Genomic DNA, 72,089 nt, shown 5'->3' with positions numbered 1-72,089 from the left:
GGCAAAGCAATGACACTCAAGGACAATACTGTCAGTGGTATGGACATCACTAAGAGTGAAGTAGGGAGAGTATGAAACTCTTAGGAACATTGGGGCACTTCAAGGGGGTGAATTTGTATAGGAAACCGGTGTGCAGCTGCTAATATGGGCCAGTAAGATAGAGAGAAAAGGAGGGTGTGGAGCCCTCAAATACACACAAGAGGAAGGGGAGGGAACTAGCTGTCCAACTCTGGGTCTAGAGCTAGAAAATGTGCCAAGTAGAGCTGTGCCAGAGCCCTCCATGCCACTGGGCATTTAGAATGAAGAGTGATTGTGCCAGCTAAGAGTATAGGCACACTATGGGACATTCCAGCCAGGCCACAGGACGTGCATGAAAGCTGCCTTCAATATGCCTAGGGGAGCCTCTCTGAAATAGGAGTGAGCTTCTGACACTAGGTCACTAACCGATATCTGTATTCCATGGGGGAGAGATTAAGGGGAAGCTACCCAGCATGTGAGGCTGGGGGAAACAGTAGGAATGTGAGTTGCCAATAAAGGCAGGGAATTACAGAGCGGGAGGTAACCCTAAATATTGCAAGGTACATCAGTGGGGGATCCAGATCAGTTTAATACATAAAACACATTTTAACATCAAACATAACAACATCTTATGTTCAGCGCTCGACAACCTCTCTGGTTGACTCAGCTGGCTGCTTCAACAGGGACCATAATTTGTTCCTGTCCTTGTGTAGCACGTCTACCACCTAGTACAGCTTGGCTCTGTTCCGATTCTCTCCTGGAGGCTCTGCCCATGTGATGATGTCAAGTGTGATTCCTAAGGGGGTTTTCAAAATGTGGAGGGAGTCTTCTTCTTGGGTTTAATCAGTAGTTGTGGAGAAACAGTGCCCATCCAGAGCTCTTCCGGAGCTCTTCGAGTGAGTACAGAAACACTCCCAGATTGCGCAGGTGAGGAAATTTCTCAATTCACTCATCCATCATTACCATCAGTTTCAAGGGGCCATATTTGATGTCTCTACTTTTCATCTGTGGTCAGATTGCTAGAAACCTCAGCCATCTAGAACTGGTTTCCGTTGAGTACTCTCCCAAGAATTAAATCCCGTTGACATTAATGAGGAGATATTATGTTGCTCTCTTACCTGGCTGCAGGATAGGCCTGATGTGTTGGTGATGCAACAGGTATGCAATAATGAGGCATGGAGTATTGGTGTTGGATACCCAGTATGTCCGAACTCAGTGCGCTCTTTGAAAATCCAGAGTCTTTCCAGGAAGGGGAGGTACCGGAATTATTTGAGCATTGTAGTCAGATATGCGATCATGTCTGACTTCTCCTCACCCTCTGCGACCCCATAAATTCGGAAGTTGTCTCTCTAAGTTCTGTCTTCCAAATACTTGAAATTCTGAGCAGGAACTCAATATCATGCCCCGAATTTGGAATACGTTCATATTGGGTCTCAACTGCATCCAGGCATGAGTCCAACTTGTCCATCCAGGTATGTATGGCCGATGTTTCCTGCCAGATGGATTTCACCTCTGAGGCAATGTCAATCATCTTTGCTTCCATCCTGTGACTGTGTCCTTTATGGATGAGATCTCCTTGAGAACAGTCTCAATGGTTGTCGCAGGCAGAGCTAGAGAAGACGCGTTTGGGGTCTTTTTGAGAGTGGCTCACCACTTCCGAGAACAGAAGCTGGCAGACTAGTTGTCAGTGGGTCGACATGAAAAGCAGGAGTTATGTGAAGTGAACCAGGGGGTCCTGGTAGAACACCTATGAGACACAGAGTAGATAAGCCACAAGCTCTCCCCACTGAGTGCGAGCCATGGTGAAACAGATTGACCTCTCCAGGGCACTGAATATTCCAGAGCCTGTGGAACCAGTCAGCAGACTATGGGAACCCAGAGCAGAAGATGCAAATCGAAGGCTGTGTATGCCCACAAACAAAAGGGGCACCCACACAACTATAAGTAACCACTCAAGGGGTCACTCATCCAAAGGGGAAGAACGAGCACCATAGGAAGCTGACAATGTTTAGGGTATAACCAGGTCTGCAGTGGGCATTGTTGTCCAGGTAAGGTCGGGATCCAGAAGGTCCATTGGAAAGCAACAGGCTCCACATTTTTGAAGGAGGCCTGGCAGTTCGTCATTCAGGCCCAGTGCCATGTAAGCCCCAGTATGGGTTTCCGGGGCTTCTGGGGGCCATCGCCAATCAGATCTGTTTCAGGTGGAGTATCAACCAATGGAACCCCACAGCACAGTGGTGACAATGTGAGCTATAGCAGAGGGTAAGTAACGCAGTGCGTGGATAGATGTAGTGTGAAGGAGACAGGGGTCAATGAAACAATCATGAACTGTTGCACCAGTCACCAATCATCTAATCTGGGGACCTTGGCCATACATGAAGAGGATCAGTCTATTGTCCCATCAAAGAGCATAGAGCAGTACCTTTTCACCACAAGGGGTTGTGCTGGACTTGAGAAGTCTTCCAAGTAACAAAAAGAGGTCTTATGATTCTCCCTGGATTGTACAAGGCTGTTGCCACCCCCAAATTGTTCCAAACCACACCTACCCCATACTGGCCGGAAGGACCACAAAACGTCAGGTCCCATATCTCTCAGTTGGGGTCCTCTTCTTGAAAAATAAGGATTAGAGAGGTGGGGCCCTCAGTGCTGAGTCTAGAGTGTTTGGGGAGGTGGGCTGGGCAGGGGAAGAGCTCCTCTTCATTTCAGGGCAGCTCCCAAGTGGGGGAGTCTCCAGAGAGAACCTTAGTGGTTCCCTCTGGCTGCTGGGGGTGGCTGCAGTGATTTGTCAGTGGGTCCCATGTAGGGAGATGCCCTTCTCTCTGATGGAATTCGGGGCATCACCCAGGCAGCTGTTCCCTGTGTAGGTCGCGGCTGATCAGCAATGGCAGTGTGGCCCCCATGGGCTTTGGGGTGGTCCCACTGAGGCGTTGCAGACATTAGGACTGTCCGATGCAGTCATGGAAACTTGGACTATGAAGCCCTGGTACCTGTTTTGCGGGGAGGAAGGGCAGGTGGCACGCAGATCAAAATTAGGGAGCAACTGTCTTGGTTGACTTGAAGCTCCACTACCATGACTGATGTTTTACTTTTTATATTGAGTCTTGATGTTTAATAAACCTTTAAAGTGTATACTTTGAATCCTATGTCATGTGGATTTTGATGAGTGGATTTGTTTGCCAACGATTAAAATTCTAAACTTATTTAGGGCTCTCGTCTCATAGAGGCTCACACATACCCCCGATCAATCACTCGGCCCTTCTGAAAAGCAATGGCAAGCATGTATAACAAAAAGAATAATCCAGTCAAACACTAAAGTAGGCATTACATTCAATTACCAAACTGAAAAAGGTATGTGTTGTTCCCATATAAATTGTGTCAACTACAGTGAACATTTCTGAAAATATTTTTTTTGATATATTTACATTAAAAGCGTATAACCGTGTAACATAAAACGCTACAAGTACAAACATTATCAGTTTTCCTCCTTTGTACAAAGTTTAGCTTAGCTATAACAAATGTCCATGTTTTGCCTTTCTACACCAGGGAACGGGACTCTTAATTGCAATAAAGAAAATCGAACAATGAATGACTGCAGCAAAATTCAAAAAAGGGTTTAATGAAGAACAAAACTCACCGTGTCAGTCTTTGTTTAATTTAATGAACCTCGCATTTCAATGTTCTTTGTTAACATTCCCCAAAAAATCAATATGCTTCTCTTATTTACATGCAGCGTTTATTGAGCTTGTCCTGTGATTGTGTCGCTTGACAATCTGTGGTGCCTTGTGTCAATCTCAGTTCGAGGCATAGCTGATGGCGCGACCTCCCATATAGCCACATTTCTCAGCAGCCTCATTAAAAGCAGCAGCAATCTGCTTATCTTGATAACCCAGCCCTGGCACGCATTGCACCGACGTGGGCTATGGCTACCCCTATCTCCGCATATCACAAAACCTGGTGCACACTGAATATGCATAACCTCGCCTCCGTTTCAGATAATGAGGCTTTACAAAACTACACGGGTATGAAGGCTTCTTTTCAAATCCTTCTATCTGTTCTTTGTTTGCACCTGTCTGCTATAATTAGACTCTACAAAAGCAGCCTTTCTTGGGTTTGTCAAAGCAGTTGGCAGGCGGCACGCATCCCAGTCATCACAAACAGATAGCTCTAGCCAGAGGGACTTATACTAAAGAAACAAACAATTTGGTCCTTTTGTGTAATGACAGAACAATGTTGGATTTTGTGTAGAGAAAACATTTTTCTACGAGAAAAACAACACATTCAATTAAGGGAGTCTGGTGATAGCATAGGCTCTGTGATGTTTAGAATCACCCACACAAGTGTTTAAAATACGTAAAAGCACTAGGGTCATCAATGACATGGGGCCCGGAATAAGTGATTTTCTGTTCTGTTTTTGATCTTTTCACCCGAAGAAACATTTGTAACATGATGGGCTCATGTTATATGGAAATGGGTGCTACGTGGACATGAAATTACAGCTGAACAAGATTGAATTTTCAAATCGCTTGTTTCCATTAAGCGCCTCGTTGAAATCCGTGGAATACAGCGTTCTTCTGTACGAGGTCTATAATATCTATGATGCATACAAGAGTTATGCACTTATATGACTATTAAATTACACGGATAACTATAACATTCTTATTTCATGACTTATACATTTACGTTTGTGCGCCTATGGGGCGGCTCATGGTGAGGGTCGGCTTTAGCGCTTATGGTGCCAGGTGCAACTATCTTTTTTTAGTGCAAGAAGATGGAGTATGCAAGAAGATGTGTACAAATCTAAATTTGCATAAATCTAACAATCGTGGGCTATAGATATCAGAGGTAGGCACACCTTATTGACACATCTAGAAATACTACTCCTCATTTGCATAGAATTGCAGGATTATATTACTGATCGGTGTTAGAAATTGGGTTGTAGGTTGACTGTGGTATGATCACTAGTCAAGCAGCAACCACAATCATATTCAGGGTGAGAAGCAGGCAAACCCTCATTTGACCTGTACTCACCCTCTGGTAGCTTGTCACAGAGCAGTCAGATTTAACGTTACAGTCAGTGTAAAGTATTATTTGTGCAACACTTCAAACAGTAAGTACTATCTCGAAGTAGGGTTTTTAATCTTTCAAGAAGCTTGGCTCTCAGGCTGGTAGGCGTATTGCAATGTGGAGAGCATGCACGGTCTTGCCAGGTCGGGGAAATACCTTCTAACCCCCGTGGATGTGCGAGATGTGAAACCCACCCCAATAAATGAGAACAAAGTCCTGGGCACACATTATGAGGATAAAACACTGGTAGAAAAGTCTTGTATTCTATTTTAGTGGTTGACACCACTATATTTATTCAAAAGTGTTTAATGATGCAACAACACAGAAAAGACCAGCCAACACCTGTTTCGTCACACGAGGGAAGTATCCCGTGACTCTTCAGGGCTGTTTGGTGGTGTGGAAGGAAATGGCAGAATTACGGGGCTGGTGGATGATCTAGACCGGACTGGGGGTCCAAAGGACCAAGTGGTCAACGTCGGGGTTCTTGTGTCTGGGCGGCTTGGGATAATGCGATGCCCAGAGAAACCAGGAGTGCCGTCTATGGGTGAGGGGCACGTCTCGAAGTGACATGAAGGGAAGGAAGTGAGATTCCCCTAGGCGTTGGAGCGCTTTGGAAGAAAAGTGTGCTTCTGAAGATCAACTAGAAGAGGCAGTCGGGCTGGTAGGCCAAATGCACCGGGGAGCAAGACGCCTGAAAAATTTTGTCAGAACAACACTCCTGAGGCGAGCAGCCGGGAGGAAACGCGATTTTTAAAATTGTATTGAATTGATTGAAATCTTATTTTATCTGTGTACTGCACCTTCCCCTGAGCACTCTCCCCTCACCAACCAGTCCAGTTCTCCCCGCGCAGCCGATCGAAGCGCTGCTGTGGGTCAGAGAAGCAAACTTAGCCTCCATCTCCTCAGAATCAAGGCCACGCCCACCTTACGAGGCCACGCCCCCCACCCTGGTATATAAGTCGCGCTGAACGCAAGAGCCCGCATTGACCAGAACGACACTCCTGAGGCGAGCAGCCGGGAGGAAACGCGATTTTTAGAATTGTATTGAATTGATTGAAATCTGATTTTATCTGTGTACTGCACCTTCCCCTGAGCACTCTCCCCTCGCCAACCAGTTCAGTTCTCCCCGCGCAGCCGATCGAAGCGCTGCTGCGGGTCAGAGAACCAATCAGACCTCGCTACTGACCGGACCACGCCCCCTCCCCGTATAAATGTGCCTTCCCCGGACGCGCAGTGGACGAGCGCAGTGGGCGCGCCGCCAGCGCGCCGAAGGCGTCAGACCGGGGCAAGGGGCCACATCTCCTGCCGGACAGAACCAAATCCCTTCCCCACCCATCTGCTATTCCCGCTATGACCTATTGACATATGCAGGCAAAGTGGGTAACACCGGAGGGCCTTGTTTTAAAGCGGAACCAGGCCTATCCCACGGGCCCTTCTCTTGTCATGCATGCCATTGGTCCAGTATGGGCATCTCTCTACTGGGCAATCATTCAACTCATGCCACCAGTAATAAGATTCTTAGTTGTTTATATCTCAACGCTAGATCCCTACCCAAACACACTTTAGATGTTTGGGATTTACTTACTTCGAAAACCCGGGACTTACTTTTCATTACCGAAACTTGGCTGTCCGACCATAACGCCCTGGATCTACCCAATGCCCTTCCCGTTAACTACAAAATTATCACACAAAGAGGAGGAGGGGTAGCGGTGATATTTAAAGAGCAGTTAGCCTGCCTAGTGGAACCAATAGCCTCTTATAGTGAACATCAGACTCTACTTTTTAGAATCCTCCACGAGGGCCTTACCATACTGGCTGGAGCTGTAATATACAACCTCCCAGGACAACAAACCAATTGTGGAGCCAAACTGCTCAAACAACTCCTGCCACTCTGCTTAAAATTCAAGAATTACCTTATTGTTGGCGATTTTAACATCCACTATGAAAAAGCGGAGGCATTGGGAACTTCCCAATTAAAACAGGATATGGAGATTCTAAATCTGAAGCAATGGGTTTTAGGCCCCACTCATACAGCCGGCCACATATTGGACCTATTGTTTACCAACATTGAATCAACTCATGTATCTGAGGTCCAGCCTCTGTCTTGGTCAGATCACTTTCTTATATCCTTCCTACTTGATGTCCTTTGTAAACCCCAGAAACCTAATAAAGCTCAAAGAATCTCCAAACGAGCATGGAGATTAATCGAGGAATCGAATTTTGACACACATTTTCAGGAGGTCGATCTTAAATTCTCTATCGACTCTCCTGTATGTATGGACGTCGCTTCTCTCGATGCCGGCATTCTACAAACCTTAAATAAAATAGCCCCTACATGGGAAACTAGGAAAAGGGCTCCAACAGAGAAATGGTACACCCCCCATCTTAAAAATCTCAAAAGGGAATGCCAAAAGCTTGAACATCTCTGGAGGCAATCCAAGCACAAGTCAGCCAAACTCAAACTTAACTATGTTCACAATCGGAAAAAGTACACTCTAGCCATCAAGCACGCTAAGAAAGATCATTTCACTCAACGCATAGAGGAGAATAGTAACTCCGCGAAGGAACTATACAAGATAGTGAAAGAACTGAGTAAACCTGCTGGTATTTCTCAAACACTTACCCCCACGGTTGAGGCCTGTAATCGCATTAGCACCTTTTTCTCAGAGAAAATCAAGAAAATGTATTCAAATTTCTCCCCCCAATCTGCCAAAATCAATATAGAGAAACCCTTTAATATAATACTAGACTCAGAAACCCCAGATACGGGAACTACTCCCCGCCTAGCGGATTTTGAACCACTCTCAGTGGAAGACGTTTTAACAGCAATGCAATCAGTTAAATCGGGCTCTCCTTCGGATCCCTGCCCCCATTTTGTGTTCTCCAAGATTGCACCCACACTTTGCCCCTTGATCACTCAACTCTTTAACAAGTCTCTCAAAACTGCCATATTTCCCAATGTCTGGAAGCATGCAGCTGTGATCCCTCTCCTGAAGAAACAGGGTTCCGATATTGCCAACCCTGAGAACTGCAGACCCATTTCTCAGCTCCCATACCTTTCTAAAGTCCTAGAAAAATTGGTTTCCAACTGACCAAATACTTAGAGACTAATTTTCTCCTAGATCCTACCCAGACTGGCTTCAGAGCTAATAATAGCACTGAGGCCACGTTGCTGGCAGTTTCGGACAGTATTAGGTCCTCCATAGATCAAGGAGGATCAGTGGCACTAATACTGCTCGACCTGTCAGCGGCGTTTGATACGGTTTCCCATCAATGTCTGTTGAACCTTCTTCGCCACAAAGGAGTGCAGTCCAATGCTCTGAACTGGTTACATTCCTTCTTGAGCAACCGCACTCAAACTGTACACATGGGCCAATTTTACTCCAGCTCTACCTCCATCGACTGCGGGGTCCCTCAGGGCGCATCGCTGAGCCCCACCCTCTTCAATGTTTATATGTCATCTTTGGCTGACATTGGAAGACGGTGGGGCATTGGCATGTGCTCATATGCGGACGACACGCAGTTGTTGGTGGCCCTGGACGAAAAACCTGAAATTGTCAAAAATAAATTACAGGGCTGCCTTGCGGAAATGGCCCAGTGGATGCACTCTCACTGCCTGAAGCTAAATGCTGAAAAATCAAAGATTCTCTTATTTGGGGGAGCCAAACAAATCTGGACTGCCACGTGGTGGCCGCCCATACTGGGTTCGGCCCCCACCCCCAAACAATACGCTAGGAATCTGGGAATTATCATGGATGATGAGCTATCCATGAAAGATCATGTGCGATCCCTTTGTGGCAAGGGCTTCGCCATTTTGAAACACCTAGTAAGGTTTTTCCCATGGATACCGCTGGACTGGAGACACTCAGTTACTCAAGCCTTACTGGTCAGTCGTCTGGATTACGGGAATGCACGCTTTGTAGGGATGAATGATCACCTATTTTCTCGCCTACAGGTACTGCAAAACGCGGCCGCCAAACTGATTTGCGATAAAGGCAAGTTAGCCTCGGTATCGGAATGCCTGAAAACTCTCCACTGGCTCCCTGTGCGCCAGAGGGCCGCATTCAAACTGCTCTGCCATGCCCATAGAGCCCTGCACAAGACGGGTCCCACCATGCTCCAGAAAAAAATGAAATTCTACGTCCCTACCAGGAACCTACACTCCACCCAATCTGCGCTAGCAAGGACGAAACGTATATACAAAGCTAGAACTGGCGGCCGCTCCTTCTCTTACTTAGCGGCTAGGAAATGGAACGAGCTCCCGGATGATCTCAGACACACCACTAATTACCTCCTGTTCCGTAAAAAGCTGAAAACGCATCTTTTTCCCTCCCCTCGCTAATATCCTTCTGTTGTAGCTATCAGCTGTGTCCACCTGGTTTAAGCGCCATGATATCCCTCGGGATGAGTGTTGCGCTCTACAAAAACCATAAATAAATAAATAAATAAATGGACCCAGTGTTTGATTCTCTTCTCCGACTGATTCAAGGTGGCCGGCGTGCCTACCCTCTGCCCTCTACAGACACTGGACTTTTTGCTCATTATCCTTTCAGGCGTCTTGCTCCCTGGTGCATTCGGCATACCAGCCGACTGCCTCTTCTCCTAGTTGATCTCCAGAAGCACACTTTTCTCCTAAGGTGCTCCAACCCCTAGGGGAATCTCACTTCCTTCCCTTCACGTCACTTCGAGACGTGCCTCGCACCCATAGAAGGCACTCCTGGTTTCTCTGAGCATCGCATTATCTCAAGACACAAGAACCCCGACGTTGGCTACTTGGTCCTTTGGACCCCCAGGCCGGTCTAGATCATCCACCGGCCCCGTGATTCTGCTGTTTCCTTCCACACCACCAAACAGCCCTGAAGAGTCACAGGATAATTCCCTCGTGTGATGAAACACGGGTCGGCTGGTCTTTTCTGTGTTGTTGCATTATTAAATACTTTTGAACAAATATACTGGTGTCGACCACTAAAATATAATACAAGACTTTTCTACCAGTGTTTTATCCTCATAACGTGTGCCCAGGACTTTGTTCTCACTTCAAACAGTAAAATAGTGACAACACCACAAAAAAGATTCCACACCAGTTTAGAAACAGAGAGCTTTGTTTAGTGAATAAAACAAGACCAAATTGACAAAAATCCAATAAGTGGAACATGAATTATGGATTTTTAAAGAAGAAACTGTAAAATAGCACTTAGAAACGATAAGTGCTTACTTGGAATATCTGATGAGCCAGAGCAGGACAATGTCAAAAGTTCAGACCAATAATGATCCAGGGCGAGTCGGATACAGGAACAGAGTGAAGCCTGCTTAACAAAAGTACCTTAATCCTGGCTGCATTAGCGTCGAAGATGTGGGGTGCAGCCGAAGCGATGAGTCAGTTGCGCTGCTCCAGTCGCACTGCCCTAAAGCCATCCCTGGTCTTTGTAAAAGGCATTGAGGCACGACCCTCCATGTTTTATATATTGGTGATGGTTGTGGCTGGTAAACTTTGAAAGACAAGGAGAATAAATACCTTCCTTAGATTTGATCAAGCAGACAGAGAAAGTGATTCTAACCTCTCACGATGGTGCAAGGAATTCATACATGAAAAACCTTTTGAAAACAGCAAGCCATTTTGATATAATATAGCTAAATTCCATATATTGTAAAGAAAGGTTAATCAAATATTTCAAAACTTGTGTGATGTGTCAGGAAAGAATTACCTTTCCAGGAGGATTTGGGTCTCACACTCAGATAATTGCTGGCAAAGAGGTGTATCTTTGAACATGCTGTCCCTAAAAGCTGGCTACAATGCTCAATGTATTACATGTAGATAAGACTGATAAGAAAATCTAGTTATAAAGGGTCACATGGCCTATTATTTTTCAAACTATGTTTAGCATTTTTCTTTATTTCAGTTTTTGCAAGAAGATGGAGTATGCAAGAAAATGTGAACAAATCAAAATGTGCATACATCTAACAATCGTGGGCAACAGATATCAGAGATAGGCACACTTTATTGACATATCTAGAAATGCTACTCCTCAATTACATAGGATCACAAGATCAGATTGCTATTAGGTGTTTGAAATTGGGTTGTAGGTTGACTGGGGTATGAGTCCTAGTCAAGCAGCAACCACAATCATGTTCAGTGTAAGAAGCAGGCAAACCCTCAATTAATGTGTTTACTGTGCAACTATTGGTTGTTCACACACTCAGCACACACGTATTTGACATTCACATTTTGAGGCCACCTATGCTTGTCCCCTTGACATAAATGGGGTGAGTGCTGATTTTCTGTGATTCTATATGCTGCTGGTAATGACTTACTAAGGTTCATAAATGTGGAGCAGCTTGACACAGAGCAGTCAGGTTTAACTCTAGAGGCAATGTGTAAAGTATTTGTGTAATACGTCAAACAGTAAAACAGTGAAAACACCACACTAGAAGATTCCACATCAGTTTAGAAACACAAAGCTTAATTTAATAAATAAAACAAGACCATAATGACAAACATCCTTTAAGTAAAACGTGAGTTATGGATTTTTAAAGAAGAAACTGTAAAATTGTACTTAGAAACAATAAGCACTTACTTGGAAAATCTGATTGCACCAGAGCAGGACAATGTCAACAGTTCAGGTCAACTGCGATGGAGAGGGAGTCAGATACAGGGACACTGTGAGGCGGCTGAACAAAAATACCTTGATCCTGCAAACATGATAAGCACACACAATTAGTTTGTCAGGATTAGATATCTCTTAGCTCATCACAACATAGGTTGCACAACAGTTTATCCACATGAGTCCATGTTTGTTGTGAAAAAATTCTTTATTCAATTCTTCATTAAAATACTGTGGATTCCCAGTAGTCAACTTGTTTTGTCTCAAAGGAGACTTCTTTAGGGCTACAATAACAAACAATAACATAAAATGAAAACCATCTTGCAAAAATTATTTAAACTTTATACATGTTAAAATGTAATTGCAAAAGAATATATGCCCAATTGCATTCTGCCTTCCCAGAGGTATATTGAAGGAAGTCATTACAAATCAAGCATCAATTAACTTTACCTTTATGCAACCTAACTATGAAGAGAAATGTTTCACCTTAATCAAAATCATCTTATAAACCCGCAAATTTGAATTGGAGTCCAGACATAGCTTGAGGCACAACTAGAATATTTTTCGCATATAGAAATTATCATATTTCAAAAATTCTCCATAAATATCCTTAGGAATTCATATTATTAGTTATAAAAAGAATTTAATTTAAAATCATCACACATTTACTTTCGATGGACAGACTCAATTCATAAAAGAAAATTCTTCAATTAAATTCTTAAAATTGTATTTCCCAATTGTTAAATTAGGCAATTCAAATCCACAGACAGCTTTACATCATCTAGATTATCTATAGAAGACATACTACACCTTGTTTAGTTGTCAAATCTCACAAACAGGTCCCCAAGATCATAATCAAATCACTCAAAATTGGTATATATGATCCCATTAAGATTTTAGTAATCCATCCACATTGTTATATCTTCAACATGATGAAAGCAGTCTGTAATTCTCAGCACATATCATAAGTCTATGTTGGCATCTTAACCTGGTAAAATAGACAATGAACCAATTATGTTGGTTCTCAATACTACACTAATCTAATAAAAATGATGAGAAGAAGAGTTGTTTCTATGTGTAAGATTACACAACATGTCCTCCATTAGGACGGTAGATTTCCACAATTTCTTGTTAATGAAAAATCTACCAGCCCAATTGTGGACATGTTGTGTAATCACTTTATGGATAATTATTAATTAAATGTCCCAGAGGAATTGAAACAACTACCAGGACATGTAAAACTTAAAAGTGCATGTCATGCCTTTTAAATAGATTACACCTTGCACTTTGGGTTGTTCAGAGCCTACCAGAGGGGGGACGTATATCTATAAAAAGGGAATGTTAGGTCCTGGCAAGAGGTTTTTTTTACCAGGTTGTAGTGACAGTTTAAACTGCACCTAGAGGCTCTCCAGTGGCAAGCCTGAGACATGGTTAGAGGGTTACTTAAGTGGGTGCTCAAGCAGTGATGCAACACAACTAGTAGCATTTCATATACAGGCCCTGGGCCCGTTGTGCACATTAGTAGGGAGTTATAAGTAAATTAAATATGCCAAGTAGGTATGGGCCAATACTGACATGTTTAAAGGAGAGAACACATGCACATTAGTACTGGTTCGCAGAGGTAAAGTGCTCAGTGTCCTAAGGCCAACAAAAACGAAGTTAGAAAAAGTGGAGGAGAAAGGCAATAGGTTAGATGACCCTGCAGAGAGGGCCATTGTCCAACAATAGGTTACACCAATCATAAATTCTAAAGCCTTAGACAGTAGTACTGATAATATAAAAAATGTGTCATAAATATAGATCATAATATGCTTCCACAATAGACATGAAATAAAACAAACTGGAATGCATGGCTTAGTGTATTAAGGAATCAAAATCTGCAACTAATGTCCTGAATTCAACAATTGCTCAAACATCACATTCACATAAATTTCAGAAAATGCAAACATTTAACCATGAAAAGCAAACACTCAATTTAGAAAAATATACTATATTATTCCAATGGCTCTTGCCAATTTCATCAGCTTGCCATTTACAGCAAGCACTCGCATATAATGCGTAACACATGTACAGATTCTGTGTTACATGTCCATTATTCATCAAGAAATGCTCGGGATGATCATCGTATAGCAAGGATTTCACCACCACTGTGCAAGGCATTGCCTGGAGTATGTCCCAGATGGCTACAACAAGTAATGGAGAAGGGAGAAGTCAGAATGTTGGTAATATGGTAACAAATTGTCATGGTTGAGCTACTGTTTGTCAGGTATTGTGGGCATATTGCTATTCATAGCCCCCATATATGCCATTGATAGGCAATTAATATTCAGGGATAGTCAGGATGATTCCAGGAATGGCCTTACATTTGTAAATAATGCACTTCTATTATGCATCGATAGTTAGCATGCCTCAAAAAATGGTTGCAAATATGTCAACGATGGGCCATTATTATGCAGGCATAGACAGAAGGTAAAGTAGTCTGTCCAAATAATGTGGTTGAGAGGCCATCATTATATCAGTAATAGCCAGCATGCCACGAAAAATGCACACTCTATGGCCCTTTGGAGACTGCTATTATACAATGGACAGCCAGCAGGTCAGCTGGTATATCCACACGTCACTAAGAGGGCATCACTATGTTAGCATGTCACCTAAAATGCCCAGATATATGTCACTGGGGATGCCAGTTGTGTTAGGATTGTACATATCTGTCACATACACTTGCATATGATCTCACATACATAATAACTCATACACACAAGCACATTGATTCAACTCTCAGCCTGTGCCTACCCTCTCCCTCCCCACTAGCTACCGTTCAAGTTGCATCCTTCTAGCCCAGTTTAGCTGCTTCCCAACATCACTGTGATCTTCCAAGCACCCAACTCTTGCAAGCCTTAAACACTCAGCCTGCAGGGACTGCTGTCTTCCATCCCCTGAATCCCTAGGAGGCCTATTGTCTGCCTGACATCTATGTGGATTGGACCACCGAATCAAGGTTCGGGGGAGGGTGTGGTTAAAAACACTTTCTCTCATTACACAATCTTCGACATTGTTCCATGCTCTGGTGACACTATCAACCGTATTGCCTCTCTCCAGGTTGTAAATAGGAAGGAAAAAGATGTTGGCAAGGCCGAAGCTACTGCTATGGAATGGCAACATCTCCTGCTTTAGGTAGGACTTCACGGCCCCATGTTCAAAGCGAGGCAACATTTTCAACACTGGCCTTGAAGCTTTTCTTTGGGGATAGAAGAGCAGTAACAGGCAGTAGTAACCAGTAAGCAATGCATAGAGCTATTGTTTTTTTTTTTATGGACATGAGCAGGCTGTCAAAAGTAGTAGTCTGGAGACCTAATGACCGCATGAAGGAATCCCCATTTTAATACTGATTTCAAATGACAAATGTCATGTTAATAATTCTGTCCATTATTTTATACTTTCTATAAAATCGCAAAAATTTGCATTTGCTGAAACATAGGTTTATAACCTCTTTGTTTTACTGGGCCAAAATTGCCAGCCCCTGGTAACAAAAACATAGCCTCAAGGGCCCAAAACCGCCCCCCACCCTGGCGGCCCCCTGGGGAGACGTCCGGTGCCGGCTATGGGCAGTCCGGCCCTGATGCTAACGTAACAGAGCCTGGAAGCAGCAGGCAGATTGCTGCACTGGACTGGTGGCAGGGACTAAACCTGAGGGGAGATCAAAAGAGGAAACAGGCTCCTAGACGGATTGCGGAGTAGTGTTCCCCCTGGCAGCTGCAAAAACGGCAAGCCAGAACGTGGGTCTTAACAGGCTGGCCTAGTGGAGACCCGAAGGGGCAGCCCGGGCGGAAACTGGTGAAAAGAAGTACGAGCTGGACTGCCGAGGGGCGCCTGCCTGCCTGTTAAGGGATACGGCCAGAGATGGAGCAAGAGGCGGTCCAGCACTGAAAGGTTCAGCCTGTGCAGTGCAGCACCGGATTGGGCAGACAAGTCTAGTAAACCAAAAAGAGCAGAGACACACGCAGTGATCTACTGTGAATGGAAAGGAATGGCAGAGTGAAGAGATACTAGCAGCGGAGGACGGGTGTGCTGCTGGAGGGATACCTGACACAGCTGCTGCTGGCAGACAGTAAGGTCAAACTGCTTGGGGGATTCTTGACCCTGGAAGCATTGCCTCCAGTAGACCAGAGAAGAGCTGCATCTATCCTCTGCAAAGCCTCAACCATGAACTACAATGTGAGTGACCATAGCGACTAAAAGAAGGTGAGAGTGGATTGCTGGATCCAATATCCGCAAAGGTGGTGGAAGTGGGAGAGCAGCCTATGGAAGTAGAGAACAGGACAGTGAGATAGGGTGCCACCCCCTGGGGTAAATACGAGATGACTCAAGGTGCTCCCACTACACCTGTGATTGCCTGGGTGAATGCAATAGGGTCGGGGGGTGCAGAGTGAGGCAAAAATGTGGCGAAGAGGGTGGAACATGTCCCGACCCACATTTAAGCACTGATTGAAGAGGTTTAAGCCTGGTGGGATGATTATTGACCCCTAGAGTAGGACTGGCCATGGTGCGGCATTGGGCAAGGGAACTCAGGCTGAGGTAGACAGTGGTTGGAGAAAGTGAAGGAACCCACTGCCAACACAACCAAGTAACCATACTCCACGATCCTGGTGTGATTGAAAAATAGTAGGACCCGCCGAACAAAAGTCGAGTACATACGCACGTGTTTATTTGCAGAGCGGAATGCTGAGCATAGTCATGGGCAAGCCTGAAACAAAAGTGGTGGGAGCACCTCCGGCACAAGAGGAGGACCTTCTGACTGCACAGCGGATGGACGATCAGCTCCGCAGCCAATAAACCCAGTGCAACAGCAACTAGTCAAAATCTTTGAGGCCATCGCGGACACTAACTCCACACTACACCAAGACATCAGCACTGTCTCAGTGGGGCTTGGGCTCCTCCACAATGAACATCAAAAGCTGGCTGAAAGGGTCAAAACAGTGGAGTCAGCAGTGGTGACACTTGCCCAAATGCAGGCAGTGGTGTCGCAGCAAGTCCTAAGCCTCTTGGCAAGAGTGAATATGCTTGAATGTAGGGCGGAAGATGCTGAAGGCCGTAATAGAAGGAACAATATCCGCGTAGTGGGCCTGCCTGGGAAGGTAGAGAACGGTGATATCTTGAATCTTGGTTTCAATCGGTGGTTGCCCCGAAAGGACTCTCTACATTTTATACTCTGGAGAGGGCCAAGGGGTCCCAGGAAGGCCCTGGGGCAGTCCCCGTCCCCGGTGGTGGCCAGCATATTGCATTATAAGGGCAGATACCTCCTCCTGCGAAAGGCGAGATCAGATGGCCCATTCCTAGTGAATAATAGTAAAGCCTCTAAATTCCCGGATTACACACTGGAGGTGCAGAGGAGAAGAATATCATACCAGGAGGTTAAGAAAGCATTTCGCGAAGAAGGGCTCCAATATTCTCTAATGTTTCCGGCTCACCTCCGCATCATACTAGGTGGTCAATCTCATTATTGCGAAGACCCCAAAATGGCTTGGGACTGGTTGGAAGCATATACAACTGGAAAACCAATGAGAAAAGAAAGTCTACCTCAGGAGCAATCTGATGGAGACAAAAGGAAATGGCTCAGGAGATGACCCCGACGTATGCATCCAAAAAGAACAAGCCCCTCGCAAATGGAGAGAGAAGGGGCGGCAGCGCTGCAGGCAGTTGCAGACATAGTGCACAGTACGGAGGCCCCCCTTGGAGTAGGCTCGGGCTTGGTGAAAGGGACCTAAGGTTCGGAATCTGAGTCCTCTGGAGAAAGTAGCATGATACTACCGATAGTCACCCATGGGACAGCAGATGACATTATTTGAGACGGAACTGATGTCCACTTGGGAGTTACCTGCTGAAATGGGAGACCTGGTGCAGGGAGTCTCTGTGAAGCCGGGTACAGCCCAGAAATACCCGACTGGGCTGCAGGAATGGGTGAAACACAGATTTTCCTCAGATGGCTATACATCCCGACGGGTGGACACCATTATGGTTCCTGCCCTACAAAAGTAGTTAGTGACAGAGACAAGTTTTGGGCAGTCGACCATTGTCGGGCTGCTCTGGGTCAACGGTTTGGGGAGTTGTTGTTTTTCTTGTTTTATGTGCCGATGCCTGTCCTGCTAAATGGTAGTATTTTCCGAGATCTGAGGGGCGCTAGGTGGGGTTGTGGTACGCTGAGTACTGCTCGTAATATCAATAATGATGGCAGTGGATCCTGGAAATGTTAGTCTTATCACCTGGAATGTGAGAGGACTGGGATTCATGGGGTAAAGGTATGCAGTACATAGTCATCTGAGGAGGAGGGGGTACAAATAGCCCCTCTTCAGGAAACACACCTGATTCAAAGTGAAATTAATACATTACATAAATGGTGGAGGGGACAGATTTATGCAACAAATTATTTGGCCTTTGCTAGAGGCATCTTAATATGGATAAGATCTGGGACCCCTTTAAAAGTCAAGAGAACTAAGATTGATAAGGAGGGGAGGTATGTGCTCAAATAAGGGTAATTAAATGGTAGAGATATAACCATTGGAAGTGTGTATGCCGTAAATTGCTATCAGTTAGCTTTCCTGAGGAAGCTCTCAGCCCAATTGACAGATCTGCCCCCAGATGCCACAATTATAGGGGGCGATTTTAAGTGCATGCAAGATGTAATGCTAGATCGCTCGCACCCCCCCTTCCCTGGACTCAGCCGCATCACACAGTGGTGGGGTTTCGCAATTGGAGGGATCGCTGGGGCCTGGTGGACGCTTGGAGGGTACAACTCACAGTAGGCAGGAAATACTCTCATTTCTCCTCCCTGCATCAGTTGCACAATAGACTAGATGTTTTCTTTTGCACTACAGATTTGAACAAAACAATCATTCATACTAAATAACTGGGGCGCACCTGTTCTGACCACAGTCCCCTTGCTAACTTATAGACCCCGAGAACTAAACCCCTGATCCCCATGTGGAAGTTCAGGCCCGAGATGTTGGAAAATGCCCCCTTCATGGAATCATTGGCCACTAACATAGACATTTACTTCACCATAAATGCACATACTGCCTCCACGGAGCTAGTGGAATGGAAGGCCTTCAATGTGGTGGTTTGTGGACATTGCCTGAGTAAATCGGTTTGTGTGAGGAGAGTCCTTTGCAGGGAACTGGATGAGTTGGAGGGATGCCTTCACACACTGGACAATAGACAGGGAATAGAACAGGCAGCTCAGCTGGACCTTTTAGAAGCTAGAACCCAGTGTAATGCGGCACTAGAACACCTCCAAAAGTTCGACCACTAAGGTTATTTGGCTAGGGTCCATGATGAAGAAGGGAAGACAGGTAGGTTGTTGGCAAGATTGATTAAACCAGAAACACGAGGCTCCCATATTATACATATCAGCAACGAGGAGAATGAGGTCCTGTATAAATAAGTGGAGGTTAACACCCTATTCAGACACTACTATGAGGAATTAAACACCGCACCACACACACCCCACAAGAAGAGGTTAGGGAATTCCTGGCTCCCTTGCAGCGACCGAAGTTAGATGAACAGCACAGGGAGTCACTGGGAGGGCCAGTGACACTGACAGAGATTAGACAGGCTATAGCATCAATGAACACGGGGAAAACTCTGGGCTCAGATGACCTACTGTCCGAATTCTAATCGACGTATGCCGTCAAGTTGACTCCCTGCCCGTAGAAGCTCTATGCCACCTCATAAGAATTGGGGCATGTCCCTGATTCTACGCACAGCGTGACAACTGTGATTCCACTCCCCAAGACTCTCACCCCGGGGCACCTGAGCGAGAGACTACTGGCCATTTTCCATGCTCAACCTGGATTTTAAAATCTAGAGCAAGGCGATAGCAAAGAGGTTGCTTCTGCACATGCATACATTAATCCCTTCAGACCAAAATAGGTTTATCCCGGCATGAAGCACCTCATATAATCTGAGAAGACGATGCTCTATCCTGTATCAACCAGAGGCCAATTTTCTTGTACGAGTTGCAATTCTATCGATAGATATTAAAACAGCCTTCGACACAATCAGCTGGGACTACCTATTTATGTATGTGGACAGAATAGGGTTTGGGCAAAAGTGAATTAACTGGGTTAAACTATTGTATGCCCGTCCAACAGCCAGAGTTAGAACAGGAGGGACAGCCTCCGGTCAGTATGAGACTTGTCGGGGTACCAGACGGGGTTGCCCGCTCTCGCCAGTGCTGTTTGTGCTCGCGATGGAGCCCTTGGTGGCCAGACTCTGGCAAGGGGGTCCAGGAGTGGGACTGACACTAGATGGGAGACAGCATATTGTCTCTCTATAAGCCGATGACATATTGATCTATCTATGTGAGGCGGTAGATGGATCGGACATGGCGCTGAGGCTCCTGGATAGATTTGCCATCCTGACAGAGCTTCAGGCAAATAGGGCAAAGACATATCTCTTTCTGGCAGAGGGATCACTCCTGAGACCGATGGCATTCCCGTAAGACCTTAACTGGGCACAAACCACGTTTAAGTATCTCGGTATACAGGGTTACCATTCCTTAACTGATATGCATGAGAGCAACATTGATAGAGCACTCCGGTCATTAAGATTCGAGACTGATATATATCCAGTTTAACTATTTGCATATGACGTACTTAACACCATACAGACTCCGAATGATACATGGGGGCGAGATGCGAGCTTGTCCATGATGCAAATAACAAGATGTGAACTTTATCCACATGGTCTGTTGTTGACCTTCTTTGGCCCCCTTTTGGACCAAAGTGGTTTGTAGGACGGCATATAACCTAGGGAGAAAAGTAGATAGCACTGTGGAGAAATGCCTGTTGGGCCCCTTTCCCCGCCCTCCGAAATGGAAAGTAGGAAATCAATGTATTGATCTGGCTATTGACCTAGCTAAGAGAAGAGTGGCAACGGCATGGAAATCTAATATGGGTCCACGTATAGAATGGTGGAAAAGTGACCTCACGATCTGGGCTGAGGCAGAGGGGAGGGTGCTCCTTAGAGAAGAAGTGAGAGGGATGCGCAGGAAGCCTATAGAGGATCAATGGAGAGAATTAATGAGAGCCTGGGAGTTTCTGGACCTATATAATTGGAGAGCTGGAGGATAAGAGAAACGAGCAGCCACTGGCCACAACACCTCCACATTTATAGAGAGGAAGGAGGCAATTGAGAGAAATTCTGAATACCAAGCCGAGGGGGTCACACAATGGAACTCACACAAGGAATTTGATCCTGATCAGATATTACGGAGACCAAATAGCACATGTCGAGAGTTTAATGAAGTCCGAACATAAATCAAGGCCCCCCCCCACCTCCACTAGACAGGGCAATACCCCTGGCGGAAATAGGATAAGCACAAGTTCTTAGTTATAGCGTTCTTAGATGTGACAGTAACAGGCTTCCATGCAGGCCGGAAACACATAGACATGGTAAAGAGTGGTACGAACAGTGAGTAAACATGAAGTGGACTATAACAGGGTACCACAACTCCTGGGAGGACAAAATTGTAGTAATAGGTGGTGTTATATGAAAATAGCTGAACTAAAAAGATGTAAAGCATTGAATGCATGTAGTGAATAAAAGATGTGAGATGTAATTGGACAAAGAAGGAAACAAATGTATTGAACAGCTTAGATGGTTATTGTTAGAACTGGGGGTCTCTAGTTGTCTGAGGCAGTTGCCATGCTTCTAGTAAGGGAAAGGAGGGACACCCTCTTTGATAACCCCTGCTCACCCAGTGGTAGCATGGCATGAGCAGCCAGGCTTATCTTCAAGGCAATGTGTAAAGTATTTGCAACCACACTCCCAGTGACACAGTGATAACACCACAAATGGACACCACAGTGATGTATGAAAATAGCGGTATCTTTATCAAGAAGAAAAATATGGTAAGATCAAACGATAAGAATCCAACATATGCGTATTCATAATATTTCACTTTGCCTGTTATTAGGCCAACAAACACTTGCAGGTTCTTGCGGTATTAATGAGCAGTTCACGATGTTCAAATGCAGTCCTAATGTAATGCTATGCAGGTCGTAATGCAGTTCGTATTGTCAGACTAATGCAGTTCGTAATGCAAGAATACTGCAATCCTCAATACAAGTAATCAGGCAGTTCGTAATGCAAGATCAATGCAATCCTCAATGCACGTAATCAGGCAGTTCGTAATGCAAGAATAATGCAATCCTCAATGCACGTAACCAGGCAGTTCGTAATGCAAGTATAACGCACTCTCTAATGCAAGTAATAAGGCAGTTCGTAATGCAGTAATATTAGCAGGCCAATCGATGCGATTTGCGCGGGCACTACTAGGCCCCAACCACAGACAACAGTCCTGAACTTCCGAGGGCGGCCCCTGTACTGCCTGGCAGGTCCAGGCGGCTCGAGGACTCAGCACGTCTACCGCGATGCAGCGGGAGAGAGACGGGAGCACTCCTGTACTCCTCCTGCACGCCTCCCCAGGCCACACACACTTGCGAAATCCCAACCAGAGTCCAAGCCTTACCTGGGGAATGCGCTGCCTCGTTCTTTCTCTCTCCCCGCTCATCGGACGACCTGCTGGGCGCTCCTGATGACGACGCAGCTCCGATGCAAGGCAACGCTGTAGCCGGACAGGTTACAGCAATGCCTTCTCTGTTGCTGACGATCTTGGGCAGATTCCTCTCCAGAACAACAATCATGATTACCTCACGACTTCCTTAGCTTTACAAAATCCTTCAGCACGTTGCGGCTCTGGCCGGCAGCGCCGATCTTGAGCTGCAGCCTCAGTTACGATGATGGCTTGGGCCACAACAACTACACAGCAGCGTGGACGATGATTCATGCTATGGGGGCACTGCAGTCACAGGGCACTTTCCAACCAGCACCACGGACCCCACAGCAGTCTCAGGCTGCACATGCACAAGCACAAAGTGTTGCTGAGACTCGGCTGAGCTTCGGGCACACAGTCCCAGGGTAATGCTTACGAAGGTCTCAGGCTGCAAAAAGCACACTCACACAGCGTCGCTGAGACATACTTGGAAACTTTGATGTTCCTGAGTTTCCACAACAGGGAGCCAGCTCTCCTCGGCCCTTGGAGACAAGTTACTTCGGGACACAGCACACAGCAAAGTCCTTTCAAGCAGGGGGACACAGCACACAGCAAAGTCCCTTAGCCTCTCCTTAGTTAAATCAGCAAGCTACAGGCAAGCCCCAGAACACATAGCAAGGGGGAGTCCTTCTCTTCAGTCTCTTCAGCTGTTCTTCCTTGGCAGAGGTTCCTCTGGACTAGGCCTGGGCAAAAATTTCGTTCCGTTCGCGGAAATTGCGATAATTTGACATTTTTGCGTTCCGCGGAGAGCGCGAAAATGTCAAAAATTCCGGTTTCCGCAGCTTGGCGATAATTTGTTTCTTGCTCGCGCTGTAAAATGATACATTCTCGCGCGCGCGCGATCGCCTTACCTGAATCCCTGCGTTCGCCGACAAGTTTTCTTGATCCGGTCGCGTTCTCCATGAGATGTTGTATTGTTTTTAGCCATTTGCGCTGTCTCGCGACAGTTCGCGCCCGCAGTGACGTCATGCGTCGCGCGATCACGTCTTTCTTCTCGCGATCATGCACCGCGAGAACAACTCAAAACAAGATGGCCGCGCCCGCAAGCAACCACATGGGTAAGTTGGCGACCCGCAACCATGCAGAAAATCTCGCGAACATGCCGGAAAAAAACTTCCGCATCTTCGCGATATTTCTGCTTGTTTGCGATAATTTTAAACATTCTCGCGATAATTTGCGAAGGTTAATTCCGCAAATTCCGCCCACCCCTACTCTGGACCTCAAAGTAGTTTCAATCCTTTTCACTCTTGATCAGCCAAATGCTCAGGGGTTTCAGCTCTCATAGTTGAACCCCTAAATGTCTTTGAAGTCTTTGTGTTCAGGGGGCAATGCCCCCTGTCCAAACCAGTTCTGGGTGTCTTCCTGCCAGTGGCACCTTCTTCCTTTAATAGTGGGGGTATGGTTCCTCAATCACTCAGCAGGAGGTGGAGCCATTCTTTTATGGCAGCAGCACAGGCCTCTTCACATCCAGGGGGCTAATCCTCCCCCCTACACTCCAGATGCAGGTCAGCCTGTTGATGTCTCACCTACTCCTCCCCAGGGTCAAGATATTTCCCAGATCCTATCACATTCAACTCCAGACAGTCAATCCATAACTAGGCAGAGACACACAGAATTGTTAGAACAAAAAAACAGCTACTTATAAAAGCATGGTTTCTAAACACACAATTCAAAAACCACCTTCACAAAAAGATGTGTTATTAAATTGTGAGTTCAGGCACACTAAACTTCACCTCTCCATCTTAAGCCTATGGGAAGATAGGCTGGAAACATATTACACAACCTTCCCTATTCTGTCCTATGGGCAAGGTGGCCTTGCAACAGTGAAAAACGGAATGGAGAGTATTTCACTGTTAGGACATGGTATACACCTCAGTACATGTCCTAGCTTTCACAGACACCGCACCCTTCCCAGCGGGGTAGCTTGGGCCTACTATAGGGGTGTCTGATGTGCATGGAAAGGGAAGGGTAAGGCCTGGCAAGCGGGTGCACTTGGCAGGACAACATGGCAGTTAGCAAACTGTGCACAGGCACTGCAGTGGCAGGCCTGATTTCTGTCTTTAGGGCTACTTGTGAAGGTGGCACAATTAGTGCTGCAGGCCCACTAGTAGCATTTGCATTACCAGCCCTGGCACACATAGTGCACATTACTAGGGACTTTACTAGTAAGGCAAACATACCAATTATTGACAACCAATTACCATAACACTTTATACAGGGAGCACTTGCACTTTGACACTGATCAGCAGTGGCAAAGTGCCCAAAGCATCTAAGTTGGCAACACCATGTCAGAAAAAAGGTCTTAGGGGGAAGGCAAAAAGTTTAGGGAACTTTAGCCAAAAAGGGCCAAGTCCAACAGTTATTTATGTAATTTGTTAACTACCAATAATAACATTGGAAATGGCAATAAATACATGTTTTTTAAAAAAGTAGTACACCATCTGCCTTGCAAACCCAAGCATTGGAAATTAATGTGCCTTTATTTTATGCCTGTCATTTAGCTCAGTTCATCAGTTGTCAAACTTTGCAGTTATGCATGTTTTTAATAACATTTCACAGGTAGAATACTAGAGTAGTTTGTGTTGCTCACATGCATATTTTAGGCAATATAAAATCAAATAGTATTTTTGGCAAAGCCAAGTGGCCTGTCTTTATAATACTCCCCCAGGTCTATTAGCTTTTCTAATGCTGGTTCAATCAATCAATCAATCAAGATATTTGTAAAGCGCACTAATCACCCGTGAGGGTCTCAAGGCGCTGAGCTGGGGTGGGGGTGCAGCTAATGCTCGAACAGCCAGGTTTTGAGAAGTCTCTGAGGTTCTGTAGCGATCCGAACCCGTGAATTCGGTATCGTAGTACCGACACGATTTTGGTACCAATGAACCGCAAATGATCCATTATATACATGACAGTGTTTTCGCTGCGCAACTAGCATGAATTCACTGGAAAATAGGGCATTCTGTCATAAAAGTCATGGCATCCATTTTAGTTACGGCATCCATTTTGTTTCTTGCCCTCACATAGTCAATGAACGGACGGTGACCCCGGCAGAGTCACCTTGTTAAGGACACGTAAACTCGAGCCCCGAGAAAGGCTGACGCTGCATGACTAGGCAGAATCAAGCTACCTCCCTTGCCTGGGGCCACTCCTGCTATACTGGTTCTCGTGTCCGTTGTCCCGACTGAAAGGCCGAAGACGGTAGCCATGCCCGTTTATGATCCATAAACACCTCTTATCCTACATTTCAATCCTTTGCACCTGGCTCTGCCCCTTACCTTCTGGGCTTTTACAATGGGGAGGTTACGATTTTTATGATGGGGAGGATCGGGCAAAGAATGGAAAACTGTCGAGAGGACCTGATCGAATACCGAAAACCTACGACTAATTATTGTTTGATGTCAAATTTACTGTTTGTTTGGGATACCGGGTTAGGCATGAGAAATATTCGTGTAATGTAGCCTAAAGACATTTTTCGTGTATTTAAAGAGTAACCCACTTAATGCAATTTGAACAGTCTCGTAGATTCTGCCTCTGTGTGGTTCCTATGATTTCTGTGTCCCTGCAGTAAATAAACCTTGTTCTTTGACGCCGCCATCGAGAAGCCCGTGTCTCTGTTTATTTGTGCACCGGGACAGGAGGAACTCAGGGGTCTTCGGGTGTTGTTTCCCTGACACCTCTGGACTCTTAAAAGTCCAGAACCTCAAATTGGCGCCCAACGTGGGGCGACGTCATCCGGTACCGGTCCAAAGCCTGAAAAGTTCGAGAAGTTTCGTGTGAAGATTCCGGAGGGAGGTACCCCGCTTCATCGATCCCTGCATGTCGTAAAAGTGGCCCGACGATCTCTTCCACGAGGGTTCCCGTTCCCAGACGGCTACAGAGGACCGCTGCCTTGACTGTCGCCCTGTCTTGGACCCGAGGTGCAGACCTTAGTACGGCGAGACGTAGACGGGTTCTCCTTGGTGACGTCTTCCACATTTCAGTTAAGTATTAAGTGGGCTACGCTCAGTTTGGTTGTTCCTTGTTGCTCTGGTTTAAATTCGTAGATTATCATTGGTAGGCCTAAGTTCGCTGCGTGTTTTGGTTGGAATTTGTCTTTGTTGCCATGACTACCAGTAGTAACTGTTTCTTGTCCTGGTTACGTTGCAACGGGGATTCCCGGTTGGAGGATTCGTGTTCGGTCCCTCCGATTGGAACTCCTACATATGAGCTCTATTGTAAACATGGTGTTGGTCCTATTGCGTATAATGAAGTATGGGTCCGTTATACCAGAAGAGATGGTGTCCTTAGTTGGCCGCCGCATGGTAGTTTCGAAACGGAAATACTAGACAATCTAGAAATGAAGTTGTTCAAGAAAAAAGCCCGGCCGGCAATGTTTGATTCTTTTCGCGTATGGCGCAAAGAAGCCAAACAGAGAGAAATTAGGAAAACGAAGAAAGAACAGAAAGAGAAAGGGTTGACTTTAATGGAGTCTGCTAGGCAGCTGCATGTCAACGAGACTGAGAAAGCAATGGAGATGGCGAATAGAAAATATAATTTGGCAATTGATAAATGTTACCCTGTATTGCCATCTTGTCCTACTAAGCCGATGGAGGATCATGAAAAGGATCCTCTGTTGTCTTACCTGTTGAATTCACCCCCACCGTATGCACAGGGTATTACAGTACCACAGTTGCTACCTGTTGTACAGCCAGCTGCTGGTCAGCCTGGTATAGTTGCTCCACTTCCTCTGATTCCAGCTCCTACCATTCCCGTGGTTAATGTTCCTTCGGCACCCCCTCTTCCTGGGGCGCCCGTTTCGCCTTTGCCTGTCGTTTCGCAAACTGCTTTACCTGCTACTCCTACCCTTACTATTTCATCTGCTTCAGCTGTTCTGTCCCCGAACCCTGTGAACATTCTGACTCCGCTTTCCGTTCGTCGGAAAATAACCGACTCTGTAACTAATATCTTAACTCCTCTCTACAGGTCTTTAATTGAGACCCCCGTTTCTGACTCTATACAGAGACGTAGCCAGCTTCCTGGTCCCCAGGAACGAGACACGTTAGATTCGACAGCTCTTAGGTGGATGTCGAAAGCTGCGAAGTATGATGCACGAAGAGTGTTAGATACCTTTATGCAATGGAATGAACCAACCCAACGTTATGTTTTTGACGTGATGTGTTCTCTTGTACGTGAAGAATGGGAAGATGATGATTTAGACTCCGTCCCCTCTGACCTGACAAATATTCAACAGAAATTTGCCGCAGGAATGGTGATAGGTCCAGAAGTAAGGGGAGCGATAGAACTGATTTTAGCTTATAGGGATGAGTCCCCTCTTCGAGCGACAAGAGACCCTGATGGTTCACCAATTACTACCAGGAAACGACGAGGACAATATCCGATGAGGAAAGTTCCACTGATATGGCGTGATGCAGTTCCAGCTGATGGGGCTAATAATATTGCAGCTGCTCCGGCACATTTCCAGAGAGTGTGGATACACATCCCTTGGAAATGGGCCGAAGTGTTAGCCGTAAAACAAGCATTACCAGACCCACGTAAAAATCCTGCTGGTTATTACAAAGAGTTAACGCAAACAGTTCAAGCGTGTGTCATGAATTTAGCAGACATTGAAATGCTATTTGGTAATGTGGTACCACAGCCTATATGGGCCAAAATTCGGCAAGAGAACCACCCAGTCGCCTTAGGAGGTGATTGGGCAGCAATTATAGCGGCAGATGCGCAACAAATTGGCGGTGCCAAACCTGAACCTCTGATTGCTGCTTTACCTGGCAGAATAATTACTCTAATGAAAACGCTGATGCCAGCGTTACGAGTCAATTGGGATAAATTATCGGCATGCAAGCAAAAGAAGGACGGAAGCGTCTCTGACTTCTTCACTAGATTTGAAGAGACCTTCGTAGACCACAGTGGGCAAGATATGAGTACTGAGGGAGGCCAGAGATTGTTTGTCGACAAATTCGTGTTTAATTTACTACCTGAGCTTAGTAACAAGTTAAAGGATTCTGAAAGTGCATGGGCAGTGTCGACAACAGCACAGATACTTGCAACTGCTCAGTATTACGAGAACAGAGAGAAGGAAGAGAAGGAAAAGTCAGAAAAGAAAACAAAAGATTTAAAGACTAAAGTTCTTCTGCAACAGGCGTATCCGCCTCGTTCGAATCAGTCTGATTTACGGCAGCGACCCCAGTTTCAGCCACAACCACAATTCCAGCAAGGGACGGCCCAAGGATTTAATTATAGTTTTCCGCGACAACAGTTAGCATGGAATCAGTGTGCTTATTGTAAAAAGGAGGGTCATTATAAGAATGAATGCCCAGTACTGCACCCACAAACTAGTGGTGTCCCAGCTCAGAGAGGTAATGTTGGGTTTATGCAAGCTCCTAGAGGTAGAGGACGTGGTACGATGACACCACAGGCCGATCGCCAATCGAATTATTTCGATCAGCGAAATGCACAATCTGCGCAAACAGGTAGATCTCCACAGTACCATGTTGAAGATTACTATGATCATAATGAGGAGATTCAAAGAAGCGAGCACTAGGACAGCCGCAGGCAAAGAGAGGGAGTAGTATCAGTTCCAGTTGATCAGAGTGGACCTTATGTCGCAGTAGTTACCTCAGGCGTGGTCGAACCGTTTCTGTTGGATACTGGTGCGGCAAAAAGTTCAATTATGCATGCGAAACTCCCTGGCGCACCTTTGTCTGGCTTAACGAACACTTCGGTAGGATTCTCAGGCGCCCCTGTTCACAATCCTGTTTCTAGTCCTTTGTCAATATCTGTTGGGCCACGCGAACTAGAAGCACCCCTTATCTTAACAACCGGTTGTAATGAGAATCTGCTTGGTTTAGATCTGTTGAAACGCCTGCATGCGACACTGTACTGTTCTCCTTCAGGAGTACAGCTCACTTTAGGCAAAAGAGTCATCTCTCCAATGTATATGTCGATGGATAAGCTCCCACCGGAGCTGCGTTCTCTCCCTGATACTCTTTGGGCGACTGGTCCTAACGATGTAGGCCTCTTGGAAATTCCCCCTTATGTGGTAAGTCTGAAAGCTAATGTTAAATTCCCACGAATCCCACAGTATCGGATTTCGAATGAAGGGGAACGAGCACTCTTATTGATTGTGAAAGACTTAATACAGAAAGATGTGATTGAGGAAACTAGAGGGAACGTCTGCAATAGTCCTGTTCTGCCGATTTTGAAACGTACCGACCCTTCCAAACCTCCAATTTACAGATTTGTGATTGACCTCAGAGAAGTTAACAAAATAGTGATCCCACAGTTTCCTGTAGTCCCAGATATCACCGCATTACTGACGTTGATTCCTGCCTCAGCTTCATGGTTTACAGTGATCGACTTGAAAAATGCCTTTTTCAGCATTCCCATAGCCGAGGAAAGTAGAGACATTTTTGGTTTCTCCTTAGGAGGTCGCAGCTTCAGGTTCAAACGCGCTCCACAAGGTTATTGTGAAAGCCCTTCAATTTACAGCCAAGCATTGAAGAGTCAATTATATGCCCTTGTACTACCTCATGGTGTTGCTCTGATCCAATACGTAGACGATCTTTTACTGGCTGCTGATGACAAGGAAACTTGCAAAGCAGCTACAATTTCTTTATTACGTCATTTGTCAGACTTACATCACAAGGTGTCACCTTCTAAACTGCAATATTGTTGCCAAGAAGTGACCTACTTAGGTCATCTTTTGTCAAAGGAGGGAAGAAGGTTGACCCCAGAGAGAATCAAAGCAATTTCACAGATGACTGTACCAAGCACACAAAGAGAAGTGCGTGCGTTTTTGGGTATTACGTCATACTGCAGGCAATGGATCCCAAATTTTTCTCTCATGGCGAAACCATTGGTAGCCCTGACTGGAAAAGGTGTTCCAAGCCCTTTGCCATGGTCTGATGAATGTCAACAGAGCTTCTCGAGCCTACGTGATGCGCTGTGTTCAGCTCCTGTGTTGGGTACTCCTGACTACAGTAAGCCGTTTACTCTATATGTCCATGAAAGAGAAGGTTGTGCATTGAGTGTATTAACGCAACAATTTGGTGACAAACAGCGGCCTTGTGCATATTTCTCATCCACATTAGATCCGGTAGCCAGAGCGTTGCCAAGTTGTTTGAGAGCTACAGCAGCAGCTGCAGTGTCTATTCGACAGTCTGCTGGACTAGTCATGAACAACATGTTAGTAGTCATGGTTCCACATGCTGTGGATACACTCATGAATCGAACGAAAACTCAGCACCTCACCAGTGCTAGACTATCAGGCTCTGAGCTGACGCTTTTGGCAAGTCATATTCAGATCAAGCGATGCAACATATTGAATCCAGCAACACTGTTGCCGACTACTCAGGAGTCGAGTGATTCAGAGCCCCATGACTGTTGTTTCAGAACTGAGGAAGAGACAAAAGGTAGGATTGATTTAAAAGACACTCCGTTACCAGACCCAGACTGCACTTTATATGTCGATGGGTCGTGTTTCAAACTACAGAATGGCGATGTGACGGCCGCGTATGCAGTTACGACTTTGAGTACGATTGTTGAGACTGCAAGAGTAAGTCAGAATTCTGTCCAAGCTGCAGAATTAATTGCACTAACAAGAGCGTGTGTTTTAGCTGAGGGAAAGAGAGTGAATGTGTTTACTGATAGCCAATACGCCTTCGGCGTTGCCCACAATTTTGGGCGTCTCTGGAGAGAAAGAGGTTTTCTCACGTCCCATGGGACTAAGATCCAACATGGGCAGTTAGTCAGCGATCTATTGGAATCCCTGACTCTACCGAATGAAGTTGCAATTGTGAAGTGCAGTGCACATCGGAAGATAACGGATGATGTTGGCCGTGGAAATGCGTTTGCTGATGAGGTCGCCAAAGAGACGGCCAAGAACATGACGAGCCGAATGTATGTTGCAACGTCTGCAAGATGGATTGCGGAATCAGGAATGTGTGAGAATGCGATTGAAAGTGTGAAAACAATCCAGAATGAAGCAACTGAAAATGAGAAGAATGAATGGAAGGAGAAAACGGGTAAAATGGATTCAAGTGGATGTTGGGTCGATTTGTCTGAGCAGCAGCGTTGGATGTTACCTGATGCGTATGTACTTGCAGTAGTGACGATGGCGTATGGAGCGGCGCACATCAGTTCGAAAGGGATCTGTAAAATGTTAGCTCCAGTATGGAAGAACGATGGAATTACTAAGTGTGCAGAAAGAGTGGTGAAAAATTGTATGGTATGCCTGATGCATAATCCTGGCAAGGGAACCCCAACCCCAACTGGCCATTTTGCTCCCCCTTCTTGTCCCTTTGAAGTGATTCAGTTGGATTATATTCACATGGATAGATGTAACAATCTCAAATACGTCCTAGTGGTAGTCTGTGCCTTCTCAAGATGGATTGAGGCATATCCGTTAAAGGACAACACTGCTATGTCCACTGCCAAAATCCTCCTAATAGAATACTTCCCCAGGTATGGTATGCCGCGGATTGTTTGGTCGGACAATGGAAGTGAGTTTGTAGGGAAAGTTATGAAGAGTGTGTGTGCGGGTCTGGGTATTTCCCAAAAATACCACAGTGCGAATCACCCACAATCAGCGGGTTTGGTTGAAGGGTACAATGGCACCCTGAAGCTGAAACTTGCGAAAATTCAAGCTTCCACTGGTCTCTCTTGGCCAGACGCACTGCCTTTAGCTTTACTGTCCACCAGAGCGACTGTACACTCTCGAGTAGGGCTTAGCCCATATGAGATTGTGTTCGGCCGCCCTGCTAATGTTTGGGGAGTCCCTAGGCCAAAGGAATTCAAACAGATTGAATACCCAATGTTGATTGATTACCTTCATGATCTGACTGCTAAATTGAGCCTTATTCATCAACAGGTATTCGAATCCTTGCCTAAACTGCCGGAGAGTCCAGGCCACACGTTCAAACCAGGCGACCAAGTGGTAGTTCGGAACTTTGAACGTACTAGGAACCTCCAGCCAAGATTCGTGGGTCCGTTCCAAGTCCTCCTCACAACAAGAACTGCAGTCCGCCTAGCTGGAAGGAAAAACTGGGTGCACGCCAGCCATACGAAGCGTGTCCCTCTTCCACTCCCCTATGATAACTGGGTTAGACAGGGAATTGGTATATCTGAGACAGAACCTGTTCCTAGGCACATCCCTTTCAGTGATGCAGAGTACATAACGGACCACCCACGAACGGGAACACAGAACTTTGACACCCCAGCAGGAACCGCTCCTTTGAATCCTGAACCGAGTACTGTACAAAGTGAACATTTGTCACCTGTGGAGTCGAACATTTCCGCACCTGTAGACCAGCTATTTCAAGACCAGACAAGACCCGGAAAGTGCAGATATAATCTACATTCTCATGTTATGAACTAATGACATTACATAATTACCATTCTGTTTGAAAACTGTTTTGATCTTACTGCATTCCATTCAGTCAGGAAGTTTGCTCAAAATTTTTATCTTTTTGTGTTTTTATTATTTCTCTCACCTTGCCATCTGGGTTACCGTAGGGTCGTAATGTGTGCCTTGTTTTAATTTGCAGGGAATCAGACACTAGGTCGGTTTCTTCTGTTTGTCTTGGGAACTCCCAGGATAAACAGAGGCAAGTTTTAAACAGGTACAAACCATCCGTTGCGAACGGTTGTAGAAGATGGAGCTTCCTGAATTACGACGGGTTAATGTCATAAATGTGCACAAGACAAAGCTATATGACATATTGTATAGCAAATGCTTTCTAATGCAATGTACTCTGACACTTCTAATTGTTTTAATAACTTTGGCAGGCGGAATTATTTTTGGTATTCAGTTGATCTTTACACCTGTTGCATCTACAGTATCTCCCCATGCTCCTGTTTCTCCGACTGTTGTTTCTCTTCATTCTTTCCATCCTTTTCCTGCCCACGAACAAGCTTGACGCTCTGAGTTTATAAATAATACTTTCATTCAACTCTTGCACCAACATCAACTAGTGGTTAATACAACAAACTGCTGGGTGTGTGGTTTGATACCACATACCATGGACAAGGGCATCCCCTATTTGGTTCTGCCTTTTAGTTATAATGGATCATTCTGGGCATTTCAGACCATGTTCGCTTATGCCCTAGAGACCTATCCTCCACGACCTCCGCGTTCCACCCAGTATAACTCTGCTAACAGAGCCTTGGTAAAAGGAATCACCGACATGGTGAGAGATGTCAATAATACTCCGTTCATTCCCAAAGATGAATTGCGAGTTTACATGGGTTGGAATGTTACGGAATATGGCATTACTCTGGGTGAGAACAAACGTAAGAGCTCAACTCCGATCTGGGTCGTACCCCACCAAGGTCAAGTCTGTTTGCAAGGAAATGGGAGGAATCCGAAAGCTCGACTAGGGAAGAGTGACTGTATCGAAACATATGTTTTTCCGTCACAGTCTTCCCCGGCATTCTTAGCTGCTAAGGGTACCTATTTTGTTTGTCAAGACAGAGCAGACACATGGCTGCCTGCTGACTTCTCAGGCTCATGTTACATCGCTCAACTGTTACCTCCGACATATACTGCTGCACCGAACTATCACAAAACTAGAGTTGTGAGAGGTGTTTTCAGTAAAGAAGATACTGCTGGCCAAGAAGCAGGAGACTTTTTCAAGGGTTTCCTCCCATTCTGGGGGCCTATGGCCAACAGTAGAAACTTACGTCAACTAACACGGGTAGTTGAATCCACTATCACTGAAACGGCGGGTGCTCTTAGTAACCTGACAGCTGAGCTTCAAGCGGATCGCCTCATGACGTTACAGAACCGTATGGTCCCTGACGTGTTACTTGCAGATCGAGGTGGAGTATGTAAGATGATCCAATCAAGTTGCTGCGTTTTTATTCCAGATAATGCGCCAACAGTATACAAGGCCATCTCTAAGTTACATAAGATTTCTGACTCTATTCATGTAGAGGAAGGTGACTGGTCATTAATGGGATGGTTCTGGAGCCTGTTGTCTGCGTGGGGATGGAAGGTTCTGATAGTCACTGGTGTTGCATTAGTATTTTTATGTTCGTGCTGTCTCATTGTTCAGTGTGGTCCTGCCTTATGTAATCTCTGCATTTCTACATGCGTAAGAAGACCACCTGTTTTTAGAGATACGCCACGGGATAGAGTAATGCTCCAACAACATATCAGTGACCTGATGAACATAGAGATGGACTCTGACATAGAGTGAGTTATTGCCTATGTAAGGGCAAAAGGACGGTCTGAGGTTCTGTAGCGATCCGAACCCGTGAATTCGGTATCGTAGTACCGACACGATTTTGGTACCAATGAACCGCAAATGATCCATTATATACATGACAGTGTTTTCGCTGCGCAACTAGCATGAATTCACTGGAAAATAGGGCATTCTGTCATAAAAGTCATGGCATCCATTTTAGTTACGGCATCCATTTTGTTTCTTGCCCTCACATAGTCAATGAACGGACGATGACCCCGGCAGAGTCACCTTGTTAAGGACACGTAAACTCGAGCCCCGAGAAAGGCTGACGCTGCATGACTAGGCAGAATCAAGCTACCTCCCTTGCCTGGGGCCACTTCTGCTATACTGGTTCTCGTGTCCGTTGTCCCGACTGAAAGGCCGAAGACGGTAGCCATGCCCGTTTATGATCCATAAACACCTCTTATCCTACATTTCAATCCTTTGCACCTGGCTCTGCCCCTTACCTTCTGGGCTTTTACAATGGGGAGGTTACGATTTTTATGATGGGGAGGATCGGGCAAAGAATGGAAAACTGTCGAGAGGACCTGATCGAATACCGAAAACCTACGACTAATTATTGTTTGATGTCAAATTTACTGTTTGTTTGGGATACCAGGTTAGGCATGAGAAATATTCGTGTAATGTAGCCTAAAGACATTTTTCGTGTATTTAAAGAGTAACCCACTTAATGCAATTTGAACAGTCTCGTAGATTCTGCCTCTGTGTGGTTCCTATGATTTCTGTGTCCCTGCAGTAAATAAACCTTGGTCTTTGACGCCGCCATCGAGAAGCCCGTGTCTCTGTTTATTTGTGCACCGGGACAGGAGGAACTCAGGGGTCTTCGGGTGTTGTTTCCCTGACACCTCTGGACTCTTAAAAGTCCAGAACCTCATCTCCTGAAGGTCAGCAGGTCCTGGGTCTGTCGCAGCGGTGTGGGGAGGGTGTTCCATGTCTTGGCCGCGAAGTAGGAGAAGGATCTGCCGCTGATGGAGTTCCTGTGGATGCCTGGGACGGCAGCAAGGGCGAGGTCAGCTGAGCGCAGCTGGCGATTCAGTGTATAGAATGTGTGACGCTTGTTGAGGTATGCTGGTCAGGCGTTGTGTAGTGCTTTGTGGGCGTGGGTGAGGAGCTTGAAGGTGATCCTGTCCTTGACTGGGAGCTAGTGCAGGTCCTTCAGGTGGGCAGTGATGTGGGTGTGGCGGGGTATGTCAAGGGTGAGGCGTGCGGAGGCGTTCTGTATGCGTTGGAGTCTCTTCTGGAGTTAGTTCACTATGGCATATTGTATAATTCATTACCAATCCCAGAAGGACAACATACTGTCAGAGTTTTTTCATTTTGAAATAAGATAACCAGGCTGCCAGTTAAGATAACTGTGTCTCAGACTGCCTTTACGACATTCACATTTTAGCAAGCAGAAAAGAACTGCTGTTTTTTTACTTGATGATCTAAAGAACTGCTGAAGTTATTTTCCACTACCAGCAAATAGGAGAAATAGAATCTATTTTGTGGTGCTGTGCTAAAACACATTACAATTTATTTTATAGTTTGGGAGGAAGGTGTGTCTTAACTGTACTCATTTTTACAACAAAATCAAGCACTTTTCCTGCTCAAGCAGATGACTGAATGGCCCATTTTATTAAATATGTGCAAGTATGCAGTGTCTTTCTCTTATCTTTAGGCGAAGGATTAGTATTATTTATGCATTCTGAAAGTGTCTCTAGCAGTGTTACTGTTAATGTATCATGTGGTCATCACAATTTAATGGTTGTAGTCATTATTACATCATTTCAGACCATTTCATTTCACAAGGGTGTTTTCTCTGTCTAAAAACGTATAAATGTGCCCGTTTTGGAGTGTGTGCCAGACCTTGTTTGCTTTCAATCCGAGCAGTCCGCAAGCCTAACTGCTATTTGAATCTGTACGCACAATATTTTTGATTCTAGCTATTAATTTATTCTGTAAGTCGACCTTATGTTGTAACCTCTTGCTTATTATGAATTATTGAATTAGCTAATTAATTACTTATCTTTTGCCTCCTGTAATGACTCAACATTTTAACACACAAGATGATGGACGGAATGTTGCACATTGGCAAAACATTCACCCCCAGTCACAGATCTGGGTTTAATCCATTGTTATTTTGCTCACCACGCCACCCCAGTTCAGACATGGCCATATGCAAATCAGTCTTGACCCTGTGCCTCATTGGAACAGTCCAGCCCGAACTGCCAAGCCATGTCTTCCCTGGTCCGGAATCAACATTTTAATAAAACCTTTATGGTTTAATTTTGAATCCTTGTTATTTTAAGGTTTGATTTACAATTCAAGTTCTTGGGTCACCATCCATATGGATTCACATGACTCGATCGTACAAACCATGTGCTGATAAATAATTAGGGCCCGATTCACAGAACTAACTTAAGACAAAATCCTAAACTTACTACCATTTTGGTATTCACAGAAGGCACTTACTCATTTTGGTATTCACAGAAGGCACTTACTCATTTCGGTATTCACAGAAGTTAGGAGTCCTAACTTTAGGACTCCTAAATGCCTTCTGTGAATACCGAAAGTCTTAAAATTCGGATTTTTCTCAGTTTAGTAGTAGTATAGTTAGGACTCCTAACTTTAGGACTCCTAAATGCCTTCTGTGAATACCGAAAGTCTTAAAATTAGGATTTTTATCAATTTAGTAGTCCTAAGTTTAGGACTCCTAACTTTAGGACTCCTAAATGCCTTCTGTGAGTACCAAAAGTCTTAAAATTAGGATTTTTCTCAGTTTAGTAGTAGTATAGTTAGGACTCCTAACTTTAGGACTCCTAAATGCCTTCTGTGAGTACCAAAAGTCTTAAAATTAGGATTTTTCTCAGTTTAGGGATGTATGACGTTACAACGCATGCTATTACAACGCATACCTTTACAACGCATTTTTTACAACGCTAGTACTACTACAACGCATAACTTTACAACGAATACTCTTACAACGCAAAACCTATCAAAATACTGAAAAGTGCTGTTACAACGAAATCTCTTACAACGCATACCATTACAACGCGATTTTTTTTTTTTTTTAATTAAAAGTACAATAAAATCTGGCACGGGATGCAGGGAAATTAGGGGTTTTAGGGTGGGGAAGTGTATTAAAATGTGGAGAACAACTGAGCGTAAATCTACTGAAACGCATTACCAAATTAATACTCGAGTATTAAAATTAATACTCGAGTATTAAAATTAATACTCAAAATCCCACCAAAAAAACCGTTTTCACACATTACTAAGTTTTTTAAAAATAACGAAAAAATAAATAACAGACCAAACACATTTTTTACATGATTAGATCGCAAAGTAAGTAAACCAACTAAAACATAACACACATACACATAGGCGCCATTTTACCCATCTCACTTGTAAAACTTGTCCTACCACAGTTTCTATGTAAACAATACCAAAAGACATGTTCCAAAATGGATGCCAAAACGGAGCAAATGAATGAAAACAATATTTGTTAAAAAGCATTTTTAAATTAACATTTTCCACAGCAAAACAAAGCATTAAAAAAAACACATCGAACGCAGTTTTTTATAAAATTAATAGTGACACAGAGTAAAACTTATAAATACAAGGGAGACACCATTTTGCACTCAGTTGATTATCAACTAGCAGAGAGAGCAGACGTAATAAGCTGACCCTCTGTCACCTGCACTGCGACCTCCTCAGAGAGAGCACGGAATTCACTCGTGAAAGCATAACAACAGAACAACTACTAGTAAGTTATTAATATATTTCTTAACTTTAGTTTTTAGAAAAATATATTTTCTTAAGCCACAAAAAATATATTTTTAATTAATAATAAAAACTTTACAAATGTACTGTTTCCAATATATTATCAATAAAATTAAACACAAAATTAAAACAAGTATTTTATTTTCCACAACCAGAAAATCGGAAGATTTTGACATTCCACAATAGCTGAACCTATTTGGTCACCCCCACCACGTTAACGACTGACAAACTCAATAGTTCAGGTAAATGTTATTTATGTGTAATGGTTTTACTTGTAAAAAATTTTTTAAAAAATTCCCTAAAGTCATGTATGGCAAAGGTGTTTTTTATTAATACTCAATCTCATCACATAATAAACGAAATATTACCATGATGCTGGAGTAACAATTTCTAATAAGACTTCAGTTAGTTACCACATCTGCAAAAGCGTTTCATATTACTAGGGCAAATATTTCTATTCTAAGTCCATGAATGTTCTGCATTTTACTAATTTAGTAATAGTTTCGAAATTACCTGTTATGTTTTTTTTGAAAAGTGCATCATATGTGCAGTATGTTTACTCTCACCAATTGTTACTCATGCTCCTTTTTCATATTACAAATGGTTTTTATATTTTCTTTTTTTTTGCAAACCAACGTTGACAAAGGAACAATTATTTAAATTTTTTTTTTTCCCACCAGTGAACATCTGTTCCCCCAAAAAACTTTAACCTCCTACAAGCATCAGGTTAAAGGCACGAAAACAAAAAAACAACTGGAAAAGGTATGTTACCTTTTCCATTGTATTATTACTATACATTATTAATCCTTCCTTTTGCAATTATTCCTCCTCTAACGTACCTACTTTGAAAAGTAATGGATAGTTTAGAGAAACAATATACTATTTCTACTCTAGAAATGAGCAACATTAGGGATATTTCTGTTTAGTGTAGGGGTACATATCTCTATTTCTACTTCAGTAAGGTGCATTGATTAGGACAGTGTCATGTAGTAGAAGTTATAATGTACTTCAGTATTATTTTAAAGATACTCAGTTTCAACATTTCTAACCACCGTTAATTAACTTTTTATCCTCTTTTTTTTACCCAAAGAAAACAATTTTAAATCACAACTAAAATCTTGAGCCAACAAAGGAAATCATATTCAGCCACCTCATCCTGAAAAGCGAGTTCTACAAAACAAGGTATTTATTTACAGCACGGGTTCTTAACCTTCAAAATAGTAGACTAATTATCACATTGCTAAAGTTTTCCAAAAAAAATAAATGCAATTATGATTACATTTCCCCATTTCAGAGTTATATTTCATGTGTAAAGGATGGTTTACCATTACGGAAATTGTTATGTGCTGCAACTTATATCACATGTGCAATCTTTTTTGAAAAATTTAAAAAAAAGCATTTCTCAACTTCGTTCTGTTATCAAATTTTTTTCTTTTATCACTTTTCCAGACATTAATTTATCCATTCCACAACAAATCACCTCTTAAGTGTCTACACAAGCCTACACACCAATACCACTGAACAAGAGTCAGCAAGAAAAGCAATTTCGAAAGAAAAAGGTAATTTCAACCAACATTGTAAGGTGCAGCAGTTTTTAAAATGTACCATGCTGTAGAGGTAACAATGTACTATTCAAAATCCAGGAAGGGGCAGCAGTAGGGAAAGTGTTGGATAGTGTAGGGGTATCAATTTACTATTCTAACTCCAGGAAGGTGCATCAGTAGGGAAAGTGATGGATAGTGTAGTAGTAACAATTTACTATTCTAACTCCAGGAAGGTGCATCAGTAGAGAAAGTGTTGGATAGTGTAGGGGTATTAATTTACTATTCTAACTCCAGGAAGGTGCATCAGTAGGGAAAGTTTTGGATAGTGTAGGGGTATCAATTTACTATTCTAACTCCAGGAAGGTGCAGCAGTAGGGAATGTGTTGGATAGTGTAGGGGTAACAATTTACTATTCTAACTCCAGGAAGGTGCAGCAGTAGGGAAAGTGTTGGATAGTGTAGGGGTAACAATTTACTATTCTAACTCCTGGAAGGTGCAGCAGTAGGGAAAGTGTTGGATAGTGTAGGGGTAACAATTTTCTATTCTAACTCCAGGAAGGTGCTTCAGTAGGGAAAGTGTTGGATAGTGTAGGGGTAACAATTTACTATTCTAACTCCAGGAAGGTGCAGCAGTAGGGAATGTGTTGGATAGTGTAGGGGTAACAATTTACTATTCTAACTCCAGGAAGGTGCAGCAGTAGGGAAAGTGTTGGATAGTGTAGGGGTAACAATTTACTATTCTAACTCCAGAAAGGTGCAGCAGTAGGGAAAGTGTTGGATAGTGTAGGGGTAACAATTTACTATTCTAACTCCAGGAAGGTGCAGCAGTAGGGTAAATGTTGGATAGTGTAGGGGTAACAATTTACTATTCTAACTCCAGGAAGGTGCATCAGTAGAGAAAGTGTTGGATAGTGTAGGGGTAACAATTTACTATTCTAACTCCAGGAAGGTGCTTCAGTAGGGAAAGTGTTGGAAAGTGTAGGGGTAACAATTTACTATTCTAACTCCAGGAAGGTGCAGCAGTAGGGAATGTGTTGGATAGTGTAGGGGTAACAATTTACTATTCTAACTCCAGGAAGGTGCAGCAGTAGGGAAAGTGTTGGATAGTGTAGGGGTAACAATTTACTATTCTAACTCCAGAAAGGTGCAGCAGTAGGGAAAGTGTTGGATAGTGTAGGGGTAACAATTTACTATTCTAACTCCAGGAAGGTGCATCAGTAGGGTAAGTGTTGGATAGTGTAGGGGTATCAATTTACTATTCTAACTCCAGGAAGGTGCAGCAGTATGGAAAGTGTTGGATGGTGAAGGGGTAACAATTTACTATTCTAACTCCAGGAAGGTGCAGCAGTAGGGTAAATGTTGGATAGTGTAGGGGTAACAATTTACTATTCTAACTCCAGGAAGGTGCATCAGTAGAGAAAGTGTTGGATAGTGTAGGGGTAACAATTTACTATTCTAACTCCAGGAAGGTGCAGCAGTAGGGAAAGTGTAGGATAGTGTAGGGGTAACAATTTACTATTCTAACTCCTGGAAGGTGCAGCAGTAGGGAAAGTGTTGGATAGTGTAGGGGTAACAATTTACTATTCTAACTCCTGGAAGGTGCAGCAGTAGGGAAAGTGTTGGATAGTGTAGGGGTATCAATTTACTATTCTAACTCCAGGAAGGTGCAGCAGTAGGGAAAGTGTTGGATAGTGTAGGGGTAACAATTTACTATTCTAACTCCAGGAAGGTGCATCAGTAGGGTAAGTGTTGGATAGTGTAGGGGTATCAATTTACTATTCTAACTCCAGGAAGGTGCAGCAGTAGGGAAAGTGTTGGATGGTGAAGGGGTAACAATTTACTATTCTAACTCCAGGAAGGTGCAGCAGTAGGGTAAATGTTGGATAGTGTAGGGGTAACAATTTACTATTCTAACTCCAGGAAGGTGCATCAGTAGAGAAAGTGTTGGATAGTGTAGGGGTAACAATTTACTATTCTAACTCCAGGAAGGTGCACCAGTAGGGAAAGTGTTGGATAGTGTAGGGGTATCAATTTACTATTCTAACTCCAGGAAGGTGCATCAGTAGGGAAAGTGTTTGATAGTGTAGGGGTATCAATTTACTATTCTAACTCCAGGAAGGTGCAGCAGTAGGGAAAGTGTTGGATAGTGTAGGGGTATCAATTTACTATTCTAACTCCATAAAGGTGCATCAGTAGGGAAAGTGTTTGATAGTGTAGGGGTATCAATTTACTATTCTAACTCCAGGAAGGTGCAGCAGTAGGGAAAGTGTTGGATAGTGTAGGGGTATCAATTTACTATTCTAACTCCATAAAGGTGCATCAGTAGAGAAAGTGTTTGATAGTGTAGGGGTAACAATTTACTAATCTTACTCCATGAAGGTGCATCAGTAGGCAAAATAATGGATGGCGTAAATGTTATGTTTTTAAAAAATATTAAATGATATCAGGCTAATTTTTTTATCTTTCCTCCTTTTTTCAGATAATGTCTAGCCTTGGAGCAGCCAACTTCATTAAATCCAGGAAGGGCAAAAATGTGTTAAACCATGGTGGATACATATATAGTAAGGAAAGAATAAGTTTAACTAGAAATCATTGGAGGTGTGTGCAATACTACACTACACATTGCAGTGGCAGAGCGGTTACTGTTGATAATTTGGTTGTGAAAACCACAGAACATAACCACTCTGCCTCTGCAATGGATGTAGAAATCAGAGAGACAATAAATGAGATGAAAGCTATTGCAAGCACCTCCAATGATTCTACAGGATCAATTTTAAGGGAGGTTCCACAGCATGTCCCCAGTCATGTTGCTAGTAACATGCCTATAATACCCAATTTGAGAAGAATTATTCAGAGACAAAAGCAGGCAAGTAACATTCAATTGTCTACACCACATACATTCTCTGACATTAGAATTCCTCATGATCTTTCTATTTCTTTTTCTGATGAACCTTTCCTTCTGCATGACAACGAAAACCCTCAGAAACGTATTCTTATTTTTAGTACCCCACGTAACCTTGCTAAGTTAGAAAGTAGTGAAATTTGGATGATGGATGGGACGTTTAAAAGTACACCCCATCCTTTCACTCAAATTTACACTATACATGCTAAAATTAACAATAGTGTTATTCCCTTAGTGTATAGTTTGCTACCTGATAAGACTTCTGCAACATACACTGAACTTTTATCAGTGATTAAAAGTAAAACATCTGCAAGTCCTCGAAAAATTATTATTGAATTCGAATTGAGCATGATCAATGTGATCACTAAAACGTACACGGATACCCAAATTCAGGGATGTTTTTTCCATTTTTCGCAGGCATTTTGGCGTAAACTACAGAAAACAGCCCTAGTTGCAGAATATTCTCGGGATAGCAAACTACAGTTTGAACTAAAAAAATTAACTGCACTTTGTTTTGTTCCTCCCGATAGTGTGGACGAGTACTACACTGCAATTATAGAATCTGTTTATTATACGAGTAACGAGGAAAAATTGGCACCCATTCTAAATTATTTTGAGGACACATGGATTGGACACCTAAGCAGATCGGGTCGCAGGAGGAAGCCACGTTTCCATGTGGAGTGGTGGAACTGCTACACGAGTTGTTTAGAGGGAGAGGCCAAAACAAACAATGCCATTGAGGGGTGGCATAACTCCTTCAATCATACAATTGGAAAACCACATCCTAACTTCTACTCATTTTTGGAAACTTTGAAGAAGGAGCAAAGTTTCCAAGAAATGAGAATAGCACAAGCACTCGCAGGTAGTCTAAACCCACGAGTAACAGTCAAAACAAGGGAAATGTCTGAGAGACTATTGGCAATTCTACAACAGTTTTCGTTGTGTGTGGCTATAGACTACCTGGAAAATCTTTCTAACATTCTTTCTTTTTAAAACAATGAATTTACTTACTTTCCTGCTTTGCTTTAAATTATAGCAATTTTTAAAATGCAATTGGCATACAAAGATTATTTTTTTTAAAAATTTTTCAAACAAACAAGTCGGGTTTTTTTAATTTTTAAAACAAATCTTCATTTCCACCAAAATAAACCAATGATTACAAATATACTGTTCCATAGTATTTGAACCATTTTTCATTATCGGAACACCATTTTTCAAATTACCGAAAAAATCCAAATTAAATACCGTCAAAACCAATCACCAAATCTCAAACAGATGTATAATATACAAATCAAACCATATTCCAAAATGCACTTTGCAGCAGAATCATAATTTGCATTTCAATTTTTTATTTAAAAAATTACAAAGTACGCTCATTTTTTGAACTTAGAAATGAAGATCGACAGTACGTTTTTTAATACGTAAATAAACAAATAAACTGTCTGAACAGTAACTTTTAATTTTGTAAGAGTTACATACTTTTTTTAAATAACTAACTTACTTTTAGCGACCCGACATAGGCATGTATTAATGACATTAATGTGGACATGTTTAACAACATTTTAGACATCTATTAGTTTTCCAGCAACCTCCCCTTATTCTTTCCTTACTATATATGTATCCCTTTTAAAGGTTTAATCTATAATATCAACTGAAAATATTTCCTACCTGGACGCAGATCAGCTTCCTGCTGCTTCCTCCTCCGATGCTCTGCAAAATGGCGTATTACGTCGACGCACACGTCCTTACGTCATCGCGTGCATCTCAATTTATGGCGGACTATTTTTTTAAATTCATCTGTAAATAAATGTTAATATATGTAAATAAAATATATATATTTTGTTTAAAAAATAAAACTTACTGTGATAAATGTTTGAAAAATATGCTTTTTTTTTTAATGATTTTTTAAACAAATAAAAATGTAAAATCAATAATTGTTTGCTGTCATTATTTTAATTTAAGTTTTTTAAACTCCAATATTATTATAAAATAAATGTAAATTAACTAAATATGTTCCTTACCTTGACTCTATTATCTTTTCCCTTCAAAACTTTCTCTTTCTACACTTTCTGAACCTTCTTTTCTTGTTCCGCGGGTTGTATATTCTGAGGCTGGCAAAATAAATAAAGGACAAAGACGCTCATAGACTTTAATGGAAAAGCGTGGGAATTTATTTCAAAAAGTAAGTTATAATTGTTTTTTTTAAATTTTCTAAATTTTATTAATGTTAATTTTTTAAATTTATTACTCTTTTAATATTGTAAGTTTTTTTTTTTTTTTTAAATAAAATTATATTATTTTTTTAATAATTAAACCAAAAATAGTCTTCCATTACTTTTAAAAAGGGCACTTTCTTTTGTACTTATAAATACTCTAGTCTATTCATATGTGATAAAATTACTCTAGTATTTTAAATTAGGTACTCACTCATATTTATTTAAATCATAATATTAAATACTCTTTATTTTTTTATAAAAATCAATCAATTTAGAAAAATACTCAACTATTAAATTTGGTAATTTTTAAGTATCAACTTTTAATATTTAAATACTCTATTAGTTTTTTAACTATCCAACAAAACATTCCTACTAAACTAAATTGCCAAGTATAAATATTACAATACTCAAGTATAAATTTAACAGCTATCCAACCAAACATTTCTACTAAATAAAATACTCAAGTATTAATATTTTGATAATCTACTCACTTTTTTCAAATTAATATTGCTTTATTAAAAATAATTAAAATACTCAAGTATTAATTTAACTGCTATCCAACCAAACATTTCTACTAGACAAAATACTCAAATATAAATATTTAAATAAACTCCTCACTTTTTTAAAATACTACTGTACTTTTTTAAAATTCCAATTGCTTTATTAGAAATAATTAAAATACTCAAGTATTAATTTAACTGCTATCCATCCAAACATTTCAACTAGACAAAATACTCAAGTATTAATATTTTGAAAAACAAATAACTTTTGTCAAATTACAATTGCTTTTTTTAAAATAATTAAACAAGATAAATATTTTTTTAAATGGAAACACAAAGAAAAAAAAATGCGTTGTAATAGTATATGCGTTGTAAAAGTACTTACCATATAACATCTTGCGTTGTAAAGACATGCATTATAAATGCATGCGTTGTAAAGGCATTTTCACATAATGCGTTGTAAAGGTATATGCGTTGTAACAGTACTTACCATATAATGGCACGCGTTGTAAAAGCATGCGTTGTAAAAGTTTTTGCGTTGTAAAAAATGCGTTGTAATAGCATAGCGTTGTAAAAGTTGCGTTGTAAAGGTGGTTCCCCCAGTTTAGTAGCAGTATAGTTAGGACTCCTAACTTTAGGACTCCTAAATGCCTTCTGTGAATACCGAAAGTCTTAAAATTAGGATTTTTCTCAATTTAGTAGTCCTAAATTTAGATTTAGGACTACTAAATTGAGAAAAATCCTAATTTTAAGACTTTCGGTATTCACAGAAGGCATTTAGGAGTCCTAAAGTTAGGAGTCCTAACTATACTACTACTAAACTGAGAAAATCCTAATTTTAATACTTTCGGTATTCACAGAAGGCATTTAGGAGTCCTAAAGTTAGGACTCCTAACTTCTGTGAATACCGAAATGAGGAAGTGCCTTCTGTGAATACCAAAATGAGTAAGTGCCTTCTGTGAATACCAAAATGGTAGTAAGTTTAGGATTTTGTCTTAAGTTAGTTCTGTGAATCGGGCCCTTAATGTTTTCTGTGAGGGCACCCACAGCATTGAGCATCAATATACCTGCCAGATTGAAAATGTAAAAATAAAATTAGAAAGTGCCCAAAACATACCAAGATGACTTCACATGTGTGTACATATTTGAAGATGCCAGCTGCTATCAGTTCCCATATGGTAGCAATTTCTGGGGAACTGCCTAGCGCACGCAAAATTGAATTAAAAATGACATTAAGGAGACAAAGTGTTGAAGTCGAAAAAGACAAATATCCCATCAGCCCTGACAATGAATAAACAATTTTTCTAGTTCATGTGCACAAGCAAAACACTGTCACTCATTCAGAGTGTATCCAATGTCGGAAAAGGGCCACTGTTAGAAATGGGATTTCTGGTTGGGTAAGGTTTGCACCAAAGCCAGGCAGAGACCACCACTCTAGTCAGGGCTGGGGAGTTACACGCAAAAAATAACCCCTGCTCACCCCCTTGGTAGCTTGGCACGAGCAGTCAGGCTTATCCCGGAGGCAATGTGTAAAGCATTAGCGCACGCACACAGCAACAACACCCCAGGCACACCACAAAAGGAACTCCACACAAGGTTATATATCAAAATATCCTTTGTATTATAATAAACACATTAGATCCTATTCACATAATATACACTGTGCCAACTGGCACTGGGCAGTATCTACAGGGGATTATATACACCTGACAGGGCCAATTGGGCCACTGTCAGAACAATCACAAAGGGAATTTAGCAAATGTAGAACATATACTAACTGTAGCATAAAATAATAAAGGTAGTCAATCATTAATAACAACCAGTCGCTACTGGTAGAAGAAATGAACTTGGCATCTTCAATTTAGCATAAATCCCATTTTGCCTAACATCCTAAGCATAAATACACTACACATTAGGGATCAAATATATCGTACCCAACCCTCAGGGGCATAAATACATTACGCATAAATCACATTAGGCATCATGTTAGGTATAAAACAGCATGTACTCACTATCACATGCACAGTGTGCCCCAAGCGTGGGCACAACACCTGAAAACTGGCCCCATGCCAACTGGCCTCTCACAGGGGCTCAAATTCTCGATGTCCAGAATGTCCGGGCGGCTGCGCACGCAGCAAAAGCAGAAGGTGCAAAAGATCAGGCCTAAACGTCGCAGCTGCCCACTACTTGCTGGGCCGCTGGGAAATCAAAAGATGGCCACTGGCATTCACTGTGCCCTCCGTCTGGGATTCTAAATGTAAAATGCCTCCCATGAAACATGGGGCTGGCACTGCGGTGCTCCTGAACCCCCACTGGGGCTTTAGAAACAATATGCCCCCAGAAGAAATTAGCGTGGGCACCACTGTGCCACCGAAGCCCCTCTGGGACTTCTAATACAATGTGCCCCAAAGAAGAAATTAGCGCGAGCACCATTGTGCCATCGAAGCCCCTCTGGGACTTCTAATACAATGTGCCCCAAAGACGAAATTAGCGCGGGCACCACGAAGGGGCTGGGGAGCCTCTCCTTCCTGGGGCTCCCCTTTTAAGAAAAATGCCCCCAACAATGCCAGATTGGAGCCCCACTCACCGGGACTCCTGCGGCGGCGTCTCGCTCCTTGGTTGCGGAATGCGCGGGGCTGGTAAGCGGTGGGGGCAGGCACCGACAAAGTGCCACGGGCCCCCTCCGCCTCACTCCCAGATGGTTGCAACACACGTCTCTTCTTACCGCGGCGGGGCAGGCACCGGCACTGTGCCTCGAGCCCCCTCTGCTTTAATCCCAAAACTCAGGCGATTTCCGGCACCGGGCCTCGGAGCAGGACCATGCAGGCGTAGTGGGCTCCCGCCTGACTTCCGCACTCGTGAGGATCTCCCCAGCCTTCGGGAGTCACGCGTACCTTCCGCAGTGCTGCCTCTCTCCCTTCCGGCTGGACACAGCTTCCGTCTCACAGCCTGCCCCAGTAGGGTGCCTGGCTTCCGGTTCAGCCCACGTCGTGGTGGTGAATCCCTTTTCACAGGCAATAAGGGGTAGTCCCCCGTTAAGCACACAGTTCCTGGCGAGATGGGCACCCACTAGGGGTATAACAACGGGACAAAGTCTGTGGTGGGATGGGCACCCGCTAGGGGTATAAAATCAGCACACAATGTGGGGTAGGCACCCGCTATGGAGGTACCGATGCAGGGTAGGCTCCCACTCGGTTTCCAAGCAGTACTCAGCGGGGTGGGCATCCGCTCGAGACGGCGCAACTGCAGGGGGATCCCCAAGCCGGGATGCCCTTTTAACAAAAATGGTCGCAGCTCCGTGTTGCAGCTCACAAATAGGAGCGCTGCTCCTCTCAAGAAAGGCACCACAATAAAGCGCTCCTCAGGGAAGGAAGATCAAGCGCTTCCCAGACTGAAAAGCAAAGCGCTCACCATGCAATAAAGATATAGTGCTGGGGGTGCAAAGGCTGAGCCCAGGGGCCAGCTCACAGGGCCCTAGCAGGGAGGAAGTCCCCAGTGGCGGTTCCTCCTGGCGCCCAGCAGCAGGCCCCCCTCAAATTAGGAACAAGAGAGAACTCCATACATGGGGTCACAGCCCCTTCTTATACACACATTTCCTTTGTCACAAACTGTAGGGCAAGGGAAGAACCAGTTACAACTGGTTCTGGAGCACTTTGTTTTGCTCAGCCCCTCTCCCTATTCACAGGACAGGCTAGGGACATCAGACGCACCACAGGAGGTGGAGCCAGCATTGTGTAGGGAAGGCACAGCCCTATTCAATCAATCAATCAGTGACACTTGTAAAGCGCGCTACATACCCGTAGGGTCTCAAGGCGCTGGGGGGGGGGAGGGGGGGGTGCCGCTACTGCTCGAACAGCCAGGTCTTCAGCTTCTTCCTGAAGGAGAGGTGGTCTTGGGTCAGGCGCAGGTCGGTCGGGAGGGAGTTCCAGGTCTTGGCGGCCAGGTAGGAGAAGGACCTTCCTCCTGTAGTCGCTCTTCGGATGCGGGGGACGGCGGCGAGGGCGTGGTTGGCTGATCGGAGGTGGCGTTTGGGAGCGTGGAAGTTGACTCGGCTGTTGAGGTAGCTCGGGCCTTGGTCGTGTAGGGCTTTGTGTGCGTGGGTGAGGAGGCGGAAGGTGATTCTTTTGTTGACGGGGAGCCAGTGAAGGTCTCTCAGATATCCGGAGATGTGGCTGGTTCGTGGGATGTCGAGGATGAGTCTGGCTGAGGCGTTCTGGATCCGCTGGAGTCTCTTCTGGAGCTTGGCGGTGGTACCGGCGTAGAGGGCGTTGCCGTAGTCCAGTCGGCTGGTGACGAGGGCCTGGGTGACGGTCTTCCTGGTCTCGGTGGGGATCCACCAGAAAATCTTCCGTAGCATGCATAGGATGTTGAAGCACGCCGAGGAGACGTTGTTGACTTGCCTGGTCATGGAGAGGGAGGAGGAAGCCCAGGTTGCGTGCATGGTCTGTCGGTTTGGGTGCGGTGCCCAGGGCGGGAGGCCACCAGGAGTCGTCCCAGGCGGAGGGTGAGGAGCCCAGGATGAGGACCTCCGTCTTGTCCGAGTTCAGTTTCAGGCGGCTGGTCGTGATCCACTCGGCTACCTCTTTCATCCCTTCGTGCAGGTTGGATCTGGCGGCGGCGGGGTCGTTGGTCAGGGAGAGGATCAGTTGGGTGTCGTCGGCGTAGGAGATTATGCTGAGGTTGTGTTTGCGTACGATGGCCGCGAGGGGGCTCATGTAGACGTTGAAGAGGGTGGGGCTCAGAGATGATCCTTGAGGGACGCCGCAGGTGACTTCGGAGGCCTCTGACTTGTACGGTGGTAGGCGGACTCTCTGTGTTCTTCCGTCGAGGAAGGAGATGATCCAGTCCAGCGCCTTGTCCTGGATTCCGATGTTGCTGAGGCGCCGTACTAGGGTGCGGTGGCAGACCGTGTCGAATGCCGCAGAGAGGTCTAGGAGGATGAGGGCCGCTGTTTCTCCATTGTCCATCAGGGCTCGGATGTCATCGGTGGCGGCGATGAGGGCGGTCTCGGTACTGTGATTGGCTCGGAAGCCGGACTGTGAGGGGTCGAGGGATCCGTTTGTCTCGAGGAAGGCGGCCATCTGCTTGTTGACGGTCTTCTCGATGACTTTGGCTGGAAACGGGAGGAGCGAGATGGGGCGGTAATTCTTGAGGTCGGTGGGGTCCGCTGTAGGTTTCTTTAGTAGGGCGCTGAGTTCGGCGTGCTTCCAGCTCTCAGGGAAGATGGTGGTGTCGAAGGAATTGTTGATGATGTCTCGCAGGTGGGGTGCGATGACAGCGTCGGCCTTGTTGAAGACGTGGTGAGGGCAGGGGTCGGTCGGTGATCCGGAGTGGATGGAGTTCATCGTGCGGATGGTGTCTTCGGTGCTGATCGGGGTCCAGGCGTGGAGGGTGGTGGTGGGGGGTGGTTGTTCGGTCATGGTGTGCGTTGGTTGGTTGTTGAAGCTGTTATGTATGTCCGCGATCTTGTTGTGGAAGTATGAAGCGAGGGAGTTGCAGAGGTCTTGCGATGGGGTGATGTCGTTGTTTCCTGCGCTGGGGTTGGAAAGCTCTTTCACGATGTTGAAGAGTTCCTTGCAGTTGTGTGCGTTGTTGTCCAACCGGTCTTTGAATGCTGTTTTCTTGGCGGCGCGGATCAGCTGGTGGTGTTTCCGGGTGGCAAGTTTGAAGGAGGTCCTGTTGTCTGGTGTCGGTTCCCTTCTCCAGACTTTCTCGAGGGCTCGGCAGTTCTTCTTGGAGCTCTTGAGTTCGTCGGTGAACCATGGGGCCTTCTTGCTGCCGGGTCTGCTAGGCGGGGTCCTCAGTGGGGCGAGTTCGTCCGCGCAGTTGCTGATCCACTTCGTGAGGTTGTCGGCGGCTTGGCTGGGGTTCGCTGAGCTGGCAGGAGGGTGCTGGTTCAGGGAGGTGGCGAGCTGGTCTGCTGTGATCTTGTTCCAGCTTCTGCGGGCTGCCTGTTGCTGGTGTTGGTGGGTCGTTGTTCTCTTGAAGGTGAAGTGGACGCAGCTGTGGTCCGTCCATTGAAGCTCTGTGGCGTGGCTGAAGTCTATGTCTGTGCTGAATGAGAAGACTGCGTCGAGTGTGTGTCCGGCGAGGTGGGTGGGGGTGGACACCAGTTGCTTGAGTCCCAGGTTGGCGAGGTTGTCGAGCAGGGTGCTGGTGTTGCGGTCGTTGTTGTTCTCCAGATGGAAGTTGAGGTCTCCCAGGAGGATGTAGTCGGCGGAGGGGAGGGCATGCGGGCTGACGAAGTCGGCGATGTCCTCGCTGAATTGTGTGCGTGGTCCAGGGGGTCGGTAGATCAGGGTGCCTCTGAGGGTGGTGTTCGGGTTGGTGTGGATCTGGAAATGCAGGTGTTCGGCGCTGGTCAGGGTGTTGTCGGTGCTGGTCGTGAGACGGATGGTGTTCCTGTGGATGATGGCGATGCCTCCTCCCATCTGGTTGGCGTTTCGGTCCCTCCGGACGACCTTGTAGCCCTCTGGGATAGCGATGGCGATGTCGGGAGCTGAAGAGGCGTTCATCCAGGTCTCCGTGAGGAAGGCGACGTCAGGGGCTGTGGCGTCTAGAAGGTTCCAGAGTTCGATGGCGTGTCTGTGGACGGAGCGGGTGTTGAGCAGGATGCACTTGAGGTGGGTGCTGCTGGTGTTCGACTTGGTGGGTGCTGGTGCGAGGCTGGTCCGGATGCAGGTGAACTTGCAGGCGTGGCAGCTGAAGGGTCCGTGGGTACGTCGTGGAGTGGCTTGATGGCATTCTGGGAGTCTGCCGGTGTTGAGTGCGGTGAGGGTGGCGGCGGAGTACGTCAGGCGGGTCGGTCGGGATCTTCGTTGGCCAGGGGTCCTGGCGCTGGGCGCGGTCCGGTCGCGGACGGGCGCAGACGGGCTTACCTTTGGCGCGCCTTCGGCGCACAATCTGCGTGCCCGCTGCGCGTGACCGCTGCGCGTTCGCACGGTCGCCATATAAGGCGAAGTGCGCGGGTGGGCGGGGCAGCTGGGAGGCGGGAGCGGGGAGGGAACAGAATGGAAAAAGGGGCGTAGTCAGCGGTGGTGGCGGGAAGCGGGGAGCGGGGAGGGAAGGCGGAGGGCGGCGAGGTAGGCGGGCAGACAGGCAGGAGAACGCAAAGGGCTGAAACTGACTAGGAAAAAATACAGGCACAAAAGTCAGACAAAAGCTGCTAACACGGGAGGAAAAATGCAGTTCAAACAAGCACAAATGCTAGACAAAACAAGCACAAAAGTCAGACAAAAGCTGCTAACACGGGAGGAAAATGCAGAAACTGACTAGAAAAAAAATACAGGCACAAAAGTCAGACAAAAGCTGCTAACACGGGAGGAAAATGCAGTTCAAACAAGCACAAATGCTAGACAAAACAAGCAAAAACAGACGCCAGCGGCGTCAGCCGGCAGCGAGGCAGGCAGCGAGGCAGAGGGCAAGGCGAGGGGGCACACACAGCAGCTGGTGGCCGTGCGGCGCGGGGGTGTCCCACAAGTGGGTCACACTCACCTGCGTCGCACGGTCGCCATATAAGGCCAAGTGCGCGGGTGGGCGGGGCAGCTGGGAGGCGGGAGCGGGGAGGGAACAGAAAGGAAAAAGGGGCGTGGTCAGCGGTGGTGGCGGGAAGCGGGGAGCGGGGAGGGAAGGCGGAGGGCGGCGAGGTAGGCGGGCAGACAGGCAGGAGAACGCAAAGGGCTGAAACTGACTAGGAAAAAATACAGGCACAAAAGTCAGACAAAAGCTGCTAACACGGGAGGAAAATGCAGTTCAAACAAGCACAAATGCTAGACAAAACAAGCAAAAACAGACGCCAGCGGCGTCAGCCGGCAGCGAGGCAGGCAGCGAGGCAGAGGGCAAGGCGAGGGGGCACACACAGCAGCTGGTGGCCGTGCGGCGCGGGGGTGTCCCACAAGTGGGTCACCAAGTGGGTCAGGTCCCAGGTGCAACTCCTCCCTCCCATCTACATGCAGATCTCTCCATTCACCACCAGGCAGACCCATCCTGGCTCCCGGAATTCTCCACACCATCCAGCCCCTGTCACTCACAAGCCACACAGGCAATTCACATCACACTGTACACGGAAATGCCAACTTCTAAATGTGGCACTTCTCCACCAGTCACAATAAATCTGCGCACACCATTGCGCAGCATTTATTCTCACGAGTTCGCACATACCAAACTCGCCCCTGCACTCCTCTCACATCAGGAAGTACCATGGACACACATATCCCCCATGCATTCCTATGGGAGGGCAGGCCAATCTCCCCACACACACTCAGAGCACATGCACTTTACACTGGAACACAGTGCTAAAGTGCTTAGAGGCCTAAAACCACTAACACTACATAGGGAAAAAGGCTAGGATAACTGCAAAAAGTTTAGGGGTGAACCTGCCAAAAGGGCCAGGTCCAACACGACCTCCTTCCAGCCAAAAAGCAGGGTAGGCCAATCACCACCGTGATGGGCTTTCCAGCTTTGGGCGATAAAACACAGATGTGGGCCTGCAACGGCAGGGACACCCTCCGGTTCTACGCCCCTCTGAACCTACGTGGTTCCTTCTGTAAAAGCTCTCTGGACCATCTGTGCTACCCCACTGGTACTCCCTAGCTGTCTGTGGCCAGGACCAGGCCCCAGGCCACTCAGATGCCACTGGTCCTTGCCCATCCACAGAGTGGGGGGTAGTAACCCCTGGCACATAGTAGCCATTCTCCACTCTACCCCTCATCAGGGCAGTTGTAGACTGCCACTGATCCTCCAGTCTAGGGTCTGCACCCTCAAGCTGACCAAAAGTCACGGGCAAGGCTCTCCTCCCCCTACCTCTTCTTCTAGGGTTCCGTCCTCTCTTCCTCTGAGAGACACCCTCATAACACAACTCTCCCATCAGTTCAGGACCTCTTTCCAAGAACTGGTCTCCCAACCTAGGGTTCAACCCCTCAGGTTGCACTGGGGTTAGAGGCGAGGACTCTCTCCCTCTGCATCCCCTTCCAGAGTCCGGCACCCTCCCAACTGGTGTGGTGCCCCTAGCAGCTACATCGGTCAGGACACTGCTTACAGTTGTCCTTCCCTCCAGGTCAGGAAACACCTGAACCTGGCCTGCCAACCCAGGGATGGTACCCTTTGGTTGGACAATTGCCCGGCGAACCAGGACTTCCTGGGGAGTACATATACCCCTCCCTTGAGGGTGACACATAGCTAATGTGTCATGTGACAGTTTGCCTGGCGCAGAGCTCACGACCTCCTGTCCCTCTGACAGTGCGTGAAGATGCCCCAGGACAGACGTGGTGTCACCATGGTAACTCCAAGGGAACTCAGCCCTACCAGCCGGTCCCTGACCCACTGGCTCTTTCACTGGGGAACACAGACCCATGTCACCCTTCTCTCTGGACTTCTGTACCCTCTCAACTGGAGCGGCACCGCCAGACACCAGAACCACTGGAGCTCTATTTACAGATGCTCCAGGTTCTCCAGACGCTAGGTGATCCTCCTCAAATGGACTAACAGGACAGCCTAGACTCCCAACCTGGTGTTCCCTGAAGAAACCATCCAGGTTCTGAGACTGGGTTTCGGGCACCTGGGGACACTCAGTCCCACACTTACTCCTACTCCACCAAGAAAGGACGTGAGCCCCTACACCCCTCTCACTACTCTGGGACCTAGCTGAGCTATTCCGAACCTCTTCCCCACTACTTTTGGAATCACTCTCCCATGCCTCATCGGAACCTTGGGCACTTTTCCAGCGGTCTGCTTCCAGTATAAATTCCAATAGATCAGAAATCCAGCTCTTGAACAGGTGTTGGCGCAACCCTGGCACACAACAACTGAGCATGTGCTCTCTGATCACCAGATCGAACAGTTCGTGAAAATCAGTTTCTGTATTAACCGTCACACAATCAGCCAGTGCATCATTACATACATCCGAAAAATCCGCCCAAGACTGGTGAGAGAGTTTCTTACTGCCCCTGAACTTAAACCTATACTCCTCTTCTTGGGAACAAGGTACCATACTTTGGGAACTGGGAATGGGACTTCCTGCACTGGACTCTATATTGCTGCCACCACTGAATCCCACCCTTACTGGTGAACCCAGAAAACCACAATTGCGCTCAGGGGATAATCTACCATCCAGAGCTAATTTCTCCCTGGCGAAGGCCCTCTCAGCCTCCGCCATCCTCTCCTGCGCTAGGACCCTCTCAGTCTCTAGCTTTTGCTCTTCTAGGCCCAACGCCTTGAGACTCAACTCTTGAGCCAATAATGCCTTTTTCTCCTCGAAGACTAACTTCCTATGTTCCAACTACAATTTCTGAGCTTCCATATGCTCATAGCTCTACTTCTGGAGTTTCTCTAAAACCAGCTGATGCTCCCTTTCTTCCCTCCTATCTACCCACTCCTCTGGGGACAGGGAAAGGGATGGGACGCTGCCCCCGACACTGGACCCAGCAAGGGACTCCCTATCCATGGGGTATTCACTATCTACTGGCGTCCTGTCACTTTCTTCCTCCTCTTCAGATTCTTCAGGACTTCCCTCAGACCCACCACCCTTTTGGCGTGCAGCCCGGGCCCTCTCCTCCTCACTGCGCTCACGTTCACATTCATCCTTCTGCCATTGGATCAGGTTTTCCTTAAGTTTTGACTGGGAGTCTGACCCACTCACTGCTTTATCTCTCCTCACAAAACTCAACCAACTCCCCCATACTGTATCTAAACAGACCACAGAAATTAAAAGCAGACTCTATTTTGGCAGGACGCTCAGGGACACGTGCAACACAAGCGACCTAGGTGCCTGAGCTGAAGCAAAAGTACACAATTCAAAAAAGACACTTTTTAGGAGAAGAATTAAAATAAAACTCAGAACAATAATCCCCAAACACGTGATTATCTAAATGCAGAGTTTTGTAGTGCAGCCAGTTGTCGCTGTGGTACTGCGCAAACGCAAGTCCTATCCCACCGCTGATCACCAATGTTAGAAATGGGATTTCTGGTTGGCTAAGGCTTGCGCCATAGCCAGGCAGAGACCACCACTCTAATCAGGGCTGGGGAGTTACACGCCAAAGGTAACCCCTGCTCACCCCCTTGGTAGCATGGCACGAGCAGTCAGGCTTATCCCGGAGGCAATGTGTAAAGCGTTTGCACGCGCACAGAGCAACAACACCCCAGGCACACCACAAAAGGAACTCCACACAAGGTTATACATAAAAATAGCCTTTGTATTATAATAAACACATTAGATCCTAATCAAATAATACACACTGTGCCACTGGCACTGGGCAGTATCTACAGGGGATTATATACACCTGACAGGGCCAATTGGGCAACTGTCAGAACAATCACAAAGGGAATTTAGCAAATGTAGAACATATACTAACTGTAGCATAAAATAATAAAGGTAGTCAATCAGTAAAAACAACCAGTCGCTACAGGTAGAAGAAATGAACTTGGCATCTTCAATTTAGCATAAATCCCATTATGCCTAACATCCTAAGCATAAATACACTACACATTAGGGATCAAATATATCCTACCCAACCCTCAGGGGCATAAATACATTACGCATAAATCAGATTAGGCATCACGTTAGGTATAAAACATCATGTAATCACTATCACAAACACAGTGTGCCCCGAGAGGGGGCACAACACCTGAAAACTGGCACCAGGCCAACTGGCCTCTCACAGGGGTTCAAATGCCCGATGTCTAGAATGTCCGGGCGGATGCGCATGCAGCAAAAGCAGAAGGCGCAAAAGAGAAGGCCTAAACGTTGGAGCTGCCCACTACTTGCTGGGCAGCTGAAAAGTCAAAACATGGCCACGGGCATTCACTGTGCCCTCTGTCTGAGATTCTAAATGTAAAATGCCTCCCAGGAAACATGGGGCTGGCACTGCGGTGCTCCTGAAACCCCACTGAGGCTTTAGAAACAATATGCGCCCAGAAGAAATTAGCGCGGGCACCACTGTGCCACCGAAGCCCCTCTGGGACTTCTAATACAATGTGCCCCAAAGAAGAAATTAGTGCGGGCACCACGAAGGGGCTGGGGAGCCTCTCCTTCCCGGGGCTCTCCTTTTAAGAAAAATGCCCCCAACAATGCCAGATTGGAGCCCCACTCAGCGGGACTCCTGCGGTGGCGTCTCGCTCCTTGGTTGCGGACTGTGTGGAGCTGGTATGCGGTGGGGGCAGGCACTGACAATGTGCCGCAGGCCCCCTCCAGCATGCTCCCAGATGGCTGCAACACACGTCTCTTCTAACCGGGACTGAGGCAGGAACCAGGACTGTGCCTCGAGCCCCCTCCGCTTTAATCCCAAAACTCAGGCGATTTCCGGCACCGGTCCTTGGAGCAGGACCGTGCAGGCGGGGTGGGCTCCCGCCTGACTTTCGCACTCGCGAGGCTCTCCCCAGCCTTCGGGAGCCACGTGTGCCTTCCGCAGTGCTTTCTCTCTCCCTTCCGGGCAGACACGGCATCCGTCTCGCGGCCCGCCCCCAGAAGGGTGCCTGGCTTCCGGTTCAGCCCGGGTCGCGACGGTGAATCCCTTTTCACAGGCAATACAGGGTAGGCTCCCATTAAGCACACAGTCCCTGGCGGGATTGGCACCCGCTAGGGTATAACAACAGCACCACAATAAAGCGCTCTTCAGAGAAGGAAGATCAAGCGCTTCCCAGACTGAAAAGCATACCGCTCACCAGGCCATAAAGATATAGCGCATCCCAGGCGCTGGAGTCACAGAGTCCAGAGAAAGTCTTTAGAATGAAGGGGGGCAAAGGCTGGGCCCATGGGCAAGCTCACAGGGCCCTCCAGCAGGGAGGCAGTCCCCAGTGGCGGTTCCTCCTGGCGCCCAGCAGCAGCAGCAGGCCCCCTCAAATTAGGAACAAGAGAGAACCCCATACATGGGGTCACAGCCCCTTCTTATACACACATTTCCTTTGTCACAAACTGTAGGGCAAGGGGAGAACCAGTTACAACTGGTCCTGGAGCACTTTGTTTTGCTCAGCCCCTCGCCCTATTCACAGGACAAGCTAGGGACATCAGACGCACCACAGGAGGTGGAGCCAGCATTGTGTAGGGAAGGCACCGCCCTATTCAGGTCCCAGGTGCAACTCCTCCCTCCCATCTACATGCAGATCTCTCCATTCACCACCAGGCAGACCCATCCTGGCTCCTGGAATTCCCCACACCATCCAGCCCCTATCACTCACAAGCCAGACAGGCAATTCACATCACACTGTACACAGAAATGCCAACTTCTAAAAGTGCCACTTCTCCACCAGTTACAATTAATCTGCACACACCATTGCGCAGCATTTATTCTCACAAGTTCGCACATACCAAACTCGCCCCTGCACTCCTCTCACATCAGGAACTAACATGGACACACATATCCACCATGCTTTCTCATGGGAGGGCAGGCCAATCTCCCGACACACACTCAGAGCGCACGCACTTTACACTGGGACACAGTGCTAAAGTGCCTAGAGGCCTAAAACCACTAACACTACATAGGGAAAAAGGCTAGGAGAACTGCAAAAAGTTTAGGGGTGAACCTGCCAAAAGGGCCAGGTCCAACAGCCACCCATTGTCCTGTGCTGAATACTGTGTAGAATGGAAGCAAACTGTGAATGACAATTGTTTAGCCTGAAAGATAAAGACTACCGGCAACAAAATCACTAGTATTGTAAGACAGCAACAGCTGTCTCAAAGGCCAAACAATACAAGGTTGTGCCTCATAAAAAATCCCCTAAAAAATTCACATGCTAATATAACAACATATACTTTTATGGATGGCTATGTTCAAGGTGATTTGCCACATCTTTGCTGCTTTTGGAGGTACATAATAGCTTTATAAGCTAAGCAGACCTACAGTGTCCCTTGAAGAGAGTGTTTAAAATTGTGCTATAAACTGGAACTACAGTTTCACTCTCATTTTAATGTTAAATCCGGAAGTATATGAACATATGCATGAAAAGAACATTTGACCTCGGTTTTAAAGCCAATGAGCAAATAATACTTCAAATTTTGCATTCTCTCATAGTAAAACCTAATATTAAATAGTCTCCCAAAGATCACCATAAGACGCAACTTTATTAGTTTTTTTAAATTCAGTCTTTTTGTATCATTGATTTAATACAGCTGGTTTGAATTTACAAAATAGTGTTGGAAACATTTACTTTGGAAAAATGCATAGTTGTAACCTGTATCTGAAGGTATATAGAATTACGAGGGCGGGGGGGGCATTGAAAAATAGGGATTCTTTCACCAATAGATTCTGAGTGGCAATAAATAGAGAAAAGTCACATTGTCTACGAATCCCTTGGAACCCCTTGGTGAAAAACATTCCACCTATTAACTTTTTACTTGTCAATAAGTTTAAGTTATTTATCCCCCCAAATCATCTGCTCCAGCTTTCAACATGCATACAGGGGCAGGAAACTAATGAGGGATCCATGTATAACATGATCTCCATTCCAGAGGATAAAAAAAAGACTGGCCTTCTGCCTTTGACTCCCATCACCCTCTAGGTATAGACTTCCTCCTGCCCAATTTGAAAGGAAATGAGCAGGTGTCCTGCTACCCAACTATAACATTATATGTACAACACTCTCCCTGCTACCCACCGCCATTACCCTTTTCTTATAATCTATGCACAAACTTAAGAAAAGATACTCTGCCTTCTGCCAACCACCTGTCACACTTTGTGCATCACTTCTCTAGCTAGGTGGTAGGAATTGGCCTCCTTCTTTCTTGATAAGATGGAAAACATAAGAAGTGACCTGCAGAGGGCTTTGGAGCAGCGTCACCTCTCTCCTATCCCCACCCTTTCCTCTTCCATGACGCCATTTCCCACATGCCCATCTGGACTCACCCTCAAAACAATGCCTCATGGATTTCCTTCAAAACCTTTAACCAAAGTGCAATCCTCAAAATATTTTGAGGGTTGAAGCCCACAAACCACTTTGTATAACCTCTTCCCCCCAACTTCTTCAATGAGATCAAATCGCTGATACTCCCACCATGGACCAAGATTGGTAAGCCTCTCTACTTCAAGGCATTATCCCTGACTGCCTAAAGTCAGGGCAAGTGTCCCCCATCCTAAAAAAAACATCAGTGGACAAAACAGATCTAAACAACTTCCACCTGATCTCTAATACTCCAACTTTGGCGAAACTCCTGGAAAAATGTGTTCACATCCAACTTTGTAACCACATTGAAAAATTCTGCCTTTTGGATCATTTCCAATCTGGCTTCTGTCCGGGGTACAGCACGGAATCAGTTCTGACTCACATAGTGGACGATGCTCTAAAAATGTACAAAATTAATGTTGCCTCCCAATCCTCCTTGACCTGTCTTTCACCAACGATACAGTTAAACACGACAACTTATTGGAACTTTTGAAACGTAGAATGGGATTATCAGGATCCGTCCTAAACTGGTTCACCTCATTTCTCGAAAGCAGATCTCAAAGATTCAAGGTTAATCAGTCGCTATCTAAGGTCACTCCTGTCACACTAGGGGTCCCGCCGGGTTCCTCCCTCTCACCTAGTCTCTTTAACATGTTCATGGAGTTTCTGACCGATATTCTGAGTTCATCCAACATCCACTATCATAAGTATACTGACAGCACCCAACTTTACCTGAAGGTCTCCTCCCCTGAAGACATCAGATCTCTTAATTTAACTTTACAGAAAACCCAGTCCTGGCTGGCAGACAACCACCTCAAACTAAACATCCGAAAAACCGAATTCCTACTAGTCACTCCACCCAAACAGTCACCCATTACTGAGGAATGGCTGAAACATCATAACTGCCTGCCCCAAGTTATCGATTCAGCGAGATCACTGGGAATACCTCTTGACATGAACCTTAACATGTAGAAGCACATTAGTGCTGCCACTAAGGGAGTGAACCTACAAATGAGCATCCTAAGGAAATTAAAACCCTTCCTCCCCCGTAATGACTGCAGTACAAACCCTGTTCTCCCTGCCCTTGATTATGGAAGTGCAACCCTTTGTGTCCTTGCCAGGACTACAATGGCTCCTATAAGGGCCTCCCTTAATTCTGCTGATAGACTCATCACAGGATCAAAAAGAAACAGCCACATTGCCCCTGACCTTAATGCTCTCGAATGGCTTCCTTATGCAGCAAAAATGAAATGAATATTCGCCAACATGACCCATAAAGCCGTACATTTCAATATCCAGAGATACCTTGCTCAGAAGTTGGTGCTCTCTGGTGGCAACAGATCTTCCAGAAGTTCTTGCAATCTATTGCTGAAACACAGAGATTTTCCAAAAAGAAAACCTCCAACCAAGCTTTCTCTAGGATCACCCCAAGAATCTGGAACACACTGCCCCCTGAAGCAAGACTGAATCCCTCAGCTCTCTTTTTCAAGAAAGAAGTTGAAACATTACTCATGAATTCATTTCTTTCCTAAATCTTAGGATCTCCGCTCCCTGCACCTCTCCTGTCTCATCAATTACTCTCATGACTACTGCTTGCTGTCATTGTATTGAAGATTGTTTTATTTATGGATATTATGTTTCTACTACTGTATCCATGTGTATCTATTCTTTTGCTGTGCTCTCACATATCCTGGGCGCCATATTTGTTTGCATTATGCCTCTACTCTCGGTACATGTGTAAAGAGCCTTGATACCCACAGAGGTCATGTTTGCGCTATAGAAAACTTTAAACATAAAATAAAAATAAAATAAATAAATAAATCCATCCAAATAAAAAAACAAATACCGGGCCTCAGGCTACCCAACTCGAACACTCTCTGTGCCTTCCCACCCCTTCCCTGCAAAAGCCAAGATTTCTATGTTCAAACATCGAGAGAAATGGCATGGCACCCAACTGACATCTACTCTGTTAGGGTCATTTGTGTGCCTGGGATGTTTTCCCTTGTCAGGTCAGTTCTGCAGAGATGCTTAGCTGACAGGTTAGAAGGGGGTTGGAGTAGGCATTGGTTCTCCCAGATACCCCATCCCCCTCAGGTCTGTGGAGACCTGGGAGAGGTGATAGAAAGCTGGGGAGCCCACTAGCCACCATTTGGCTGACTGATTTGGCTTTCCATAAATCCATGACAGGTCTGATAAAATCTCAGAAGTTGATAGGTTACAGTAGATAATAACTAGATTTTGATACGGTCATTCAAAATAGAAACTTTAAATGGAAATCATACATAAATAAATTACAATTTTCAGTAAAGTCCAGTTGGTATCATGAACCAGAATGAGCTAGACTGCATTATTGCATCATCTGATCTTAGAGGGGAGTAAACTAACCATTTACTGAAATCAATCATCCTTTACCCAACACATATTAGTTATACTTTTATAAACAACCACACTGCTTGCAGAATTTAAACTGCCTGCCCAAGAATATATATGGGTGAGACAATCTGTATAATGACAGCCCATGAAAGGAAAGTGAAGCTCTTTTCAAGAGGGAGTAGCCAGAATATTTAAATGCCTCCTATTTGAACCAAAGACCTCTGGGCACCATGCAGGCAAAGTAAGTAATTGTGATCCTCCCAAGAATAGCTTGCTTGTCGCTTAGATCCAATCATCCTTTCATATTTCCGTCTCTCACTGAACTCCACCAAATCACCTGTACATTCTGTCATCCATTCAGCCTTTTATCTAACCTTCAGTCTCTCACCATTCTGTCCATTTGTCTGCCCATCCATATCCAAACCTGTCCATCTATTTCTCAACTTATCCATCAACACATCCATCCATTCAGCCATCCGTCTAACCATCCATCCTTTCACTCAGTCATCCATCCTTTCATTTATCCACCCCCTTATCTGTCCATTCATCCATCTATTCTTTGTCATCCATCCAAGCTTTAGCTCATCCATCTACTCTTTCACATTATCCATCTATCCTCCCTTTCCCTCCATCCATCCATTCGTCCACCATTAACTCAGCCATCCATCCTTTCACTCATCCAACCACCCTTTGACCTATTCATCCACTGATCGATCCCTCCCTTTACCCTTTAACTCATCCATCCATCCTTTTACTCACTTATTCATCTGTTTGTTCACTCAACCTTCAATCTATTCACCTTTCACTCATCCATCCACCCACCCTTTCATCCAGCCATTCATCTGCCCTCCCTTTCGCTCATCCATCCATTCTTTTATGTATCCCTCCTTACATCCGTCCTTCCACTCATAAATCCATCGACCCTTTCACTTCATCCATCCAATCCAGCCTTTCCCTCCATTCAGCCATCCATTTATCTATCAATCCATTTACCCTTTCCAGCCTCCCATCTACCATCCCTTTCCCTCATCCATCCATTATTCCACTTATCTATCCTTACATTCATCTTTTCACTCATCCATCCATGCATCCTTTAGCTCATCCATCCAGCGACCCTTTCACTCCATCCATCCACTCTTTCACTCCATTCATCCTTCCACCCATCCTTTCACTACCCTTTCACTCACCATCTACCCTTCCATTCACTCATCCAGCCATCCATCCTTTCTCCCATCATGCATCCATCCTTTCACTCATTCATCCACGCATTCACCCTTTCACTCACTCATCCATCCATCCCTCCTCACTTTCACTCACCCATCCTTACATTTATCCTTTAACTTATTCATCCATGCATCTATCCATCTAGCCTTTCAATCACCCATCAACCCACCAACCCATTCCATCCATCCACCTCCATCATTTCACAATAATGAGGAGCCTTTGTCTGCCAAGTTGCAGACTGAAGTGTCCTGTCAAAAACCCCACCCCGCGCTAGCTACTAAAGCGGGGGTGTACACCGCCCCAGGCCACCTCTATGTATCCTACAAATTGAAAGACACTGGCCCTGATTCACAAAGGAAAATGTATGCTTTTGTGTAAGTTTATGCTTATTTACTATTCTCAAAGAGATGTGCGAGTAGTATATTTGCAAGTGAGGAGTCCTTCTACATAAAAAGACCTATCTCTTTATGTGTGGACACTACACTCCTGCAAGTCATATATACTCATATATTTGCCTTTTAGCATTATTAGGCTGTAATAGTACACACATGTAGATAAAGATGTAGGTATATAAAGGAGCAATGATTGGGAATTATTACATTAATAACCAGTTTTAAATGCTTTAACATATGAAAATGCATTTCACTTATTTTAATTATTTTAGAATAAACCTGACTAATGATTACGCATTTGAACACCGTCTCGAAGACATGCTTGTTCTGGAAAGTATTCTTTCAGATGAGGTTTCATGCCTTTACTCGTTGGTTTCATCGTACATTATGTATCAATCATGCGTGTGATACTTACAGTGCGAGTCAACTGAATGTCTCTTTTCCAGTGGCATAAGCAACAGGCTTGTAAAACACAGGGGATTGAAACAAAGAAGTCAAGCACAAGCATCTTTTGGTAGAAATGAACATTACATCCACGAATGCATTTGCTATGCACAGTGGCTATGGCCCATTGTGGAGAAATGATCATTTGTCGTGGGAGCCAAGCACAGGACTGTTGAATCTTGACCTCGTGGGCCGGTGTTCCGACATTCCCTAGTTATGGAAATTAGTGCTTGGCCATTCAATAATGAGGCATATGCCTTTATCAATATTGTTACATATGGCTACATAAATCACTGTTTAAAATGGCATGAATCCCTGTAGAATGGTGTAGAGATATCCAGCCCAAGGTGGAGGTAAAGCAGGTATTTTGCAGGATGTCAGTTTGAGAAGTTGCAATGCGAGTTTAGGAATGCCAGCTGGATGGGAAGTTGGAACTGAGCGCAGTCAGAAGAAACGCCCTGAAAAGTAGGTTGTGACTGATTGTATTGCAGATTGACCTAAGACAGGGACTGTGTAAGCTTTTCCCAGATCCGTGCCCGTGATCCGCCGTGGTAGGTCTGAAAGGAAGAGGACCCAAACTTCAACAACGTCAACAACAATATGAAGCAATAAAATGAGACACACAAAATGGGAAAACAAAATGTTATTTTAATATGCTTATTTGCTTTGTCGGGGGTGATGTCAAAGTATACATAGAGTAAGATAGGATAAAAGGGAGTAAAAGTTTCATATATATATTAGACAATATAATATTTCCCTCGAGTATTCTTAACATTCAAATATTTAGTGTCAGCTATTCCAGGTAGGCTCAATATCTCGTGAATTTTGTGGTATCTATATATCAGTATCAGCTGATGATCTTTGAAAGTGGTGGGGCATAATCCCTGGCTCAAATTCCTGTGAGCATACCTGACTTTTTTAATGAGGGTTTGAGGGGTTTGCTCAAACTCGCTTGCATTCAGACCTATTCTCTCTCTTCTTCCCTCTCAGTCTCATTCACTTATTCTCATTCTCAAATGCACTCACTTTTACTTACTCGATTGCATCTTACGCAGTCTCACTGACTCACACAGCCTCACGCATTATCATGCTAACCCACTCAGTTGCACTCATTCTCACTTACTTTTACTCAGATCAGCTCATTCTCACTAATTGCGACCTACTCAATCTCCCTGTGACTCACTTATTCTCACTTAATCTCACACAGTTTTACTCTGACTCACTTGTTCTCCCTGATTCACTCAGACCCACTTATTGTGGTTCACTGTCTCACTTGATTCACTCATGCAGACTATCACTCTCACTCTCTCTCACTCAGTCCCACTCATTCTTGTTCATTTGTACTCACTCATTCTCACTCTGACTCACTCAATCTAACTCATTCACAATCGATCTCACTCATTCTCACTCTAATTAAATTGGTCTCACTGTTTCACTCATTCTCACTTATTCCGATTGGTTCAATATCACTCTGACTCACTCATGCTCATACAGTCTAATTCATTCACTCTCCTGACTCACTCAAGTTCACTCTTACTCAATCTCACTCAATCTCATTCACTCTCAGTCAGTCCCATTCAGTCTGATTCAATCTCACACATTCTCACTCAGTTTCACGCAATCTCACGTAATCTCACTTGAGTAACTAGTCTCATTCAGTCTCACTTATTCGCACTAAGCCTCATTTATTCTTACCCACTCTTACTCAATCATTCTCACAGATTCTCATTCTGACTTTCTGTCTCACTGATCCTCTGATTCACTAAGACTAAATCAAACTGTGACACACTCAGACTCACTCAGTCTCACACACGCTAACACTCAGTTACAGTCATTCATTCTCCTTCACATTTATTCAAGTTGTACTCACTCTTCCTATCACTCATCCTCACTCTCTCCACTGGCACTCTCAATTCCATTCATACACACACACAGATGTCCACTCATAAAACTGCCCTCTCACAGACACACTCTCAACCGTACACACACAGCATTTAAAATATGTTTTCACTTACCTTGCTTCCTGCTTAGGTCCTGTTTAGATTTCTGCTGCGTTTCTGTGCCTCAAGCACTGAGCATGAAATTGAAACCTCGTACCGAACAGTCGCAGATTTGAGGTTTCAGTCTCTGTTATTCCACCTCATCCTTTCCCAACTCTATGATGAGTTGATAGACGGTGCATTAATTGTCTGATTAGCATGCAACCATGCCTAACTTTAGCTGTGACTCTATAGCACATCACAGATGGGGCAACACTTAGGTGTTTGATGGCCCTGAGGCCACAGTTGGAATTTCAGCAGCTCTGGATAGTAGCTTCGCTGGCTGGTGAAGGCACCTTCAAGCCCCTGTGCCAGCCAGCAGACAGTGTCACTAGCTGCCTCGGGCTGTTGCTCAGACTACTGTACTCTCCCACATGAACAAGACACCAGAAGTGGAAACGTGATTCTCATTAAACAGGTCAAGCTCCTTCTTCGAAAGCTGTCATATATTTAGAATGCTGAACTTAGCTGAGAAAGATTGTTTTTTTTTAAAACGAGGAAAGCAAGAAGTAATTATTGTTGGGTGGCAATTCAAGTGTAAATAAAAGATTTAGCAGCAAGTAAATTCATGTTATATTTTACAAGCAAAACGGTCAAAAATAAAATGTTTCAATGATGAGCAACGTTGAAGAATTTAAAATATTTAAATTGGACCAAACTAAATGTATTGTATGGTTTGGATTACACCATTTAATGCAGAAATTCAGTTTTTGATCCTTGTATGGAGCCTAATCATGCTTCTATGAATGTGACTTTAGCTCTGAAAGAGGTAGAGAAATGTTGTTCAGTATCATTTCTTGGCCCTGGAGTACGAAAAAATACAAATTTGCTTACCGATCTCAAACCAGTTTGCAAACCCTTTTTTAGGGTTTGCTGTTGCACCGAAGCTTTTATTATCGAGATTGATTTAAAATGGTTTAAAATGCATGGTGACCAAACATTTCAAAAAGCGCATAATAGCGATTCCTTTTTGTGATTTCTTAAAAGCGAATCATTATTTGTGATTTGGATTGTATTTTAAACTTCTAAAAAGTCACACGGTATGAATAGTCTCAAAAACACCCAAATTGTGCGTCCGGTTACCATAACATCAAGTGGAAGCAGGTGGTAACCAGGGGAAAGGTATAAAAGGGCGACTAAAAGGCGGAACAAACTTTCACAAAGGGACTGCATGTGATGGTGGTGAGGAGGCAAGAGCTGGGAGCTGACATCAGTGATGTCATGAGTGATGTCACTGACCATGTCATGAGTGATGTAATATGTGAGGTCATCAGCAGTGCATTGCGAGGGCGCGAGTTATAGTTAGCTCTACTAACTATAACATTCGACTTTCTCTGGTTTTGTACGAGTTAACATGTCCAACTAACAAGAACGTCCCAGAAACCTATGTTTTTTCAGTGAATTTCTAAGGTTTTTTAAATGCTAATTTCTAACTATAAAGTACCTGAAACCTATGTTTTTTTCAGTGAATAATCAAAGGTTTTTTAAATGCTAATTTCTAATTATAATTTTTATTAAACCTATAGATTTTCAGTGATTTTAAATTATCATACCATTCTCAGCCTGGTGAAAACAGTCGATATCGCCAGTTTTCCAGCAATAGCTTCTGCAAAAAGAAATCGCCACAAATGAGAGCAACAACTAACGCTAATAATATGCAGAGTAGGCGTTCCTGTGCAAAAATAACATGAAAACACCACTTCCCGATATTTTCAATGAGCAGCCAAATATGCGGTGCGATCCAAAAACAGGCGATAAGCTGCGTTAGGAGTAGGAATGTAACATCTGCCTTTTACTGGCGTAAAGTAGGACAACTACACTACCGTGTGAAAGGGAGCCCAGCCCAGAATCACATCTGAAGACCAACACATGTCATAGAGCTACTGATCATGCACCTCCGACACCCAAAAAAGGCCACAAAACCCACTGCCACCACCCTCAGGACCTCCCCACGGACCACCCCTGACTACCACCGAGGCAGCACACACAAGGACATCGGACCTTCCAAAAATGGCATGGCCCCTCAGCCACACAATAGCTGAATGTTGCGAGATGTGGCAACCAAACATGTGTGAAGGATGCAAGTCACCCACCAATAATAATGCACACAATACCAAGTGTAGTGGTGATGTGCTGGACAGACCTCACTTTGTAGAGCACAAACCTCTCCATGTGTAGATATACTGCTGGTGCTTGTAGTGTTGTGGACAGTGGACGCAACCATGTTACCTCAGGCAGTGGGGAAGATCTCAGTCATGTACCTGTGTCGCCATCCCCTGTAAGCGGAAGCGCAGTGGGCTGGTCCAACATACGCCACTCCAGCGTAGAAGTGTGAATAAATAGGCCGGGGCTCTGGGCGTGGTTCACTTGCGTGAAGGCCAACGCGTCTTCCAGAGTGGCGGCCCTCACCCTGCCACTTGGCTGCCGCTATGACTGCGGGCCTCCTCGACACAGGCACCCTGCAAACACCGCAGCATAGCACCACAGAGTTATGTCTGTACAGACTACTGCCTTCGATCTACACTGCGGACAGCAGGGCTCACAATTCAGATGGAGTCGGGATTGCAAATGACGCAGTCCAGTACACATTGCTCCTAGTGCGGTCCGCCCGACCACGCATAATCGCAGGCTGCATACACACTGAGCGCCAGAGGTACCACTAACTCAGTGCACCACAAGTCAATGCCACGTGGCCTTATAAAGGCAGAATTCATTAGACAAAAGACATTGCTACCAGTGCGGCCCACCCGGACCACGCATCATCGCAGGCTCCGCACACGCTGAATGCTTCTGATGCCACTAACTGTGCAGCTCAACTCAACGCCACATGGCTGTAGGCCCTTGCTGACCGCTGCCTCTGGCATACACTGTGGTCAGCAGGGCTCACAATAAAAATTGTGTCTTGATTCATTAATTATAGAGTCCAGTAGGCAACTAACTACAATATCCCTAAAACCTACTTAATATACTTTTAGTATCCTTGCTTCAAGAACTTTTTTGATATCAATTATAGCTTTAGTACAATGACCAAATTCATCTTGCAAGTCCAAAGGACCACTGAATGGCAGTGTACACTGCCGATAGCAGAGCTCACAGTTCAAATTCAGGTTTGATTTATTTATTGCAGAGTGAACTGTACTCTATAATGTTGGATTTTCTCAAGAGGAAGTCACAAAATGCATTCCTCGATGACTGCGCTGACTACTGCCTTCGGTCTACACTGCAGACAGCTGAGCTCACAATTCAGATGGAGTTGCGATTGCAGATGACGCAGTCCAGTAGGCAAGAGACATTGCTCCCAGTGCACACGCTGAGCGCCACACCTACCACTAACTCTATACAGCTCAAGTCAATGCCACGTGGCTGTGGGCCCTTCCTGACCACTGCCCACGGTCTACACTGCGATCAGCAGGGCTCAAAATTCAAGATTAGTTCCGATGCAAATTGTGTAAGAGACTATAATTGGTTAAGAAAACCAAATGCTCCCAATATGTGTAGCTCAAATGAACGCCACGTGGCTGTGGCCCTTTGCTGACCGGTGCCTCCGGCCTACACTGTGCTCAGCAGGGCTCACAATTCAAATTCAGTCTTTATTCATTAATTTCACAGTCCAGAAGGCAACTAAGTATAACGTACCTGAAACCTACATATTTCGACAGTGTATTCCATAAAGGTTTCATCTTTTATTCCATACGGCTACACTGCGGTCAGCAGAGCTCACAATTTGAATTCAGTCTTGATTTATTAATTACAGACAGAATTTTTCTCATTGTCCTCAGATTTTGTCAAGAGGAAGTAGCAAAAAGTATTCCTCGATGTCTGTACTGACTACTGCCTTCGATCTACACTGCGGATAGCAGGGCTCACAATTCACATCGAGTGACGATTGCAGATGACGCAGTCCAGTAGGCAACAGACATTGCTACCTGTGCGGCCCTACCGGACCACGCATCATCGCTGGCTGTGCATAAGCTGAATGCTTCTGATGCCCCAATCTCAGTGCATCACAACTCAAGGAGCCTTTATAATACAATCTTTTGTGTATAATTTCAGATCTGCTGCCCCTACCTCAGTGTACCACAAGTTATGGACCCTTTACAATAGAATCTTTTGTGCATTATTTCACATCTGGTGCCCCTACCTTAGTGCAGCACAAATCATTGACCCTTTATGATTGAATCTCTTTCTGTGATCCGATGATTACTGTTGTACTTGTTGCCAGCACTAACCATTCCCTGAGGGCTGGCTTACACTCTCCCCACATGCACCCAGCACAGATGTCACTGGACATGTGACCCTGGTAATAAAAAGGGGCCGAGCGCACGTGCAGGTACCCAGTTCCACTATCTATCTAACTGTGTCCGTGTGTTCATTATGTATGCATGATGCTGCCCCTGGGCACTACCACATTACATTGTGCTGTGCACAGCGTATGCAACCATGTTACCTCTGGCAGTGAGGAAAACTTTGGTTATTTAACTTTGTCCCGGTCATTGTATAAGTACGTAGGTAGAGACTTGATCTTTAGAGTACTGCAAGGAGAGTGTATAGTGAATTTATAAGTGTTTGGGGATTGACTGAGTGATTGTATAAGTACAAATGTTGGTGCAGCCTAACCCTGAACATGAGCTTGGCTCTAATTGGCTGCCCTCCATGTGCCAAAAACTGAAACTTGAACTCTGCATGGCCCTGTATTGCTACAGCTCCAACACTCCACTGAATGTGAAATAAACATTCATATCCACACAGATGTGTCATGTCCACCATCTTTCATGTGTGGAACTATGGATGAATATAGGGTCAGTGATTCCCTGTACCTTCCATGTTGGCCATGTTGTGGGACTTGGCTCACAGAGTGACACATTGGCGCTTGCGACCCGGGTGATGTCAGCACTACAACAGGAACACCCGCATCAGTTGACTCCTAATACATCCCAGGACGAAGCCACGCCAATAGCTCTGGAGTCATTCTTCACAGCCTCAAGTAGGACTGGCATACGCCAGGCCAGCCCACTCCGCTTACGCTTACAGGGAAGGACAACAATGCTACATGGCCCAGATTTTCGTTGCAGTGATCTACTGGTCACAGCCTAGTTGTCAGTATGCCACAGTCACTCCCTCACGGCTGGTATACACCCACACCACACCCATCCAGCACAGGCGTCACAGCACACGTGACCCTGCCAATAAAAAAGACCGGGCGCACGTGCTCTACGCCATTTCAGTGTTGCACGCACCGGATGCACTGCGGCCGGCACAGTCACACTGGCACGGGATGGTGA

The sequence above is a fragment of the Triturus cristatus genome, chromosome 2_2, assembly GCF_964204655.1.
Source record: "Triturus cristatus chromosome 2_2, aTriCri1.1, whole genome shotgun sequence".
NCBI classification, from domain to species: Eukaryota; Metazoa; Chordata; class Amphibia; order Caudata; family Salamandridae; genus Triturus; species Triturus cristatus.
Note: the sequence above shows the minus strand (reverse complement) of the source record.